The 72,089-nt window shown below is 28.4% G+C and overlaps 6 protein-coding genes across 6 annotated transcripts; 3 read left to right on the forward strand and 3 right to left on the reverse strand.

The window, feature by feature from the left end:
• Window positions 1-6,399: 6,399 nt before the first annotated feature.
• On the reverse strand, window positions 6,400-7,932 carry LOC110650090 (40S ribosomal protein S29). Its single transcript, XM_021804895.2, has 3 exons — window positions 7,762-7,932; window positions 6,691-6,790; window positions 6,400-6,601 (listed from the first exon to the last, which is right to left on the reverse strand). The coding sequence occupies exons 1-3, from the start codon at window positions 7,821-7,823 to the stop codon at window positions 6,593-6,595; spliced, it is 171 nt and encodes a 56-aa protein (XP_021660587.1). The 5' UTR covers window positions 7,824-7,932; the 3' UTR covers window positions 6,400-6,592.
• An 8,938-nt stretch (window positions 7,933-16,870) lies between these two features.
• On the forward strand, window positions 16,871-22,949 carry LOC110650096 (uncharacterized). Its single transcript, XM_058134461.1, has 6 exons — window positions 16,871-17,003; window positions 17,097-17,245; window positions 21,723-21,848; window positions 21,964-22,188; window positions 22,387-22,512; window positions 22,628-22,949. The coding sequence occupies exons 1-6, from the start codon at window positions 16,962-16,964 to the stop codon at window positions 22,947-22,949; spliced, it is 990 nt and encodes a 329-aa protein (XP_057990444.1). The 5' UTR covers window positions 16,871-16,961.
• Window positions 22,950-23,118: 169 nt separating this feature from the next.
• On the forward strand, window positions 23,119-27,671 carry LOC110650097 (uncharacterized). Its single transcript, XM_058135096.1, has 9 exons — window positions 23,119-23,252; window positions 23,368-23,592; window positions 23,867-23,992; window positions 24,108-24,332; window positions 24,607-24,732; window positions 24,848-25,072; window positions 25,345-25,470; window positions 25,586-25,709; window positions 27,399-27,671. The coding sequence occupies exons 1-9, from the start codon at window positions 23,167-23,169 to the stop codon at window positions 27,420-27,422; spliced, it is 1,287 nt and encodes a 428-aa protein (XP_057991079.1). The 5' UTR covers window positions 23,119-23,166; the 3' UTR covers window positions 27,423-27,671.
• Window positions 27,672-28,618: 947 nt separating this feature from the next.
• On the reverse strand, window positions 28,619-32,175 carry LOC110650091 (FAD-linked sulfhydryl oxidase ERV1). Its single transcript, XM_021804896.2, has 6 exons — window positions 31,875-32,175; window positions 31,418-31,495; window positions 31,054-31,101; window positions 30,121-30,185; window positions 29,812-29,889; window positions 28,619-28,841 (listed from the first exon to the last, which is right to left on the reverse strand). Exons 1-6 carry the CDS (start codon window positions 32,082-32,084, stop codon window positions 28,727-28,729), a joined length of 594 nt encoding a protein of 197 aa, XP_021660588.2. The 5' UTR covers window positions 32,085-32,175; the 3' UTR covers window positions 28,619-28,726.
• Window positions 32,176-33,983: 1,808 nt separating this feature from the next.
• On the forward strand, window positions 33,984-36,098 carry LOC110650094 (uncharacterized). Its single transcript, XM_021804905.2, has 2 exons — window positions 33,984-34,161; window positions 34,507-36,098. Exon 2 carries the CDS (start codon window positions 34,659-34,661, stop codon window positions 35,745-35,747), a length of 1,089 nt encoding a protein of 362 aa, XP_021660597.1. The 5' UTR covers window positions 33,984-34,161; window positions 34,507-34,658; the 3' UTR covers window positions 35,748-36,098.
• Window positions 36,099-38,874: 2,776 nt separating this feature from the next.
• LOC110650092 (uncharacterized) lies at window positions 38,875-42,383 on the reverse strand. Its single transcript, XM_021804900.2, has 4 exons — window positions 41,970-42,383; window positions 40,313-40,541; window positions 39,322-39,446; window positions 38,875-39,210 (listed from the first exon to the last, which is right to left on the reverse strand). Exons 1-4 carry the CDS (start codon window positions 42,336-42,338, stop codon window positions 39,124-39,126), a joined length of 810 nt encoding a protein of 269 aa, XP_021660592.2. The 5' UTR covers window positions 42,339-42,383; the 3' UTR covers window positions 38,875-39,123.
• Between the last annotated feature and the right edge of the window lie 29,706 nt (window positions 42,384-72,089).

The following is a 72,089-nucleotide window of genomic DNA, read 5'->3' on the forward strand; positions in this document are numbered from 1 at the left end:
CACCATAAATCTTACTTTTATTTCAATTGAGTTGCAACGTGAAATTTTTAAGTCAGGTAACAATTTATATCTATAAAAATATATTTAAAATTTAAGACATAAAAAAATAATATTATACTTAAGAACAAGTTAAGAGTTCATATCTGGTCAAAATCTCTCTAGAATATTGAATAGATGAATTGATTTTTACGGGATATGCATTTCACCTGATGTATATGTATTATTATTTTACAAAACAGTGAATTGATGTTTTTAAATTTAAAATTTAATTATTTTTATTTTTACTCAATCTTTTAGTACATTGAATATATTCTATAATTTGGGGAAACCATGATGATTGAAACCAATTGAAGGCATGTGACTTAGGGCACACCCAAAGGGACAATTAGTTTAAAAGTAACATACCCACTAAGTAATGTAATTGTTTAATTAGTATTAGTTAGCCCACTCTGAAGGTGATAGTGATATACTTGGGAGTGTGTTTTGTCTTTATCCACACCTTTCCACCATTGGTTCTCCTTTCCATTTCAACCTCAATCATATATATAAGAAATGTGATCATTTTCTTAGTAAAATATTAAATAAAAAAATGTGACTATTTGACACTTAAAGGTGGCTGCTGCTGACCTAATGCCCCTTTGTGCATGCATTAAAAATTTTTTATTTATGAGTGATTCTTGGTTGGAAGTACATTTTCTTAGGATTGAAGATTTAATAGTAATAATTAAGAACAAAATATTAGAAAAACAATTTCTTTTAAAAAATTTTTAACACACTAAAAAGAACAAATTAGAGAATGGTATAATCTAGTTGGGGAGATGAAGCATTCTAATTTTTAAAAATTTTTTATCTCACATTTTAATTTTTAAAAAATATTTTCTTCGTTCTATAAAGATAGATTTATTTACTTTTTTATCTGTCTCAAATTATATGTCACTTTTCAAATAATAGTTTATTTATTAGTTTAATAATATACTATATTTAATATGGTAAAATTTATTAGTTTCAAGAATAATTTAATAACATAAATTATTTATTTTTAAATGGAGCAATATGAGTAAAGGGTATATCAGAAAAAGATTAAAAAAATTTATTATTTTAATTATATTAACTGCATTTTCTTAATCGATGTAAAGAAAAAGTAAGACTATCTTTATGAGAAGAAGAGAGTAGAATTAAGTGAACCTTAGATAGTATCAAAATTGAAGGTAAAATTAGACTAATTGATAATGTCACTAGACTTTTCTGATAAAATTTTGAGATTATTTTATATATTCGATCTTCTTAAATTTCTAAATTATGAAAGTTTAAGGAATGAGATGATTGAAAGATTACACTTTTCTTTCTTTTTTAATAAAAATCAAGGGTTGGTATATGAATTGAAAAAAAAAAACATGACAAAAAAAAAATTAAAATACCTTGAAGGAGAAGAAATAATAGTCAAGGAAGTTGGTGTTTGTTCTTGTATTCTCATGTAGATGATTTTAGATGTGTGTGTATAGACTATTTAGAGGCTTATTAATTAAGGTAGTTTTGAAGCATTCATCATCAGTAGGTTAAACTTTGTTAGACTGAAATGTTATTAATTTTAAGTAATGTCTAAATGTCAACTCAAACCAAATTGATGCCTTACCCACCTCAAAGGTTTCCACTTTGAGAAGTTCTCTCCTCTCATGGGATTAATTTTAAGTTTAACCATAAAAATATGAAAATTACTAGTGTTTCCACACTGAATAAACACAACATCCAGCCTAACCTAATTTGATTTAGTGCAAGAAAACAAGTTTTGAATTTCACTTTCTCAATTCTTCTAAAAAAATTCAGAAATAAAGAACAAATCTAATTTTACCTTAAGTTTTCATTTGATTCATTTGAAATAAATCATTTATGGAAAAGAATTTCATTGAATTTCCACGTAATATTCATGCTTGATTTTTATTTTTTTTAAATAATTTTTTAAAATTAAACAAATTTGAATTCTTTTATTCTAAATACGAGAATTCACAAAAAAAAAATAATTTTAAATTTAATTCTTGTAAAATTTTAAATTGCAAACAGGATGTAAGTATATTTTGGGATCTGATCCACCAATGATTCAAGAAACAAAATATATGGTGTAATCCATCTATTAAATATATAAGTTTCATGTATTTATATCCCGAGTTCAAAATTTTATAAAGATATATAATACATGGATTTCACGTATTTATATTTTGCATTTATAATAGACTGAGTTTAGACAAGAATTTTATAAAACTGCATAAAATAGTACATAAATAGTTAAGTTAGTTGGTTTTTAACATCTACTTAGATATTTAAGGGTTTGTCCATGTTTCTAGTTCTGTGCAAGAAAACAAGCTAAGTGCTACTTAGGAATGTAAATAATTTACTCTTGAGTTATTGCTCAACTATCAAATTTTGAGCTTAATTTAGTCAAACTCGTTTGAATTAGCTTGAGCAATAATAAGTTAATCCATGTTCAAACTCTATATTGATACAACTCAATTTGATTACAACCATATAATGAGGTGTTGGTTGGATGGTTAACATTGAGAGCCTGACGTGACAATATCCTAAATTCGAGTATGGGACGTCATGTCTTGCTATGTAATTTTTGAGATTTTCAGGCCATAATGTTAACTCAATTTCACCAATTGTATATTGATCACAACTAAAAATATTTTAAAATATGTACGATTGTTGTATTATAATGATTGATTATTGTGAATCGTATGTAAATCTCATAATAATCAACAATCAAAATATATCTATTGCACATACAATGACTTTATTGAATAAATTATGCCTTACAACAGCTTGAGATTGGGTCTTTGACATATATAACTCTATAATTTAAAGCTAGTGTACAGTTTTGCACACATACACCAAACATGGGAACTCATTTCTGCCTGGTAAATTGAAGTAGACAAAATAGACCCCTGCTTGGTTTGATATGTGGGTAGGGATTATTTTTCCTTTTTAATTCTCTTTATCATGGACTAAAATATAAATATATGAAACTCATATATAAAATAAATAATTTTTACTATAAATTTTGTGTCTTTTTTTATGGTAAACTAAATCTAGACAAAATTTTTTATTATTAATGATTCATCTTGAAATTTAAGGACCGTATTCAACTTCATTATTTTCAGTAGGGGAATCCATCAAATTAGCATGAACACAAGCATATCAGGACCCATGATTGAAGAATCAAGCAGACAAGAAGATTACAATTGAAGAGAAGAAGATTAATTATCAACTTTACACACATTATGGTTAATTTTGGTTTCTATAGTGTTGAAAATTGAAATTTCAATTAATTCATGATTTTAAGTTTGGAAAACTTATTATTTAGTCCCTTTTATTTTAATGAAATTAATTATTTAGTTTTTTTTTATTTTGAATAATATAATGTTTAATCCCTTTTATTTTTTAGTCTATGAATTATTTAGTCCTCTCATTATTTTAAATCAAAATTTTTTCCCAACTCAATTATTTAGTTCTTTAATTTGAATAATACAATTATTTAGTCTCTATAATTTTAAATCTATTAACTATTCAATTCATGTTTATAATTATTTTCTCGCCTCGGACTAAATTGATTAATAGAAAAATTACAGTAGTGACTACATAATTCACTTACAAAAATAAAAAGATTAAATAATAATTTTTTAATATGAAAGAATTAAGTAGTTAATTTTGTTAAATGCAATTACTAAATAGTAAATTTTCCTTTAAATTTTTCAATCTAAAGTGTTTATCTTCCATTATAAAAAAATAAAGATTTTCTTCCATGTGAGTGCTTTACCCCTATAATGACTCTCTCCAGTGTGAGTGTGAGTAGAATTAGGCTTGACTTAGTGAACTAAGAAATACATGTGGTTTACTTAAAAAAAATTAAAGATTTAAAATTTAACTTAGAGCTCAATGAACTTTAATTTAATAAAATTAAAATTATTTATAAAATCTTAAATTGGGTTTTAATTAAAATCAATTGTATAAAAAAAAAAAATCCTAGATTAAGCTTTTCATTTTTTGGTGCTTCCATGTCTGTTGTTGGAGATCATTTGATGATTAAACAGAGTACTTGACATGCAAATTTTTATTTACATGATAAAAAAGAGAGAGAATATTGAAGCATCATAATGATGTGGCCAAATAAATATTAGATTTTGGTGAGCTGCTACAATGAAGAGGAGAGCACATGAGATGAAATGATGGCACATTTTAATATGCCTAAAGTAGTAAGAGACTGAAAAACAGGAGGATTTCATGCTAAGTTTCATCATGCAAAATATCTTTCTCATACATTGTAGGTTGATTATGTGAGGCATTATAAAGCATAATAGCCCATGATTATTGTATATCAAAATAGGTGGTTCTAACCCCATTCATAGTATAATATATATGAAAGTGTTTGCCTTTCTCAAGCTTTAGAGCTATTATTCATGCAGCTTTGATTTCCTTAAAAAATAAAAAAAAAATGAAAAAAAAATACTTTATAGTTTCACACTTTAATACATAGGAATCATGATTTATTTTTTATCAATTTACATGTTTATTGTATAAATATGCTTATATCTATCATGTATCGTTATGTCAATGTTACATATTCATCACAATAATGTCATTTAGTAGCAAAAGTTAAATGCCACATGAAATAAAATAAATATATATATATTTTTTTTATTAAAAAGCTATTTTAAAAATTATTAAAAAAAATATACTATTTTTATTTTAATATTTTGTAATTTAATATATTTAATAAAATACTTTTCTCTATAATAATTTTAATAATAATATTAAACAGACCAGTAATTTAATTTTAATTTATCAAATTAACCCCCATTCTCTAATGTAACTCAAGCACGATGTACGATTACCTTTATCTTAAACTATTTTTTCAAATTCGATCATCAGAGTGCTTACTCAAATTCATTTTATTTTATTTACTTTAATTAATAATTTATATAAAAATATTTTTTAATAATTTATATTTTTAAATTTTATTAATTTATAAAATATTTAAATCTTATTTATTTAAAATATAATATTTAAAATTTATAAGTAATATAATATATCACGAGACATTTTAAAAATTCAAGATATTAATAAATTTAATATTCAGCTAAATTACTTATTTACTCATGTAAACGGAAATTAAAACAAACTCAGTTTCACAGCCTTGAACCTAGTGGCTGTGAAAACAATAAATGGTCTTTATATATTCAATAAAAAATTGCAAACAATTGCAAAATTTATTTTCACAATTAATTTTGATATGATTCGAATTTGGGAATTTACAATTAGATTCTGATATTATTGATATTGATTACACCAATTGTGTAATCTTGAGACAAAGCAAAGTAACATGAATAATCATATAAGAAATTCAAAATTGAGAGTATAATAAGTTAAACACAGATTTAGATATGTACAAAATGGACAGTTGCATTGTCTCCACAGCGTAAAAGACACAAAATAATTAAATCCTAATTTTTACTAGTCATCAACTCCAAATTTTGGCTCTTTCAGACCCCCTTTAGACACTGGCCACCATATTGAATAAGATGACTCCCTTTCCACTTGCACAATCAATATATGTTCTCACTACGTAATTCAAATTTAGAAATCACAGCTGAAAAGCAATAATCTCTTACACATTTACATTGTGAATGGTGAGCACCTATCTTACACGCCATGGGACTAATGGCAAGTGAAGAAAGTGAGTAGAATGCCACCCCTAAACATCTAAAAAATCAGATGCTAGCAATAGCTATGAACTATTTAACTTGTGACCAATTTTGTAAAGACCTAAAGATGATAATAAGAGAACATGTTACTGTATCTGCGTAGGTGATTGTGATCATCCACTTGCAGAAAACAAAAACAGCAATAATCTACGTAAATTTTGGTTCATCACTTTGAATCAGACAGCTTTACAACAAAGATGACCACTTGGTAGAATACAACACTAAATTAAATTAACTATGGACCATAGTGTACCAACCAGTATGAATGAAAGGAGGACATCTGATCAGTTTTCAATAAGAAAAAATATAGAAGAAGGAAACTTGAGCAAAAGGGATCACTGCTTACATTTGAAAGTATGGATGAGTGCACCAACAAATCGTTTTAATACAGTGTGCACATTTGCAAATAACCACTAATCAGTATGTAAAGTTGCAACTTCAAAACTCTGCGGTAGTTGTAACTTATGTAAATGTCGCATACTACTTAATGAGATAGTGGTGGTCATCCATGGCAAGTAGTGGAAAATCAAGCAAAAATTTGAAAGTTCAACAAGATCATTAAAGTTCATGACTAGTGAACAGCATTTGCCTTTTACTGTTCTGCAGCTGTTGGTAAAGATATCAAATGGGGGGCAAAATGGAATAAGAAAGGTAATCATCCATAAATGAGAATTTCCAACAATATTCTCACAGTACTCCAAAATACCCGTTGTCTACCATAAATCCAAGTTCAACAACACATCAACTAAATAAACAATATCTTAAAATTCATCAAACAGAAAGCCACTACTTGAATCATTCTTGTCCTCTCCTTTAGTCCAAAAGGTGTTTATCCTTCAGCGATACTGCAGGGGAACAAGTGGAATGAATGAAATCTAGTAATTTACAAATTGTTCAGTTAATGTATCCAAGTAGATTAAAAACAACTACATACCTTGATGAAGCCAATTTCCTTGGCATTGCTACGGAAGCACTGTCTGCAACACATAAGCCCATACTTCCTGATCAACCCATGGGGATTTCCACACACACGGCTGACACAAGGAAGTGAAAATCAGACAACATTATTCTATCTCAAATGTTCCCATTTCATAACTCACGATACAAACACATTAAAATTATGCACCATGAAGTTATGCTGAAAATAGTATGTCAAACAAATGAGCCAAAATCAGTAGACTTCAAAAAATGTCCAATATTAGCCAATATATTGGTCCATAGAGGGGCCAAAAGATTCATTCGGGCATGTTTAGTTCCAGTGAATTCCGTAAAATTTTATAGAATTCAACTCAATTCCATGTTTTGCATGTTTGGTTTAGAAAAAAAAAAAAGATTTCAATTTAGCGAATTCAATTTTATGGAATTGAACATAATTAAAACTAAATTATATCAAAATTAAGACAATAACATTTTTGGGATTAAAATGCTAGATACACTATAAAATAATCACATATAATATATACCCCTTTTATTTAGAAATATATCCCCTCCTAAGGATGAAAAAGGGTTCCTTTCTTTCCGACCTCTTCTCTCCTCCCTCTACTATATCTCTACAACCTCCTCTACTACCTGCGCTAAACTTGAGGGTCAATGGGTCCCCACCAGAGACTTCCATGGTGGACCTTTGACAGGTTTTCATGACCATATCAGTGATACCACAGTTTCAGGCTTCATCAATGCGCATCTCTTCCTCACACACACTCTCTCACAAACAACATTTGAAATAAACATTTTGATACTAAACATTAACCATAATTAGTGCAAAACTAAAATAAACTTATTCCTTCCCCGAAAAACAATTCTAAATTATATAATAAGAATAAGCTTTATCCAATACAATGTTTAGAAGGTACAATTTTTTTTATTTTTTAATTTTTTGTTACTGAGGATATTTTAGAAAATAAGGATATATACCTAGATAAGTAAAGCTATGTCAACAAAAATATCAAAGAATCACAAGCCCTTTTTATCAATCAGGGAAAAAGATAGAAGGAAATTTTCATACCAGGCACGAGAACCAGGGCCATAGGTCTTGGGGTGTGAATTCCAGACGTTGGAATGACCCATGACTAGACGATTTGCTGTGCAGGTTTGAAGATTTAGAGCAGCGCAGAGAAAGCTTACACACAAAAAAAAAAACCCTAGAATCGCAGTCGCAGAGGATGTGAAAGAAACAGGGAAAGCGAATATTTATATTCATAGAGGCATCCGGGTCGGGTCAGTGAATCTAGTATTAATTGATTAATTTATTATTATTAAATTTTTAATAATAAGAGTCCTAATAAAATTTTAACTCAAAATTTCATGATTCTAAAATATTTTTTTATTATTAATTAAAATTTATTAATGATTTTATTAAAAAAATTCATTTTATTTATTTTATTTTTAATAACAAAAATAATAAATAAATAATTTATATAATAAATTTTAAATCATATAAAAATATATAAATTTAATACATATTTTATGCCCTTCTCAAAACATAAAAATCAATTTTTTTTTTCAAATTTAACTATTTTATTCAAAAATAATAAAACCTAATTAAAAATTAAATATTCAACAAAATAAAAATGAGTGGAGATTTCTTATTTTTTATTATAATAAAACAATATTTTTTATGATTTTCTAAATACAAGAAAAGAAGAAAAATTTTAGTTGATATTGAATTATAGAATAAAAGTAAATTTTTTTTTATATCTGTGATGCATATTTGTTTTTCATTAGCTTTTATATTATTATGAATCAAATGGTTAGATTTAAAAAAACAAAAGAAAATTTTATTTTTCATATTTATATAAATAAAAATTGAAGTGTTTAATAGGTTCAAATAAAAATTTAGTGGTCTAATAAAAATTTTAAATAAAATTTATAAGCTAAACAATATATTAAATCAAAAATAAAATTTAAAATGTGTGAAAGCACGTATAGAATTACTTAAAGAAAAAAAATTCAACCTCAATATAAATATGAAAATATCTCTTATAACTAAAAAAATAAAAAAAATTAAAACAATATAAATAAATTTGAAGTGTTTTAGCATTTTCATAGAATTTAGGTACCTAATTTTTTGTTAGGTTAAAACATAGAGAAACTATGCTAAAAAAATACAAAGATAAATAAGATATTTCATATTATTAAATTTTAGGAAATCAAAATCATAATTTTCAGAATTTAGAATTTAATATCTATATATTTAAAAATAATATATTAAATATAAACTCAACATCAAGGAAAGCGAATATTTATAGAGGCATAAAAAACCCTAGGATTATAGAGTAAATTTTAATCCAGGTCGGGTGAATCCAATATTGATCGATTGATTTATTATTATTAAATTTTTAATAATATGAGTCCTAATAAAATTTTAACTCAAAATTTCACGGTTCTAAAATACTTTATTATTATTAATTAAATTTTATTAATTATTTTATTGAAAAAATTCATTTTATTTATTTTATTTTTTAATGACAAAAATAATAAATAAATAATTTATATAATAAATTTTAGATCACATAAAAATATATAAATTTAATACATATTTTATGCCCTTCTCAAAACATAAAAATCATTCTTTTTCAAATTTAACTATTTTGTCCAAAAATAATAAAACCTAATTAAAAATTAAATATTCAACAAAATAAAAATGAGTGGAGATTTCTTATTTTTTATTATAATAAAACAATATTTTTTATGATTTTCTAAATACAAGAAAAGAAGAAAAATTTTAGTTGATATTGAATTATAGAATAAAAGTAATTTTTTTTATATCTGTGATGCATATTTATTTTTCATTAGCTTTTATATTATTATGAATCAAATGGTTAGATTTAAAAAAAAAAAAAGAAAATTTTATTTTTCATATTTACATAAATAAAAATTGAAGTGTTTAATAGGTCCAAATAAAAATTTAGTGGTCTAATAAAAATTTTAAATAAAATTTATAATCTAAACAATATATTAAATCAAAACTAAAATTTAAAATGTATGAAAGCACATATAGAATTACTTAGAGAAAAAAAAATTTAACCTCAATATAAATATGAAAATATCTCTTATAACTAAAAAAATAAAAAAATTAAAACAATAAAAATAAATTTGAAGTGTTTTAGTATTTCATAGAATTTAGGTACCTAATTTTTTGTTAGGTTAAAACATAGAGAAACTATGCTAAAAAAATATAAAAATAAATAAGATATTTCATATTATTAAATTCTAGAAAATCAAAACCATAATTTTTAGAATTTAAAATTTAATATCTATATATTTAAAAATAATATATTAAATATAAACTCAACATCAAGAAAAACGAATATTTATAGAGGCATAAGAAACGCTAAGATTCTTAAGTGAATCTTAATTCGAGTCGGGTAAATCCAATATTAATTAATTGATTTATTATTATTAAATTTTTAATAATATGAGTCCTAATACAATTTTAACTCAAAATTTCATGGTTTTAAAATACTCTATTATTATTAATTAAAATTTATTAATTATTTTATTGAAAAAATTCATTTTATTTATTTTATTTTTTAAGAACAAAAATAATAAATAAATAATTTATATAAAAAATTTTAGATCATATAAAAATATATAAATTTAATACATATTTTATGCCCTTCTCAAAACATAAAAATCAATTTTTTTTTCAAACTCAAAACATAAAAATCAATATTTTTTTCAAATTTTACTATTTTGTCCAAAAATAATAAAACCTAATTAAAAATTAAATATTCAACGAAATAAAAATGAGTGGAGATTTCTTATTTTTTATTATAATAAAACAATGTTTTTTTTTATGATTTTCTAAATACAAGAAAAGAAGAAAAAATTTTAGTTGATATTGAATTATAGAATAAAAGTAATTTTTTTTTTTATATCTGTGATACATATTTGTTTTTCATTAGCTTTTACATTATTATGAATCAAATGGTTAGATTTAAAAAAAAAAAGAAAAATTTATTTTTCATATTTACATAAATAAAAATTTAAGTGTTTAATAGGTCCAAATAAAAATTTAGTGGTCTAATAAAAATTTTAAATAAAATTTATAATTTAAACAATATATTAAATCAAAAATAAAATTTAAAATGTGTGAAAGCACATATAGAATTACTTAAAGAAAAAAAATTCGACCTCAATATAAATATGAAAATATCTCTTATAACTAAAAAAATAAAAAAAATTAAAACAATATAAATAAATTTGAAGTGTTTTAGTATTTTCATAGAATTTAGGTACCTAATTTTTTGTTAGGTTAAAACATAGAGAAACTATGCTAAAAAAATATAAAGATAAATAAGATATTTAATATTATTAAATTCTAGGAAATCAAAATCATAATTTTCAGAATTTAGAATTTAATATCTATATATTTAAAAATATATATTAAATATAAACTCAACGTCAAGGAAAGTGAATATTTATAGAGGCATAAAAAACCCTAGGATTCTCAAGTAAATCTTAATCCGGGTCGGGTGAATCCAATATTGATTGATTGATTTATTATCATTAAATTTTTAATAATATGAGTCCTAATAAAATTTTAACTCAAAATTTCATGGTTCTAAAATACTATATTATTATTAATTAAACTTTATTAATTATTTTATTGAAAAAATTCATTTTATTTATTTTATTTTTTAATAACAAGAATTATAAATAAATAATTTATATAATAAATTTTAGATCATATAAAAATATATAAATTTAATACATATTTTATGCCCTTCTCAAAACATAAAAACTAATTTTTTTTTTCAAATTTAACTATTTTGTCCAAAAATAATAAAACCTAATTAAAAATTAAATACTCAACAAAATAAAAATGAGTGGAGATTTCTTATTTTTTATTATAATAAAACAATATTTTTTATGATTTTCTAAATACAAGAAAAGAAGAAAAATTTTAGTTGATATTGAATTATAGAATAAAAGTAATTTTTTTTTTATATCTGTGATGCATATTTGTTTTTCGTTAGCTTTTATATTATTATGAATCAAATGGTTAGATTAAAAAGAAAAAAGAAAATTTTATTTTTCATATTTACATAAATAAAAATTGAAGTGTTTAGTAGGTCCAAATAAAAATTTAGTGGTCTAATAAAAATTTTAAATAAAATTTATAATCTAAACAATATATTAAATCAAAAATAAAATTTAAAATGTGTGAAAGCACATATAGAATTACTTAAAGAAAAAAAATTCGACCTCAATATAAATATGAAAATATCTCTTATAACTAAAAAAATAAAAAAATTAAAACAATATAAATAAATTTGAAGTGTTTTAATATTTTCATAGAATTTAGGTACCTAATTTTTTGTTAGGTTAAAACATAGAGAAACTATGGTAAAAAAATACAAAGATAAATAAGATATTTCATATTATTAAATTTTAGGAAATCAAAACCATAATTTTCAGAATTTAGAATTTAATATCTATATATTTAAAAATAATATATTAAATATAAACTCATCATCAAGGAAAGCGAATATTTATAGAGGCATAAAAAACCCTAGGATTCTCAAGTGAATTTTAATCCGGGTCGAGTGAATCCAATATTGATTGATTGATTTATTATTATTAAATTTTTAATAATATGAGTCCTAATAAAATTTTAACTCAAAATTTCACGGTTCTAAAATACTCTATTATTATTAATTAAATTTTATTAATTATTTTATTGAAAAAATTCATTTTATTTATTTTATTTTTTAATAACAAAAATAATAAATAAATAATTTATATAATAAATTTTAGATCACATAAAAATATATAAATTTAATACATATTTTATGCCCTTCTCAAAACATAAAAATCATTTTTTTTTTCAAATTTAACTATTTTGTCCAAAAATAATAAAACCTAATTAAAAATTAAATATTCAACAAAATAAAAATGAGTGGAGATTTCTTATTTTTTATTATAATAAAACAATATTTTTTATGATTTTCTAAATACAAGAAAAGAAGAAAAATTTTATTTGATATTGAATTATAGAATAAAAGTAATTGTTTTTTTATATCTGTGATGCATATTTATTTTTCATTAGCTTTTATATTATTATGAATCAAATAGTTAGATTTAAAAAAAAAAAAGAAAATTTTATTTTTCATATTTACATAAATAAAAATTTAAGTGTTTAATAGGTCCAAATAAAAATTTAGTGGTCTAATAAAAATTTTAAACAAAATTTATAATCTAAACAATATATTAAATCAAAAATAAAATTTAAAATGTGTGAAAGCACATATAGAATTACTTAAAGAAAAAAAATTTAACCTCAATATAAATATGAAAATATCTCTTATAACTAAAAAAATAAAAAAATTAAAACAATATAAATAAATTTGAAGTGTTTTAGTATTTTCATAGAGGTTTAATTGAGTTGAGTTGAGTTGAGTTTTAATATTTTCATATAATTTATGTACCTAATTTTTTGTTAGATTAAAACATAGAGAAACTATGCTAAAAAAATACAAAGATAAATAAGATATTTCGTTTTATTAAATTCTAGGAAATCAAAACCATAATTTTCAGAATTTAGAATTTAATATCTATATATTTAAAAATAATATATTTAATATAAACTCAACATCAGGGAAAACGAATATTTATAGAGGCATAAAAAACCCTAGGATTCTCAAGTAAATCTTAATCCGGGTCGGTGAATCCAATATTGATTGATTGATTTATTATTATTAATTTTTTAATAATATGAGTCCTAATAAAATTTTAACTTAAAATTTCACAGCCCTAAAATACTCTTTTATTATTAATTAAAATTTATTAATTATTTTATTCAAAAATTTCATTTTATTTATTTTATTTTTATTAACAAAAATAATAAATAAATAATTTATATAATAAATTTTAGATCATATAAAAATATATAAATTTAATACATATTTTATGCCCTTCTAAAAACATAAAAATCAATTTTTTTTTTCAAATTTAACTATTTTGTCCAAAAATAATAAAACCTAATTAAAAATTAAATATTCAACAAAATAAAAATGAGTGGAGATTTCTTATTTTTTATTATAATAAAACAACATTTTTTTATAATTTTCTAAATACAAGAAAAGAAGAAAAATTTTATTTAATATTGAATTATAGAATAAAAGTAATTATTTTTTTATATCTGTGATGCATATCTGTTTTTCATTAGCTTTTATATTATTATGAATCAAATGGTTAGAATTAAAAAAAAAAAGAAAATTTTATTTTTCATATTTACATAAATAAAAATTGAAGTGTTTAATAGGTCCAAATAAAAATTTAGTGGTCTAATAAAAATTTTAAATAAAATTTATAATCTAAACAATTTATTAAATCAAAAATAAAATTTAAAATGTGTGAAAGCACATATAGAATTACTTAAAATAAAAAAAATTCAACCTCAATATAAATATGAAAATATCTCTTATAACTAAAAAAATAAAAAAAAAAATTAAAACAATATAAATAAACTTGAAGTGTTTTAGTATTTTCATAGAATTTAGGTACCTAATTTTTTGTTAAGTTAAAACATAGAGAAATTATACTAAAAAAATACAAAGATGAATAAGATATTTCATATTATTAAATTCTAGGAAATCAAAACCATAATTTTCAGAATTTAGAATTTAATATCTATATATTTAAAAATAATACATTTAATATAAACTCAACATCAGGGAAAGCGAATATTTATAGAGGCATAAAAAACCCTAGGATCTCTTAATCCAGTGAATCCAATATTGATTGATTTATTTATTATTATTAATTTTTTAATAATATGAGTCCTAATAAAATTTTAACTCAAAATTTCACGGCTCTAAAATACTCTATTATTATTAATTAAATTTTCTTAATTATGTTATTGAAAAAATTCATTTTATTTATTTTATTTTTAATAAAAAAAATAATAAATAAATAATTTATATAATAAATTTTAGATCATATAAAAATATATAAACTTAATACATATTTTATGCCCTTCTCAAAACATAAAAATCAATTTTTTTTTCAAATTTAACTATTTTGTTCAAAAATAATAAAACCTAATTAAAAATTAAATATTCAACAAAATAAAAATGAGTGGAGATTTCTTATTTTTTATTATAATAAACAATATTTTTTATGATTTTCTAAATACAAGAAATGAAGAAAAATTTTATTTGATATTGAATTATAGAATAAAAGTAATTTTTTTTATATCTGTGATGCATATTTCAATTTTTTTTTTCAAATTTAACTATTTTGTTCAAAAATAATAAAACCTAATTAAAAATTAAATATTCAACAAAATAAAAATGAGTGGAGATTTCTTATTTTTTATTATAATAAAACAATATTTTTTTATGTTTTTCTAAATACAAGAAATGAAGAAAAATTTTATTTTATATTGAATTATAGAATAAAAGTAATTTTTTTTTTTATATCTGTGATGCATAATTGTTTTTCATTAGCTTTTATATTATTATGAATCAAGTGGTTAGATTTAAAAAAAAAAAGAAAAAATTATTTTTCATATTTACATAAATAAAAATTGAAGTGTTTAATAGGTCCAAATAAAAATTTAGTGGTCTAATAAAAATTTAAATAAAATTTATAATTTAAACAATGTATTAAATCAAAAATAAAATTTAAAATGTGTGAAAGCACATATAGAATTACTTTAAAAAAAAAAAAATCTAACCTCAATAGAAATATGAAAATATCTCTTATAATTAAAAAAATAAAAAAATTAAAACAATATAAATAAATTTGAAGTGTTTTAGTATTTCCATAGAATCTAAGTACCTAATTTTTTATTAGGTTAAAACATAAAAAATTATGCTAAAAAAATATAAAAATAAATAAAATATTTTATATTATTAAATTTTAAAAAATTAAAATTAAAACTTTTAAAATTTAAAATTTAATATTTATATATTCAAAAATAATATATTTAATATAAACTCAACAAAGGATAAGCAACTTATCATATAAGGTTATATTGTCAGATATTTTATTAATAAAGATAAAGTCTTTACTTTTTAAAAAATCAAAGCAATGGCCAACTAAATAAATAAAAATCTTGAGCTTTTTGTAAAGTCAAAGCACACAATTAATCAAGTAAAATTTTAGCGCTTCTTAAAATTTTAATGTTTTTGAATTGAGCAGTGGATTTAGGATTGGTTCAAATTTTAATAATAATATTTATAATAAATTAAAATTTTATACGTTAAATATTTATTATTAAAAATATTTATATAAATATTTAATTAAATATAAATATATATATTTTTATAATAATATTTATGAATTTTTATATATTTTATTTTATATAAAATAAAATTTAAATATTTTATAAAATTATTAAAATTTTGAAATATAAATTATTAATAAAAAATATTTTTTTTTATATTAATTATTAATTAAAATATATAAAATTAAATAAATTTGTATATATATTTTTATAATAATAATTAAATTTAAAATAAATTTAAATGACTATAAATAAATTTTAATTAAATTTAAAAATAATTTAAATTTTAAAAATATTAATTAAATTTAAATTAAATAAGTAATTTTCTCAAATATTCTATCTGTTGCCATCATTGCTATTAACAATTATATTAATTGTAATTTATTTATTAGCAATCGATGACTATAAAACGGAATAATAATTAAAAAAATTAAATACTTATATTAAAATTAATGTTAAAAAATATATTTATATTAAAAATTATGTAAAATTAATTAAAATATAAAAAATATTATCATAAATTTAATATAAATATTTAATTTAATAATTATTAAATTTATTTTTAAATAAAATAAAATTTATAATATCCTTTAAAATTCAATTAATTAAAAAATATTTATTATTGACATTTTATTCCCATTCAGTTCACCCTTTCTCACCCCAAAACCAAAGTCCAAACAGGGTGTTATTCTATAAATTGTGGTCAAATTACACCAATTCTTCATTATCAACCAATGCGATTATTACTTAATAATTTTTTTAATTTTAATTATATTTTTTAAAAAATTTCTTAATTTAATTAATAATTATTATAAATAAAATTATTATTTTAACTAAATTTATTAATAAAATTATTAATTATAAAAAAAATAATATAATAATATTAAAACAACCGACTAAGCTGAGCTGTATAGCTATTCGGTCAGTTAAGCGAGACGGTACCTTTCCAAAGCTGCTTGGTGATTCCAATGGCGAGCAATGCTGCTGGCTCTTCATCATCTGCTTCTCTGGTAAGGAAAAAGAAAATAAGTTTATAAGCATTTAACAAGCAATGGCTCCTATTCTAAATCTATATGCTCTGTGAACAAAATCATATGTGATAGGAACAAGGATTTGAAGAGGAAGATGAGTTGTTGATGATGATACAGGGTTCGGAGTCAGGTTGGGTCGAGGCCCGAACATCTTGTGATCACTTGGGTTCGCTATCCTCCGATCTCTCTCACATCCCAACTGCTGATAATCCCTGCAACAGGTTCCTCTCCCTTTATTCCATTTCAAAACTTCAATTCCGGTCACAAATTCTCTGTGGAATTGCTATTCTATATTTAAATTTGAATCATATTTGTTGTGGTGGAAATGGAACCAAACAAAACCTCAAATTTCTTGTATTTTCTAATCCATGGAACAATTCTTTACTTTCTTAGGTGCCACCATCCAAGTGAAAATTGGCTTTGCTTGTCATGTAAGGATGTTCTTTGCAGCCGTTTTGTGAATAAGCATATGCTGCAACATTATCGTCAAATTAATCATTGTGTAGCTCTCAGCTATAGGTACTCATTGACAATTGTTTTCACAATTCAATTGCGTTCTTCTTTTAAAATTCATCATCTTCAGGGTACCAAATTAGGGTTTTTCTTTTGACTTCTTGTTTAATTTTGAAAACAGTGACCTGTCAGTCTGGTGTTTTGCCTGTGATGCATATTTAGATGCCCAGGTGATTATGCAGTTGAGGCCTGTGTACGAGACCGCTTACATCCTGAAATTTGGCGAGGCACCTCCTTTTCGTGCCGTTGAGGTTCCACGAGATAGCACATCATCTAATAATTAGCTTTACCTGTACTACTTGGGGTTTGCTCAGTTGGTATGCTTATGGTTAATTGTGGTTGAAAGTCATGGATAATGCCCAAACTCTTTCCTAAAAAACAGAGGGGAAAAGAGAGAATATATATATATATATATGCGGGTTGGGAGTTGGCCAAGACTGAATTAGGATTAATACATGTTAGTAACAACTTCGATCCAGAATATCAAAGTAGAAACTTTGATTATATCATAAGACGGTGTACATTCTTATCTGTTTTATGAATGAGTTTATTTTTCTTCCTTATGGCAATCTATTGAAATTTATGTAAAAACTGCACATGATAGTTGTTACTGTCCTAAGGCCTGCTTGCCAGCTGAGAGATCAGAAGTTGATCATTATTTTTGTGCTTATCTTTCACCGTTTTCGTTAAAAATCTTAAATGGCATTTTTGTTTGGTACAATTGGCTCCAATTGAGATTTGAATTCTAGACCTCACAATTCTGAAAATGATTTTAATACCGTTGAACTAAAGCTCATTGGTGAAGAAAGGACTCATAAAAGTGAACTATTTTGTCATGCTGTGAGTTCTTCCCACCTTGAATTCAATGTCTTGTAATGCTTTGTGGTGAAGAAAGGACTCATAAAAGTGAACTATTTTCTTTTCTTGCCAAGACAGCTAAGTTTCTTCCATATCCTTGTTTTTTTCCTTGAAGAAAATAGAGATTTTCCTTTGAGCAGCAAAGGTTCAGTCTGCACAAGATTTTCTAGGTGAAGGATTCCTTCACTGGCTTGTGCACAGATGGAAGAATGTATGACATTGCACTTCTTATTATCTATAATCTATTGATCTGTCTGTTTTGTCGAGCGGCTGTAGTCAGCTGTTGTCGATCAGCAGTTAATGACAGGCAATTGAAGGGCTAAATGTTGAATGTTGATACATGAAAATTTCAACTTTTAGCTACCGTTATAATTTTGAATTTTTGACGGTTGAATTTTGAAATTGTAATCCAAAAATTGTATTTTGCCAAGCAGTAAGTTCAATGGCTGATAGCCTAAAAACTAAAAGCTGATTACCAACTGCTCAACCAAAGTAGCTTCATAATTAATTTAATTTAATTATATTTATATTGAAACTATTATATAGTAGCCAATTGAAGAATGCAGCTCTTTCATAAAAAAAATGCAGTTAAGCATAGAGCCATTTGTGTCTATTATGGTGGTATTGCTCGGAATTGTTTCTTGAGCCGGTTGATTAGCATAAAATTTAGAAGGTGAGGCCAGTAGCTCCGGATTAAAGGATGGCTCAATAGATGATTTATCCAACTGGTGAAATCAAGTTCAACCAAAGAAATCAATAGTGTTTATTACATTAATGTATATACAAATCAATATTTCATAGCAGCATTTTTGAATTCCATTGAATCAAGTACATGGTACATATTTTAATCTCCAGGAAAATTTCTTGTCGTTCCTTGAACATCACATGCTCGTTGCTCACACTCTAGGTTGCCCCACCTGGCATCAACTCGTTCACAGGGAAATACTAGTTTGCCAAGGCTACCTGAAATCACCCACACGTTAGCAAAGACTAGATAAATGCAGAACTGATAGGTGTCTTAAATATCAGAGGTGTATGCGTTAACTACATTTCTGATGAACTGGAGCAATTCAAATAGATAAGCAATCTCAATTCCACTGTTATATTCTATCAGAGATCATATGAAAGAAATAGCAAAAAGAGTAGGCATACAGGCAGTTGGAGTGACCAGTTCTTCAATTCATCCATTTATACAAACTGTCATAGACGATCTATATCAACAAAAGGAAAAATGCTACCAGTCGATCCACTTATTGTGCCATGAGCAATCAATCTAGATTCCTGGTCTAGGATGTAAATCAAGGACCACTGACAACTTTAGGAGCTGGTCAGATTATCACGAGCACCTTATCTTTAAACAATTAGGAGTGTGCATTATCTGATTATAACTGAATAAATAAACTGAATTGATAAAATTCGATTATTTTAATAGAAGTATGTTTTAGTAATCCCTTAATTAAATAAGTAAAGTTCTAAACTTTTTTAAAAGTCAAAGCATACAATCAATGAAATAAGTAAAATTTGAACACTTCTTTAAAATTTAAAGTCTTTAAATTAAGTTACCCTTAATTAGGATAGCATTGAGTTAAATTTTTATAAGTATTTGATATGGCTGAACTTTAATGGAATAAATTTGAGTAATATATTATTGAATTTGAGATAAGTTCGAGTTTGAATAATAATATTCGTGACAAGTTTAGATTTTACATGTTAACTATCTATTATTAAAAATATTTATATAAATATTTAATTAAATATAAATATATATTTTTATAATAATATTTATAAATTTTTATTATCTTATTTTATATAAAATAAAATTTAAATATTTTATGAAATTATTAAATTTTGAAATATAAATTATCAATAAAAATAATTTTGTATATAAATTATTAATTAAAACATATAAAATTAAATGGATTCATAAATTCTTCAAGTAATAATAATTAAATTTTAGATGAATTTAAATGATTGAGAATAAATTTTAATTGAATTTAAAATATATTTATATTTTAAAAATATTAATCAAATTTAGATTCAATTAAGATGATTTTCTTAAATAAACTATTGTTATCATCCTTACCCTTAAAAACTAAAACTCCGTCATTAAGCCTCCTTTCTTTTTTGAGATTCTCTGATCAAATAATTGTATTATAAATATTAATTGTAATTTATTTATTAACAATCAATGAGTATAAAACGGAATAATAATTAAAAAATTAAATATTTATATTAAAACTAATGTTAAAAAATATATTTATATCAAAAGTTATGTAAAATTAATTAAAATATAAAAAAATATTATCATAAATTTAAATATAAAATATCTACTTTAATAAATATTAAATTTATTTTTAAATTAAATTAAATTTATAATAACCTTCAAAAGTCAACCAATTAAAAAATATTTATTATTGACATTTTATTCCCAAGCCAAAGTCCAAACAGAAGGTGTTATGCTTGAAATTGTGGCCAAATTACACCAATTCTTCATTATCAACCAATGCGATTATTTTATTTTCATTATTTTTTTAATTTTAATTTTATTCTTTTAAAAATTTCTTAATTTAATTAATAAATATTATAAATAAAATTATTATTTTGACAAAATTTATTAATAAAATTATTAACTATATATATATTATTTATAATTAAAAAAATTATATGGTAACGATTTGAAAAATAATAATATAATAATATATGAAACAAACGACTAAGCTGAGCTGTACAGCTCTTCGGTCAGTTAAGCGAGATGGTACCTTTCCACAGCTGCTTGGTGATTCCAATGGCGAGCTCTTCACATCTACTTCTCGGGTAAGGAAAAAGAAAATAACTTTATATGCATTTAACAAGCCATTGGCTCCTATTCTAAATCTATGGGCTCTGTGAACAAAATCATATGTGATAGGAACAAGGATTTGAAGAGGAAGATGAGTTGTTGATGATGGTACAGGGTTCGGAGTTAGGATGGAGGCCCGAACATCTTGTGATCACTTGGGTTCGCTGTCCTCCGATCTCTCTCACATCCCAACTCCTGATAATCCTTGCAACAGGTTTGATTTTCATCTCCCTCTCCCCCCTATTCCGCTTCAAAACTTGAATTCCAGTCACAACTTAGCTACTTCCAGTTCCGGCTTCAAAGGAATTTAATTGATAAGATATTTAGGTTTTGTTTGCTGTAATAGATTGACCCATTATTGTTATTTTATGGAATTGCTATTGTATATTTAAAATTTGAATCATATTTGTTGTGGTGGAAATGGAACCAAGCAAAACCTCAAATTTCTTGTATTTCCTAATCCATGGAACAATTGTTTACTTTCTTAGGTGCCACCATCCCAGTGAAAATTGGCTGTGCTTGTCATGTAAGGAGGTTCTTTGCAGCCGTTTTGTGAATAAGCATATGTTGCAACATTATCGTCAAATGAATCATTGTGTGGTTCTCAGCTATAGGTACTCATTGACAATTGTTTTCACAATTCAATTGCTTTGTTCTTTTGAAATTTATCATCTTTAGGGCACCAAATTAGGGTTTTTCTTTTGATGTTTTGTTTAATTTTGAAAACAGTGACCTGTCAATCTGGTGTTATGCCTGTGATGCATATTTAGATGCCCAAGTGATTATGCAGTTGAGGCCTGTGTACGAGACCGCATACATCCTGAAATATGGAGAGGCACCTCCTTTTCGTACAGTTGAGTCCGGTTGGGTCGAGGCCCGAACATCTTGTGATCACTTGGGTTCCCTATCCTCCGATCTCTCTCACATCCCAACTCCTGATAATCCTTGCAACAGGTTTGATTTTCATCTCCCTCTCCCCCCTATTCCGCATCAAAACTTGAATTCCAGTCAGAAACCCGTTATTGTTATTTTATGGAATTGCTATTCGATATTTAAAATTTTAATCATATTTGTTGTGGTGGAAATGAAACCAAGCAAAACCTCAAATTTCTTGTATTTTCTAATCCATGGAACAATTGTTTACTTTCTTAGGTGCCACCATCCCAGTGAAAATTGGCTGTGCTTGTCATGTAAGGAGGTTCTTTGCAGCCGTTTTGTGAATAAGCATATGTTGCAACATTATCGTCAAATGAATCATTGTGTGGTTCTCAGCTATAGGTACTCATTGACAATTGTTTTCACAATTCAATTGCTTTGTTCTTTTGAAATTTATCATCTTCAGGGTGCCAAATTAGGTTTTTTCTTTTGATATTTTGTTTAATTTTGAAAACAGTGACCTGTCAGTCTGGTGTTATGCCTGTGATGCATATTTAGATGCCCAAGTGATTATGCAGTTGAGGCCTGTGTACGAGACCGCACACATCCTGAAATATGGCGAGGCACCTCCTTTTCGTACAGTTGAGTCCCGTTGGGCCGAAGCCCGAACATCTTGTGATCACTTGGGTTCCCTATTCTCCAATCTCTCTCATATCCCAACTCCTGATAATCCTTGCAACAGGTTTGATTTTCATCTCCCTCTCCCACCTATTCCGCTTCAAAACTTGAATTCCAGTAACAACTTCACTACTTCCAGTTCCGGCTTCCAAGGAATTTAATTGATAAGATATTTAGGTTTTGTTTGCTGTAATAGATTGACCCATTATTGTTATTTTATGGAATTGCTATTGTATATTTAAAATTTGAATCATATTTGTTGTGGTGGAAATGGAACCAAGCAAAACCTCATATTTCTTGTATTTTCAAATCCATGGAACAGTTGTTCACTTTCTTAGGTGCCACCATCCCAGTGAAAATTGGCTGTGCTTGTCATGTATGGAGGTTCTTTGCAGCCGTTTTGTTAATAAGCATATGTTGCAACATTATCGTCAAATGAATCATTGTGTGGTTCTCAGCTATAGGTACTCATTGACAATTGTTTTCACAATTCAATTGCTTTGTTCTTTTGAAATTTATCATCTTTAGGGCACCGAATTAGGGTTTTTCTTTTGATGTTTTGTTTAATTTTGAAAACAGTGACCTGTCAATCTGGTGTTATGCCTGTGATGCATATTTAGATGCCCAAGTGATTATGCAGTTGAGGCCTGTGTATGAGACTACATACATCCTGAAATATGGCGAGGCACCTCCTTTTCGTACAGTTGAGTCAGGTTGGGTCGAGGCCCGAACATCTTGTGATCACTTGGGTTCGCTATCCTCCGATCTCTCTCACATCCCAACTCCTGATAATCCTTGCAACAGGTTTGATTTTCATCTCCCTCTCCCCCCTATTCCGCTTCAAAACTTGAATTCCAGTCACAACTTCGCTACTTCCAGTTCCAGCTTCAAAGGAATTTAATTGATAAGATACTCAGGCTTTGTTTGCTATAATAGATTGACCCATTAATGTTATTTTATGGAATTGCTATTGTATATTTAAAATTTGAATCATATTTGTTCTGGTGGAAATGGAACCAAGCAAAACCTCAAATTTCTTGTATTTTCTAATTCATGGAACAATTTTTTACTTTCTTAGGTGCCACCATCCCAATGAAAATTGGCTGTGCTTGTCATGTAAGGAGGTTCTTTGCAGCCGTTTTGTGAATAAGCATATGTTGCAACATTATCGTCAAATGAATCATTGTGTGGTTCTCAGCTATAGGTACTCATTGACAATTGTTTTCACAATTCAATTGCTTTGTTCTTTTGAAATTTATCATCTTCAGGGCACTAAATTAGGGTTTTTCTTTTGATGTTTTGTTTAATTTTGAAAACAGTGACCTGTCAGTCTGGTGTTATGCCTGTGATGCATATTTAGATGCCCAAGTGATTATGCAGTTGAGGCCTGTGTACGAGACCGCATACATCCTGAAATATGGCGAGGCACCTCCTTTTCGTACAGTTGAGTCAGGTTGCGTCGAGGCCCAAACATCTTGTGATCACTTGGGTTCGCTATCCTCCGATCTCTCTCACATCCCAACTCCTGATAATCCTTGCAACAGGTTTGATTTTCATCTCCCTCTCCCCCCTATTCCGCTTCAAAACTTGAATTCCAGTCACAACTTCGCTACTTCCAGTTCCAGCTTCAAAGGAATTTAATTGATAAGATACTCAGGCTTTGTTTGCTATAATAGATTGACCCATTAATGTTATTTTATGGAATTGCTATTGTATATTTAAAATTTGAATCATATTTGTTCTGGTGGAAATGGAACCAAGCAAAACCTCAAATTTCTTGTATTTTCTAATCCATGGAACAATTTTTTACTTTCTTAGGTGCCACCATCCCAATGAAAATTGGCTGTGCTTGTCATGTAAGGAGGTTCTTTGCAGCCGTTTTGTGAATAAGCATATGTTGCAACATTATCGTCAAATGAATCATTGTGTGGTTCTCAGCTATAGGTACTCATTGACAATTGTTTTCACAATTCAATTGCTTTGTTCTTTTGAAATTTATCATCTTCAGGGCACTAAATTAGGGTTTTTCTTTTGATGTTTTGTTTAATTTTGAAAACAGTGACCTGTCAGTCTGGTGTTATGCCTGTGATGCATATTTAGATTCCCAAGTGATTATGCAGTTGAGGCCTGTGTACGAGACCGCATACATCCTGAAATATGGCGAGGCACCCCCTTTTCGTACAGTTGAGTCAGGTTGCGTCGAGGCCCAAACATCTTGTGATCACTTGGATTCGCTATCCTCCGATCTCGCTCACATCCCAACTCTTGATAATCCCTGCAACAGGTTTGATTTTCATCTCCCTCTCCCTGTGTTCCGCTTGAAAACTTGAATTCCAATCACAACTTCACTACTTCCAGTTCCAGCTTCAAAGGAATTTAATTGATAAGATACTTGGGCTTTGTTTGCTGTAATAGATTGACCCATTAATGTTATTTTATGGAATAGCTATTGTATATTTAAAATTTGAATCATATTTGTTGTGGTGGAAATGGAACCAAGCAAAACCTCAAATTCTTGTATTTTCTAATCCATGGAACAATTGTTTACTTTCTTAGGTGCCACCATCCCAGTGAAAATTGGCTGTGCTTGTCATGTAAGGAGGTTCTTTGCAGCCGTTTTGTGAATAAGCATATGTTGCAACATTATCGTCAAATGAATCATTGTGTGGTTCTCAGCTATTGGTACTCATTGACAATTGTTTTCACAATTCAATTGCTTTGTTCTTTTGAAATTTATCATCTTCAGGGCACCAAATTAGGGGTTTTCTTTTGATGTTTTGTTTAATTTTGAAAACAGTGACCTGTCATTCTGGTGTTATGCCTGTGATGCATATTTAGATGCCCAAGTGATTATGCAGTTGAGGCCTGTGTACGAGACCGCATACATCCTGAAATATGGCGAGGCACCTCCTTTTCGTACAGTTGAGTCCAGTTGGGTCGAGGCCCGAACATCTTGTGATCACTTGGGTTCGCTATCCTCTGATCTCTCTCACATCCCAACTCTTGATAATCCTTGCAACAGGTTTGATTTTCATCTCCCTCTCCCCCCTATTCCGCTTCAAAACTTGAATTCCAGTCACAACTTCACTACTTCGAGTTCCAGCTCAAAGGAATTTAATTGATAAGATATTTAGGTTTTGTTTGCTGTAATAGATTGACCCATTATTGTTATTTTATGGAATTGCTATTGTATATTTAAAATTTGAATCATATTTGTTGTGGTGGAAATGGAACCAAGCAAAACCTCAAATTTCTTGTATTTTCTAATCCATGGAACAATTGTTTACTTTCTTAGGTGCCACCATCCCAGTGAAAATTGGCTGTGCTTGTCATGTAAGGAGGTTCTTTGCAGCCGTTTTGTGAATAAGCATATGTTGCAACATTATCGTCAAATGAATCATTGTGTGGTTCTCGGCTATAGGTACTCATTGACAATTGTTTTCACAATTCAATTGCTTTGTTCTTTTGAAATTTATCATCTTTAGGGCACCAAATTAGGGTTTTTCTTGTGATGTTTTGTTTAATTTTGAAAACAGTGACCTGTCAATCTGGTGTTATGCCTGTGATGCATATTTAGATGCCCAAGTGATTATGCAGTTGAGGCCTGTGTACGAGACCGCATACATCCTGAAATATGGAGAGGCACCTCCTTTTCGTACAGTTGAGTCCGGTTGGGTCGAGGCCCGAACATCTTGTGATCACTTGGGTTCCCTATCCTCCGATCTCTCTCACATCCCAACTCCTGATAATTCTTGTAACAGGTTTGATTTTCATCTCCCTCTCCCCCCTATTCCGCTTCAAAACTTGAATTCCAGTCACAACTTCACTACTTCCAGTTCCTGCTTCAAAGTAATTTAATTGATAAGATACTTTGGCTTTGTTTGCTGTAATAGATTGACCCATTAATGTTATTTTATGGAATGGCTATTGTATATTTAAAATTTGAATCATATTTGCTGTGGTGGAAATGGAACCAAGCAAAACCTCAAATTTCTTGTATTTTCTAATCCATGGAACAATTGTTTACTTTCTTAGGTGTCACCATCCCAGTGAAAATTGGCTGTGCTTGTCATGTAAGGAGGTTCTTTGCAGCCGTTTTGTGAATAAGCATATGTTGCAACATTATCGTCAAATGAATCATTGTGTGGTTCTCAGCTATAGGTACTCATTGACAATTGTTTTCACAATTCAATTGCTTTGTTCTTTTGAAATTTATCATCTTCAGGGCACTAAATTAGGGATTTTCTTTTGATGTTTTGTTTAATTTTGAAAACAGTGACCTGTCAGTCTGGTGTTATGCCTGTGATGCATATTTAGATGCCCAAGTGATTATGCAGTTGAGGCCTGTGTACGAGACCGCATACATCCTGAAATGTGGCGAGGCACCTCCTTTTCGTACAGTTGAGCTTCCAAAAGATAGCACATCATCTAATAATTAGCTTTATCTGTGCTTGTTGGGGTTTGCTCATGGTTAATTGTAGTTGAAAGTCATCGATAATGCCTAAACTCTTTCCTAAAAAACAGGGGGGAAAAGAAAGAAGCTCTATCACAGAACTGGAGCTGGTTTTCGTTGTCCACTTTTATGTATGTATGTGTGTTTGTGTGTGCAGGTTGGGAGCTGCCAAGGCAATTAGGATTAATTCATGTTACTAATAAGTTCAATCCAAGATATCAAAGCCGACGCTTTGATTATATCATCATGCAGTGTACATGATTATCTACTTTATGAATGAGTTGATTTTTCTGCCTTATGGCAATCCATTGAAATTTATGTAAAAACTGCGCATGATAGTTGTTTCTGTCCTAAGGCCTGCTTGCCAGCTGAGAGATCAGAAGGAAATTGATAATTATTTTTATGCTTATCTTTCACCGTTGGTCTCAGACATTGTTGCTTCATTTTCCCTTTATTTTCCTTAAAAATCTTAAACGGAATTTTTGTTTGGTGCAATGGGCTCCGACTGAGTTTCGAACTCGAGACCTTACAATTCTGAAAATGATTTCAATACCATTAAACTAAAGCTCATATCTCCAATGGCATTTTTGTCATGCTGTGAGATCTTCCCACCTTGAATTCAATGTCTTGTAACGCTTTGTGGTGAAGAAAGGACTCATAAAAGTGAACAATTTTCTTTTCTTGCCAAGACAGCTGAGTTTCTTCCGCATCCTTATTTTCTTTTTCCTTGAAGAAAATAGAAATTTTACTTTGAGCACCAAAGTTTCAGTCTGCACAAGATTTTCTAGGTGAAGGAATCCTTCAGTGGCTGGTGCACAGATGGAAGAATGTATGACGTTACACTTCTTATTATCTATGGACGTTACACTTCTTATTACCTATGATCTATTGATCTGTCTGTTGTGTCGAGCGGCTGTAGTCAGCTGTTGTCGATCAGCAGTTAATGACAGGCAATTGAAGGGCTAAATGTTGAATGTTGATACATGAAAATTTCAACTTTTAGCTACCGTTATAATTTTGAATTTTTGACGGTTGAATTTTAAAATTGTAATCCGAAAATTGTATTTCACCAAGCAGTCCAAGTTCAATGGCTGAAAGCCTAAAAACTATAAGCTGATTACCAACTGCTCTACCAAACTAGCTTCATAATTAATTTAATTTAATTATATTGTAACTATTATATAGTAGCCAATTGAAGCATGCAGCTCTTTCATAAAAAAATGCAGTTAAGCATAGAGCCATTTGTGTCTATTGTGATGGCCTTGATTGGAATTATTTCTTGTGCTGGTTGATTAGCATAAAATTCAGAAGGTGAGGCCGGTAGCTCCGGATTAAAGGATGGCTCAATAGATGATTTATCCAACTGGTGAAATCAAGTTGAACCAAAGAAATCAATAGTGTTTACTATATTCATGTACATATAAACCAATATTTCATAGCATCGTTTTTGAATTCCAGTGAATCAAGTATTTAATAGTAGATATTTTATTCTCCAGGAAAATTTGTTGTAGTTCCTTGAACATCACATGCTCGTTGCTCACACTCTAGCTTGCCCCACCTGGCATCAACTCGTTCACAGGGAAATACTAATTTGCCAAGGCTATCAGAAATCACCCACACGTTAGCAAGACAAGATAAATTTGCGAAGGCAGAACTGATAGGTGTCTTAAATGTCAGAGGTGCATGCGTAACTATATTTCTGATGAACTAGAGCAATTCAAATAGATAAGCAATCTCAATTTCACTGTTATATTCTAGCAGAGATCATATGAAAGAAATAGCAAAAAAAATAGGCACACAGGCAGTTGGGGGTGACCAGTTCTTCAATTCATCCATTTATACAAACTGTCATAGACGATCTATATCAATAAAAGGAAAAATGCTACCAGTCAATCCATTTATTGTGCCATGAGCAATCAATCTAGATTCCTGGTCTAGGATGTAAATCAGGGACCATTGACAACTTTAGGAGCTGGTCAGATCATTATGAGCACCTCATCTTCAAACAATTAGGAGGGTGCATTATTTGATTATTACTGAATAACTAAGCTAAACCAATGAAATTCAATTACTGTAGTAGGAGTATGTTTGGTTCTTTTTGGTTACCAGTTAGTAATTCCTTAAATTTTTAGTTATTGATTTAGTTACCTTTGATTTAGTAATTGAACTAACTCAATTTTTATTAATTAATATAATAATTATAATTTTACTAATAAAATATTATCTATAATAGTTAATTTATAATTATTCTTTTTTAAAAATAAATCATATGTTTATTTTTTATAAATAAAAATGATTATATATATATATATATATATATAAAATAATTTTTTCAGTTAGTTCTATTATAACCAACAACCGACCAAATATTTTTTATTTTGGGTAGGTTCAGTTCAATTAGTATTTTAAAGTCGGTTAAAAAATTGGTTAGTGAAAATTTCAATTTGGTTCGATTTAATTAACTGAATGCACACCCCAAGATTCTCTACTTTGGAAAACCATACAAATGTCAAATGTGCAATTAAATCCTAGAAGCATTACAATGCATCAGCAGAAGACTGTAGATTTACCTTCTGTTGACTACATTGTGAATATGGCATAACCATTGTGAGAACTCGGCCTGAGATCCAGCCTGTACAGGATTTGCCCTGTGAAACACGTAAGAGCAGCCATTAACACTGGAAACTTTGCCATTACTCTTTACAGTGTGATGCAGAAACTTTGCTTGGAGGCTTGGTGTGTTAGCATTTGGGTTGCAGTGAAGATTGGATTGCATTCCATTTACTAAAAAAAAAAAAAAACAAAAAAAACCTGAAAACACAACTCAGATCCACATCATGCTTGAGGGAAGGAACAGGACGTAGAAGAATAACGTGTACCTCAAAACTTCTTTAAAGTGATCTGCACATTCCTTGCAAGGGTACATCCGGGATAATATTGCCATCTACAAATTGAAGCAGTTTGGTTAGTTGATCTTAACGGTTGCATATTACTGAATTGAGAAATCTAGTTTCAGTTCTTATCACAAAGTTGACATATTGGCAATTAAGTGTGAATGACAGATGAATTGAGCACAACGCTTTTTTGCTAGTGTGTTGTGACGACATGATTATTATGCAGAAAATGGAAGACAATGAATTCTTTATTACGTTTGTTCTCACCAAATTTAGAAACTATTTAATTGCCAGCCCCATTTGTTTCAGATCTAACTGGTGAATAAATCAAATGCTCAATTTTAGACTGAATACAGAGACAAAACAAGAAAGTAAAAATTACATTAGCATGCATAATTTTATGTATGGAATAAACCAAAATGACAATGGCTAGACTTTTCATCACCACAACACTACCAAATACCAATTGCATGCTAACTTTCCCCTGGTGCTGGTTTGGGACACTGCACCCACATGAAATGTAGAAGATAATGTTGAGGAAAAAAGTTCATTAAGTCTAAATTGAACTGGTTATGTTGATGAAAACAAGCCCCAAGTTCAATCAGTAAACAATAGGAACCTAACTGTGAGGCAGGCCCACTCTTTGCTCTACACAAGTTATACCAAAAATTTTGAACTTTGGTCTTCCAAGGAAGCTTTCAAGGACCTTATCAATGTTGTGAGCTACTCTCAGTTGACTTATTAATAACAATAATCATGTCAAGGCTTCCTCCAAGCAAAGATGGAGAGGCTAATTTAGATTGAAATAACCTCAAAAAAAAAAATAAGTTCAAGGTTAAGCGTCAAACAAATAGTCGTTCTGACATATAGTGTTTGAGAAAGAGTACTGCACACTCAAAGGGTAAGAGAGCATCATACCAATTCCTTTATATCCTTCTTTTGTTGTCTAGTTGGCTTTTCTGGATACTGGAAAAGAACAAAATCGATAAAGAAAGTGCATCATTGTAAGAAAGAATATAGTTGATTAAGAAAAAAAAAATGGCATGAAATATTTGAGGGCATGATGTGAAGTGAAGCTGCATTTTAAGTCCTAGATGTTTAGACAGAGCCTTTGAGTTTGTGAATTGATACAACGAGTGGCAAGAACAAAAACTTGAAGGAAACTTTAATGCCTCGCTTATTGTAGTCAACAAAAGAAAACGGTATAACAATTCAACATTCAGACCGTTGATTTTTAGGAGGTGTTAATGAAGAGTCATATAATCTATGACAATGACAATACCTGAGCAGCAAGTGTGTGAAGGAAAGTCCAAGTAGCTCTTCCGAGCTCTTCTTTAGTCACAGGTGCAGTAGATTTTCCCTGAAGAAATGGATAGTAAAAGTTCAATCTAGCATTATTGTTTATATAAAAGCCAATCCTTAGTATGAAATATGAACCCTCCATGTACACAAACAAACAAACAATAATTATTAACACAAGCAAACAATAACCCTCCATGTACACATTCTCTAGTTGCTTTAGAACAATAGAAAAAAATTTGGCTAGGCTGCAATACTAGTGATACAACAAAAGAGCACATTCAGAGTCAGAATTTTTACTTAGGATTCACCATTGAGGAATTTTGTCAAACAGTTACTGAGCCTAATCTCTGTATCCCATCCAAACCCAACTAAAACACGCACCAAAATTAAAAATACAAACTCAAGTCCAAATTCAGTTAATGATAAGAGCGATCAACCTTGTTGAGAACGTCTTTGGGTTGGAGAAGGGCAGCGTCTGTGTTTGATGGGTTTACTTTAGGTGATGATAATGGGATGGAGAAGAGAGGGGTTTTACCAGAAGGTGAGGATAGGTGAGGTTGAGCTACGAAATTGGAGAAATGAGTTTGGACGCAACTTGAGATTTTCTGAAAGGTCTGGAAGAGATGCTGCAGTGGATTCTCCGACATTTTTTAAGAGAGGGAGAGAGCTTGAGCGGGAACAATGAATGATATTTATAATTTATTGAATCTAATAAGTAAAATTATATGAATCGCACTCATCTTAAATTATTAAAATTCATCAAACATTGAACATGAATTGAACGGTCCACTTAGCCAAAATTAAAAACTTTTTTCTTAAAATATTTATTTAAAAAAATTTGGTTATTAAATTTGATCAAAGTCAGACTTAATTAAAATTAAAATTACACTAAAACTGAAATTAAAAAACTATTTAGTACATTTCGAAACCTTTTATTTGGTAATATATTAATTGTTTCAATAATTATTAATTATCAATTATTTTACTGTTAACGGTTAGATATTAATAATTAGTAATTATTAATATATTAGTTTAAAATAAAAGTATTTATCAAAAATAGTTGTAGTGATAGCAATATAGCATATTTGGATAAATAATTTATTTTTACATTCAAATAATTATTTTTATTAAACACTTTTACTTCACAACTATTCTATAAATAACTATCGATAACAGTTACTATCTAACTGTTAGCAAAACAATTGATAACTATTAAAATAATTAACAATTATTATAACAGTTAATATTATTAAATAAATTTTTAATAAAATCATCTTATATTGTTCTAAGAATTTAGAAACGTAGCCTTATCCATTGAAAGAAAAAAAAAAATACCACTTTTTATATGGTCCAACAATTGGGCATAAAGTTTGGTATAGTTTTGTATCACTCGTGTTCAAGTCTCATTCCCATACTTATAAAAAGAATTTGAGCATGAAAATTAAAAATTAAACAAATTTACTTTAATTTATAAATTACAAAATAATTTAATTCTTAAAAATTTATATTTTTCATTTAGAAGCATAAAGTGATTAGTTTAATAATTTGAATGTGAATGAAATATTATTGAAAAAAATTTGAAACAATAGAAATGAAGTACATAATAAACCAAATTTCGAGGATTTTTATTTTATTTTTTATGAGTGAATTATTATTTAATTTACTTATTTTAATAAAATCAACTATTTAATATTTACATTTTAATAAAATTAACTATTTGATATTTATATTTTAAAAGATACAGTATTTAGTCAATATATTATTTAGTTTCTTCATTAAAATTTTCGCTAGTCAATACTAATTAAACTATTATTTAATATCTGTATTTTAGTGAAATTAATTAGTTTATCCATATATGTTTAAAAATATATTAATTAATTTTTGTAATTTGACTAATTTAATTATTTAGTCTTATAATTATTTTTTATATCTAAACTACCCTAATATTCTCTCCCATATTTATTTCTTATCCTCATTTATTTTTATCTTTTCATATTTCTTATTCTCTACACCTACATCATTATCTCCCTCGTTCTTTTTTTATTTTTATCTATTGTTAAAAGTGATACAAATTGTCTATATAAAAAATTTAATTAATTTTCTTAAAATTTTAAATAATTAAAAAAATTATTTCTCATTAGAGAAGAATAAAAATAATGTCTAATAAATTAAAAATTAAAAAAATATGAATTCAAATTTAATATCCACGTAATAAAATTTAAATTTTTATTTAAAAATATATTTTTAAAAATATTATATTTATAAAAATATATGAACTAAGTAATTAATTTTTTTTAAATATAATGACTAAATAATAATTTAAATAATATAAATAATAAAAAATTTAAATAATTTAATCAACATAAATTATAAAAATTAAATAATATATTTTTTAAAATATAAAAATTAAATAATTAATTTTATTAAAATATAAAGATTAAATTATAATTTTTTTTTTTAAATGTTCTCAGTGGAGAGGGAAAAACAAAAAAAAAAAGGGTTAAACAGACAGGAAACAAACAGGGCCCCAAAGTGCGGCCGAATTGTGTCCTAAAGCAAATCCAAGAGGCCCAAAAGACCCTGCGATTCGGCCTGTTCCTCGACACACCCACGAATACCAACCAAAAAAACCAAGCAAGCAACATGACAAGGCATCGATCGCCAGAAAAACTCATGCATGGTAGCAGGAGAAAGCACAGAAAAGGAAACCCTATTCCCACTTTGGTACGTATCTCATCTTTCCTCCGATTCATAATTCATTTATTGGGTTTTCTATTTGCAACAAAATCTTTATTGGGTTTCATTTATTTTCCAAATTGCTGGTTTTAATCTGCCTAATTGTGTCCGTTTTAGTTTCTTTTACTTCTGTTTATGCAATTTATATTGGACTGTTTTTTTTTTTATTAATTTTCCTGTTATATTTAGTATTTACTTTGTGATTATTTTAGTATTTGTTTCAAGTAATATGTTTTGAGCTAAATTGTGGCTGGGATTCGTTCATTTTTCCTTAAAATTAAAGAGATGTGTGCATTGTCATTGAATCTTGATATACTTCTGATTACTGTGCAGATGGAAACAGTGTTTTGGGTCTAGGGCTTTAAGTTTTGGAATTCAGACCTCAGAGGAAGGTGTTTATATGATATGGGTTTTGCTTGAAACTTCCAGATTTCTATGAACATCCGCATATTGTGAATATAAGTAACTTTTGGGAAGTGAAAACGATGTTGTCTTATCAAAGCTATACTCGAATCAATACTTTAGAGCTCAAAGCTTTGATTGTTAAAAGGGTTGGGCACGAAAGAGCAGATAAGTACTTTGATCAGCTGACAAGATTGTTTAGTTTTAAGATAAGCAAGTGTGAATTTGATAAGTTTTGTATTAAGATTATTGGTAGGGAAAATATCCGTCTTCACAACTGCCTTATTCGATCGATTCTCAAGAATGCTTGCCTTGCTGAAGTTCCCCCATCAAAAGGTATTAAAAGAGTGGGAAGTAGCGTTAATATTAAAACTGCAAAGGGGTACCAGAGAAATTGTCTTCAGTCGCTTTACGGGGATGCCTTTCCTCCTTCCCCTAGGAAGGGAAGGTCCCCTGTCAATCGAGATCGCAGGTTCAGGGACCGCCCTAGTCCTCTGGGGCCACTTGGGAAGCCCCAAAGTGTGGTTTGTGAGGAATTGAATTCAAGGGCACAAGAACAGCAAAGTGCTACGGAACTCCTTTCACTTGGTAGCAGACCTCCAGTTGAAGTTGCTTCTGTTGAAGAAGGGGAAGAGGTTGAGCAGGTAGCAGGGAGCCCTGGTGTTCAAAGTAGAAGCCCAGTTACTGCTCCTCTTGGTGTTTCCATGAATTTAGGCATAGCTCGTAAAACTCTATCAAATGCTTCTGTATGTGGTGGTGACCTTCAAGAGACTTGTCTGCACACTGGTGAGCTGCCTGATACGAGATCATTAAGAAGTCTTTTGGAGCGGAAGCTGGAGATGGAAGGTCTTAGTGTGTCGGTGGACTGTGTTAACTTGTTGAATAGTGGGTTGGACACATATTTGAAGAGGTTGATTGAGCCATGTGTGGGCTTAGCTAGCTCAAGGTGTGGAAATGATCACTTGAAAAAGGTTGCTGGCCAGTTCACGCCTGGTTTGAATGGGTTGTCACCTGGAAGAAACATTCGAAGACTGACAGAATCTGTTTATGTATCCATGTTGGATTTTCGTGTTGCAATGGAAGCAAATCCCCAAATACTTGGCGGAGATTGGGCCACACTACTTGAGAAAATTTCATTGCACTCTTCTGAAGAAGATCTTAATAATTGCTAGGAATACACCAGTTGATTAAGTGAGATATCAGTTTGTCTTCACATTAAATTGATGATTCAGAATTTTGAGTCAATCACTTCAATTTTGGTCTCTGCTCATTATGAGGTGTTACAATCTTTTGCAAAAGGAATAAATTGTAGAAGCTGTAGAAATTTTAGATCAGATGACAAGGTCGTCTTTAAATGCCTGAAGTGTTGATTGTTGAAGGGATACATGTTTATACAGTACAATGTAAAATTAGATACAAGTAGGAGGTCACTGTTTTAGGAAATTTACCCAGTTTTTCATTAATCTGATTTTCTTTTTCTTCACATGCCTTATCAATGAAATAAAACAGCTTTGATTTTAGAATGATGGCTATGGTTCTTGTTCCTGTCAGGTATTGTTTACATCTTCCACCCTAGTTTGAAACAATTGTAACTGAAGTTTTTGGGGAATCTATATATGGTATGGCAGATTACATAATCATTGGAATAATTCCAGGAAGATCTTATCTTTCCATGTAAATTGGAAAATGTGATGCTACATTAAAGAAAATTTGATATGGATAAGTAGTTGTGGGTTGAAAATTATGTGACGCATTGATATTTCTATCCTGTAATTATCAGTTGACTAGATATCATGGTTTTTCATCACCATCAAACTAATGTTCTTTTTAATCAGCTGAATTAGACCTTCTAAAGCATATGACAATGAAATGCCCAAGTCCTTTTTCTGTTATGGCATATTCTTTCCTTTTGGCCAGGGATGATATAGAAATTGTTATAAGCCTTGATATAATCATGTTTTGGCTTGGAATGTCCCTCAGCAATTTGAATTAGGAAAAAAGTTACTGTTTTCTTTGAAGTTCTTTACAGGCATTTCCTCAATAGAGGAGTGGCTTTACTTATCTTGTTAATGAAATGTGGACTGATGGTGATTCCAAGTTGAACAAATGCTCTCTCAGGTAAGGCTGCGCCCACCTTTTGACTTTTCATTAAGCATGTTTGGTTTTTACAGGAAGCTATATAGGTTTTCATGACTAAGACTATGGAGAGATTGCGTTTCTAATTATTATTGTTATTGATAGGTAATTTTCTATCTTACAGGAACATGCTGAGAAGAGAAATCAATGAGCAGTATCACCTGAAACTTGGACCTGTCAGATTTTTTGAGCAAAATTGGGGTATGTAGGTTTTCCTCACTTCGCCAACAGTGGGTAGAATGATGTAGTTAATCTATTAGGATTAATGGATTTGATCAGTCTAAGGACTTGTTTTTGACGGTGCTGGTAAAGTTGTTGAGATAAACATTATATATATATATATATATATATATATATATGCTCAACTCAACTAAGTTTTTATCTCAAAAATTTATTGGGGTCAGCTATATGATTCTTTTTCTACGTTCTAAAGGATTTTGAGTTAAATCCTCGGAAATATGTATATATATATATATATATATATATATATATATATATATATATACTAGTTAGAGAATATTAAAATAATTTAAAATTAAATTTTACAAGTTTTAATTATAAATACATTAAAATAATGAAACAGTTTTTTCAAAATAGCTTTTTTTAACTGCATCTAAAATGACGTTTTTTTGATAGCTCTCCACAATACCAAATAGGCACTAAATATATATCAACAATATGATTTTTAAATGGCCTAATGGCAGAAAAAACAAAAAAAAAAAGGCTCAAATTTTCTGAGTTTTATCAATTATAGTCAACTTTTTTTTTTTTTGTCAATTTTGGCTTAATTTGAATCTTTCGTATTAATTATGGCCCTGGTAACACAAAAGTTTTAAATTAGGTCAAAATTGACAAAAAAAAATAAAAAAAAGAAAGACTATAATCAACAAAATTCGCAAAGTTTAATTTAATTTAATTTTATTTACCATTAGGCATTTTTAAATTAGGTCTGGCATTTGACATTGCCAACAAAAATCACCTCTGTGCAAAGTAAGGATAAAACTGTGTACGTCAAACTAAAATAATTTGCAATCATCTTTGCATTCTCGTTTGTTACCAATTAATTCTTTTCTGGATATCAAACTGATTATCTGGATTTCATTTGTTTTGGCAGATATCCTGATGATGTATATAGGATTCAGAAATTTAAGTTACTAATAACTTATTTTTAGAACTGAAATTTTTCATTCAACAGAAAACTGAGAAGAAACGGTTACGATCTCTACCCAACAATAACAAGCTGATCAGGAGGATCAGTCACTCGGAAACACAAGAAAGAACCAGCAGTCTGCACATTTGTTGGCATCTTTACTAACATGTCGAACTAAAATCCTGATATCGTGAACCATGGGCTTCGATTTTCGTCGGAGGCTGAGAAATCAGAGAACCAATGGCTTGGATCGATGCAGATGAGTCGGATTCAATTTTCAAGCTATTTAATAACTTTCAATTTATCTTAGCATTGTCGTTTGTTAGCTGTTGCCAATTTAGTTTTGTATAAATTATAATGAAGCGTCCAAGGGTATAACAAAATTCATAGGTCAATCTTGAGTAATGATTTGGTCTTCAAATTAGTTTCTACTATTAATTGTTTTTTAATTTAAAACAATTTAATCTCTAATCATTTATTTTATATTTAAATAATATTATATTTTATAAAAATATTAAATAGATAATAATGTTTTTTTAAATAATTAATTTAAATGAAATTTTAATGTAAAAAGTAATTTTTGAGAATATTTGTGAATTATAAATAAGTTATCCAGATTATGTATTGTCAAATTAGATGATATAAAACAAAACTTATTAATAAATGTTAATAAATTTTTTTAATATATATATATAATTTAGTAAAACAAATTACTTGTTATGAATTATTTTTTTATTATTTTATATTCAAATAATTATAAATATATAAAACATTTAACATTTTATAAATAATTATTTATTTAAATATAAAATTTAAATATAATAACTATTTTGTTAATAAAATAAAATTTTAAAAATTAAATTGTTTTGAGTGAAAAAGCTGCTAAAATGGGGAATTTAGATGGTAAAAATCAATTTGTTTATAGAATATTAATTTAAAAATCAAATTGTTATTAAAAAAACAAATCAGTTTTCATTAAGTTATAATTTACCTTTTTAGTTTATGAATAAAAATGTCTCTAATACTATTACGATTTGCCTTACGCAATATCCATTCAATTACACTAGTCGACGAGACTGTTGCTGCTCATCTATATTAAAGAAAGATGTAACTATCAAGTTCAACTGAGCTTCCCACCATTGACAAAATAACAGCATTTTGGGAGAAGGCGTAACAAAAGTTTGGTTTAATTTGATTCACTGTTTCATCTACCAGTATATTGCCGTGCAGTTGGGAGGTAAGACCCAGAAGCATTGAGCTAATCAGCTGTCAGCGCCCACTTTCCCCAGACTTGCCATATATGTCATATAAATTGTCCATAGATATGAAAATGAATTGCTAACCAGTGGCTGTCAGAAAAATAATTATAAGAAGGTAAATCGAGTAAAAATATTATATAAAATAAATTCTTGAAGAAGAAGAAGAAGAAAAACAATACAGGGCAGTGAATCTAACCATACCTGTAAATGGACAGGGATGAATTTGAAAGTGATAAAATCACACATGGGCCAGTACATGACACCATTCATCATCGTCGGCAACAAATCCCGCTTTAACCGGGCAATAATCTCATTACTGTTCTCACCTAATTTGGCCATCATGATAACACATAAAAATTAACAGTGAAAAATTTTTACAATAGCGTACATTAAGATGATGCAATATTCTGTGGAGGATAACTATGCCTTAGCTTGTAAGAACAGAAGGGTAAACAAATTTGGTTGAAGAAAAGTCAATTCATGTAACCAGTTTAATAGATAAGTAATGGTTAGACATGAATTGACAAGTCTAAATATGTTGACATACTTTCTCAAACTAAATATGATCAAGTTCAAAATTGTATGAAAGTTACTTTTACCATAAAATGTGCTTCAGCTCACATGTATTGTAGTTCAAACAGGGTGCTTTTCCGTTAGGGTGCCTTAATGATCTCCTCCATGACCATGAGACTACCAATGGTCTCACAGTCTCACTTGGTACAAGTCCTAAAGAGTCCTAGTAATAGTAGTAATATAAGTCCAAGAATTATGGCAATACACCTTCATTCATTGCATTTCTTCAAGAATGAAACAAGTCAAAAGGTGACTTCTAACTTTCTCAAGTAACTTTACTATCAAATTAAAAGTACTCCTATTATTGATCACAATATCATTCACATAAATTAAAACACTTCCATTAACACCAGTAAATAGTTTGCTAGTGTGCTTAGTGGTCATTCACACAAGGAAAAACTATTCAAGTGTCATATTTTCCGGTAATCAATTAAAAATATTTGCAACAAGGGTGAAATTAATTTGCTTCGAAGGAAGATAGTGGATAGTAATAATGAATGAAAAATAAATAAAATCACTTCAATGGTTATTCCAAATTACCAATAAACTTCATATACAATGAGAATATGGAAACCAAAACTAAACTCAAAAAAATCAGCAACTAAAAATTTAAGCTCACCTTGTAGGCATGCGTTCAAGGAGAAGAAAAGAGCTGTCATGGCAGGTCCATAGATTGTCTGCCCCATGATAATTTTCTTAAATGTTGTGATTAAATCTCGCTTTGGAAATTGTTTTGACACAAAGTTGAACCAATAATGCAGCGTTGGTCCTAGAACGAGCATACCATATGCTGCCATTCGCAATGTCCTCACCAAATCATAAGGTTCTGAAACTGGCTGTGCAATTGTCTGCAGAGAAGTTTTATATGAAATCCCCATAAATGACTTCAGAAATAAGATTACTCCTAAATTTCAGTGCAAATGTACAGAAATTAATAAATGTAACCAAACAGGCTGGCACAACCGCATATGGTTTTTACATAGAAAGCAAAGAAGCAAAGGAAATGATTCAAACTAAAATGTACAGAAGAAAGATTGACGCCATAAATAATTCGTACACAACCATAAGATGATCTGAATGTGTATTTCACTAACACATCACGCTGCATGTGACTACTTTAGAACTTTACCATTCAGACATGACTCACATGAGCTATCCAACTATCCAGTGACAGAACATGGACTTTATAATGCTACTACCTGATTAACCTTGAAAACATTTGGCCATGCCTATTTCATTTCTGAGATGTCATGTAAATTCTAAAGAGCTCTGGCAATAGAACTAAGATACACAAGGAGAATAAACAAATAATTGGAATAAACAACTAAATGTAGCCATGATGAAAAATTCAAGATAGGCATAAGTAATGAGGGATAAAACTCTAGATAAATCCATCTAGAAACCTAAAGGTTTGCTCCAAGTTCGTGCCAATAAACTTCTGTGAACCCTTAGATTATGAATAGCAAAGCAAACGGACCACAATATAAAATTAAAAGCTCTTCGACAGTGCAACACCATAGAAGAAAACATAAAAGGTCTGAATGAAATTTAAATCCAATGCCACCATCTGTTGCTTTGCTACAGTTTCAGTAAGGCTAACATTTCATTTTCTCAACACCACATGGTAAGAATCATAATAATATTCAAATGCCCCAATGCAATAATATTCAAACTAAAGCTACAAGTTAATACAAACCATCTTCGAAAATGTAAACCTTTCCGCTCATTTGTCAGATATAGCACAACCAGCAGGGATTCATATTGTAAGATACAATCAGAGAACTATTACTCACATAAATGTGAGATCCACCTTCTATAATAAATAAAATGTGTCACATGTATGTGAGTGCAATGAACACTATTTTTTGTAGCACAATGCCATTGCCAGTACCTAACAATCTCCCCAACTCCATAGGGTACAAAAAGATAACACTAGGCCACTGCTACATTAATAAGCAATCAACAGAACTCCATTGTGACAAAACTTAAAAGGCAATATATTGATCCCTTTTTCCTATAAATTCAACAGGATTTAAAACAACAACATAAGGGGAACTCAAGCTTTCTTGAATTCAAAATTGACATTAAAAAAAAAAAAGAGACTTTTTCTAAAATCTAAAACGAAATGATATACAATTCAAAGGATCACACTTAATTTAAGAAATCAAAAAATAAAAATAAATAAATAAATAAATAAATAAATCAACCTCATTTCAAACAACAAAAACCCAAAAATCCAGGTACTGCGTTTGGTTACATTCATTTTGTTAAATTACCTGAGAAGAAAAGTCAGCAGCAACATAAATAAGCGAGGATGTGACACTCTTTGTCAAAATAGGCCGAGACTTCACCATCGCCAAGTACCATCCAACAAACGACGCCGCTGCATTCGATGAAGAGTAAGACGATGAAGAAGAACAGGATGAAGGAGAGGTGAAAAAGGGAGGAGAAAGCTCATTAAACTCTCTAGATTTCCTGAAAAATTGAGGGAATCGAAAGGAAGCTCTCGACTGCGTTGTCTGGTGGTTGATAATCGAATGAATTGTTGTCGTCGCCGTCATGGATGGGTCAAGCCCGGCGTCTGTGATAATGTGGCTACGCAACATCCGGTGGATGCTGGATTTTCTCAAGAAGGACCCGCTCATTTTGGTGGCGCTTTCTCTCTATCTCTCTCTTAGCTGCAAACTCGTCCTCTCTGGTTTGGTGAACAAAAGAGTTTTTGAGAGGCGTTTTGCGGTTGGGGTTTTATGAGAGAGAGAGAGAGAACGAGAGGGGACGGATGGAGCGTGAACAAACTGTACACGAGTTTTTCCTTTTTCTTAACACTACTTTCTCGATTATGAATATGACTTTCTACTCGCTCTTTGTCCCCCTAGTTTATTTCTATGGTTTTATTTTATTTTATTTTATTTTATTTTTATTTTTAATTTTTCTAATAATTTATTAATTTTATTGTTGGAAGAATATTTCTGATTGGCAATTTTTATAATGCAGCGAGTACCACATTCTCTACTGGCGCGAGTGTGCAGATTGCAGAAGACCACAAAATCAAATTTAATACATTTCAAGAGTTCAGACACTGCTCACTATTTCGACACGTGACCACGCACGATTACTTCCGTGCAACATATCTGTTGGATTCTACCTCTGAACGTCTTCACCTCTCTGTGATTATTTGTATTATTATTTCCTTTGATATTATTTTTATTATAAAAAAATAAATAATTTAACAATTTATTTTATAAAATAATTTTTAAATAATTAATTATAAAAAAATTTATTAATTTAAGGAAAAATAAACTTTTATGATGCCTGTTATAGTAAGGTCTTATGAATCTTACCAAGCAAAATGAATATAGTCGGAAACTTATAGAACATATTAAAATAACTAAGATATTACAAATATCTTAAATTATTTTATAAAGTTTTATAATTTAAATTAAAATTATAAATTTAGATGTCCAATGTTGTATCTTATTTGTTTATTATATGTGTTTCTTTTCTCTAAAAGTAATATTTTCGTAATTAATGAATATCATTTTATAAAAATATAATATTTTTCATAACATATTAAATTTTTTAAAAATTATAATAAAATTATATGTTTTAAATGTGAAATTTTAAATGATTATACTTTATTTAGTATCATCTATATTAATATTTTTGTGAAATTACTAAAAAATAAAATATATGTATATAATAACTTTATTTTTCGGTTGAATTAATAAAATTGTTATAATTAATTACTTTATGAAAAATATATCATTTTATATAAATCTTGTAAGATGAATTCTAAAATTATATTAAAAAATTTTATATTTTTAGTATATTAATTTTATTTTATATGAAATCAAGTTATCTTTATGATTTATTAAGAAAAATATAATAAATTAATTTAAATAAAAATATATGATTTTTTTAAATGGACTCAATTATTAGAAAAAAAATATATGATATTTTTAAGTGAATTTGATTATTAATTATGCTTTTTCTTGAGAAATTGTACTCTTAATGTAATTTTAGATTTTAAAAAATAATTACAAATTTCGATGAAATATAAATTATTTAAACGCCACATTTTAAAGATTTATTAATCCATTATATTCATAGGAATCTAATTTAATTTAATAGGATTTTGTAAATATTTGAATAATTATTGTAAGATTCCCAAATATTTTAAATTTGCAAATAAATAAAATTTATAATTAAGTTATGGCTTTATCACAGTGAAAATGTCTAAAATGTCCTTAGTTGTGTTTTCAATATGAAAACAATTTAATTTTTTAGATTTTATTTTATTATTTATGCTGTGATATTTGGTTAAATTTATAAATTAGTTCATATAATTTTAAAACTAAGTAATTTAATTATTGATATTTTAATAATCTTATAAGTTAATTTCTACTATTAGAATTGAGATCTCATTAAATTTAGTAAAACTAATAAAATAATTTTAATTCTATTTTCAATCTAAAAATAATTTAGTCATTAAATTTTTATTTTAATAACAATTTGTTTATATTCATTTTTTTCTTTTTTTATAATAATATAATATATGAAAATGCTATAAATTGATATATATATATATATATATATATATATATATATATATATATATATATATATATATATATATATATATATATATATATATATTATTAAAATAATAATATCATAAATAAAATTTTACAAAATTATAAAAGCTTATTTATAAATAGATATAGTATTTTAGGGCCAGTTTGTAAAATAAATAAATGATTTTATAATTAATTAAAATTTTTAAAGAACTTAAAGTAATTAATTTATATTTTAATAATTTAAATTTAAAAATTTTTAATTTAGTAGGATTCATATTTTAAAAATACATTATCTAAATTATTAATAAAATAAAATCTCAGAGTCTAAAGATTAAATTATTTTTAGATTAAAAATTTAGGTAAGAGCATTTTGGTCTTTTTTGTTAAAATTAATGGTAACTTAATGAAATTATAATGATAATGCTAAATTATAGATTTTGTAAAATTTTAAAAATTAAATTATTTAATTTTAAAAATATAAAAATTAAATTATAAGTTTCATTAAATTTGAGAAACTAAATTTTAAATTTATCTTTTTTTTTATTTATTCCATGTTTATCAAATTAATTGGTTGTTTGTGCAATTTAAATATATTGGGTGGTATATGTATTATTTTACTTGCTAATGTTGCTGTGAATTTTTTAGATATTGAATTTGGCTGAATTGATAATCTTCTAAAAATTAAAGAATAAATGAGACCAGTGATAATTGATTAAATATTTAATTTATAATTTATTCACTGATTTAAATGTCAGAGTGATTATCATCATCCATCTTTACTTATTCTTATTCTTTGATTATTAGAAAATCTTCAATTAAATTAAATTCAATATCCATAAAATTCAGAGTAACATCACATGTCAAAATAATATATTATTTTTAAAAAGATATTTGGAAGCAAAAAATTTTTAAATGATATATTTTCACTGCTTTAGGCAAAATAGTAATTTCGAGTCTTATATGTTTGGGATGAAGTACGCAGAATTGTGAGAAAAGACAGAGCGAAGACTAGGTCAAAAATCCACCTTAAAACAGGCAGGGAGTATAATACGGTTTAAATTGAAAAATTGAATTGGATTGAATTAATTTGATTTAATTAGTTCGATTTTAAAATTTAATTAGTTTAATTTATAATTTTTAATAATTTTAATTAATCAATTTGATTCAATTATTTTAAAAAAATTAAAAAAAAATTAAATCGAACTGAAATTATTAATATATATATATAAAGAAAAATCAAAGAAAGTCGAATCGAATCCAAAGATTTTTAAGTTTTGATTTTTAATTTTTTTTTATTTTTATATTTTTATTATTTAAATTTAATGTTGAAAATATGAAATTTTATAAAATTTAATTTAATCAATTTAAAATCAAATCAAATTGATATTTATCGATTTAGTTCGATTCAATTTTCTCTTATTAATCGAATTAGTTTAATTTTTAAAATTTTTAATTTTTAATTTTTTTCAATTTGATTCGATTCAAAACCGAATCAACCATTTGCACACCCTTAAAAATATGGCTATTTTTTTTCTTATGGCCATTAACAAAAAGCAATTCCCACATCGGGCAGAATCGAGAATTATCAATTTTTTATAGATTCCATGCAGACCCTTACTCTTCGTTAGGAAAATTTTTTAAGGAAAAAAATAGAATAAAAAATAAAAAATATTTTTTTATTATTTCTTTACATTTATTTAAATAAAAATATAATAAATTTATAACTTTATTTCATATATTTAAAAAAATCTTTAAAAAAATAATATTATAATTTTAATATATAACTCTACACTTTTATTATTTTTTCTTTAAATTAAATAAATTATAATAAAAAAATTAAAAATTATTTTTCCCCATTCCCTTTTTTTTATTTTTAATTAAAAAAATATTAATCACAATTTATTTTCTCTTATTTATTTCCATCTTTTCTCACTCTTTTCCTCACATACAAACAGAGTGCTGCAGATCGCCGAGCTCTGTAACGTAAGCATGTAACTCAAGTGGGCGCTATGCGGTGATGGGACGTTTAGCCAAAATGGTCGGATTTGGTCTGAACAATATTGGAAATTAAATGTACACGCGGCCAAATGGGTGTGTCACTGTGGACCATCACCTTTATTTTCACGTTTTAATAGATCTCTTTCAAAAAAAAAAAATTAATAAAATATAAAAAATATATATAAATACATATCAGCAATATAAAATTACAAATTAAATAAAAAATATTATAAAAAATATTCTCAATAAAGTTTTTTTTATATATAATTTATTTTTTTCTAAATAGATGGAGTCTTAATTTTATTTTTTTTTCAAAATTTTGATTTCACTTTTTATTCCTCACAATCTTGATTATATATACATTGGCTAATAATTTTTTATATCTAATTTAAATTAAATATTTTATTTTTTCTTAAAATTATTTCTAATAATTTTTTATATAATTTGGTTATTAAAATTTATATCATATAATTATAATACACTCACTTTAATATTTTATTTTTAATTTTTATATGTCCAATTTAATTAGATTTTCAATAAAATTATATTTTTAATCATTTTCTATGAAAAATAAATTAGTTTTGTTAAACAAAATTAGTTAACATATATCATTACTTATAAAAATAAAAAAATAAAAAAATATAAAAATGTCATTATGATTATCAATAAATAAATAATAAAGAAATAAAAAAATGAGAATAATAGAAGACATATGCAAAATTAATATTGGAAGATTTCGTATACATTTATTATTTTTTTGCCATTACAAATAATTACATTTGCCTTTTGACTATTTTTTTTTATAGATATAGTTAATGCTATTTAATCTTTTGATTTTTAAATTCAATAGTCTATTTCTAATATTCCAAGAAATCAATAATCAATAAAAAAATATAAATAAATTTGACAAATAATACCAATAAAAATTTGATTAAAAATTAAAAAAAAATAGCAAATCAAAGAAAAATATGAAAGCATTCGATGATGAAAAAAAAGTTTGGTAATTCTCAAATGGCACAAAATACTTACTATTTATAGGCAAAATAGTAAAAAAAAAATAGAAATAAATTTAATTCATTCATTAAATAATTTTAATTAAAAAAAAAAGTTACGCCATTAATTTTGATATTCAAAGTTTGGTCATTCAATGGCCATCGATTATAAGAGTTACAAATTAATGGCTGCTATATATAATTTGTTTTATTTTTAAAATCGCAAGTTAACATAATTAGTTAAAGACAAATTAAAACATTAATATAATAATATTAAAAGAAAAAAAATTATAATTAGTAAGTTATGCTCTACTTAAAAATAAAATTTACCCTGCTTTATTTATACTATATAAAAATGTGGGAGGGAGGAAATATTTGATTGCCAAAAATGTTTTATTTTTTAAATTAATTATAATTATATTTTTATTATTTAAATTAATTTTAATATTTGTATAAATTTAAAATTTTTAATTTTATAGTTTATATAAATTTAAAATTTTCACTCATGCTTATACTTAATCTTTATTAAATATAAAATTTTATAAGAAGTAATTAATTAATATAAGAAATTAATAAGTGAAAAATAAAAAAAAAATTTATAATATATATAATATATAAATATATGAAATAAGGGAAAATATTAGGATTTTTAAAAATACCTATAGTAATCCAGTGCTATAATAATGAAGAATAAATTTAATTAGTTATATAATTTAAAATTGATTATAATAATAAATTATTAAATTTAATTGATTAATGAAAATTAATTTTAAAATGAGTGGGATTCTATTTATATTATTTATGATATGAAAATTTAAAAACCTATTTAAACTATAAAATCGTTAAAAAAGAAAAAAAAAGTTATTTTCCTACTAAAATTATATTTGAAGCTTATAAGTATATAATATATTTTGAAAATGTATGTATATTAAATAAAATAAAAATACTATAGAATTACAAAAAAAGAAATAATAATAAAAATAGTTTTGTTTAAGAAGAATTATATATAATTAATATTTTTTTAAATTTATCATATAAGAATAATTTTTTAATAAATAATAATTTATTTTTACAAATTTAATGAGAAAATACGTCGCTAAATACTTTTAGCGATAGCTAATGTCGTTATTACTCTAAAAAATGAGAAGCCACATCAAGCATTTAGAGACGATGTTCTCATTGCTAATTTTTTTAGTAGTTATTTTATGTAAATTTATTGTAAATAATTTATAATGATAAATTATTCATTGCAAATATTTTAAGTTATTTAATATATATTTGTCACTAATAATTTTTAATGATTACTTATCTGTCACTAAATTTATAAATAATTATAATTTCTAATATTACTATAATTAATATAAATTAAAATTTTAATATTATTCTAATTGTAATTATACTTATACTAAAGTTATAATTCTATATTCTTAATTCTATAATAAATATTATTAATTCATTAAAAATTTTTTAGTTTATTACAATTAAACAAATCTCATTTAAGGTAATACATTTTTTTATTATTCTAAATATTTTTAAACTTATAATATTAAATTATAATATTTTTATTGGAAAATTACTATTTAATTAACATAATTATAAAATTATTATTAAAAATTAAATATTTAAATAAATTAAAGTTTACATTTATATCAATATATAATATTTTAATCATATTCAATGACAAATATTTTTATTTATCATAAATTTGTAGCTATTTTTTTAAATATTAATAATGGATAGCTTTTAAATTTACGCACGCTATTTTCATGCAATAATATTCAAGTTTAATTAATTTTTTAACTTATAATGTGATTTTTTTTTCTTCATTATATTTTTGTGTCATTTTTTTTACGGACAAAATTTATTTATAAGTCTATAAATTTTTAAAATTTTTGTTTGTCACTAGTATCAAGAGAGTAGTTGCACGTAAATTTGATCACTAAAATTTTGTTATTATTAATAATATCAAATAAAATTAATATTATTGAAAATTTAATGATATTTATATACATTAAAATAAATTGAATTTCTTATTTTTTTATATATAATATTGATGCATCTTATAATATTTGAGATGATTAATATCATTTTTATATAAAAAAAATGTATTTTACGTGTAATTATATGAGATTTTAATTTTTTTTAGGTCAATTTAGTTTAAACGTAAATTAATTATAATTTGTTAATGTCTTCATCTCCATGAAAATATTTTTTATTTTTAATTTATTAGGAAATCTTAATTAGGTTATCGATTTTGACCATAAAATTATAAAAAAAAATAATTATATTTTTTAAATATTTATGAGAAAAATATGCCCATCTCAATATTAATTTTCTATTATTGTATTTTAAATTTTTATAATAATAAAAAATGATAGGAAGATACGGGAAAGGAAAAAATAAAAAAGAAAAAAGAAAAATGCATTACTCTTAGGAAAAGATTTGGGTTAATTGTCAAAAAAAACTCTGAAGTTTGACAATTTTGCAATTAAATCTCGAAATTTACATAATTACCAATTAAACTATTACATTTAATTGATATCTCAAATTGACTAAACCGTAAAAAAGCTATCAGTATACTTAATGGAATTTCATGTCAGCTGCTATATTATCATTAAAAAAGCTACATCAGAAACCTTAAATTTATAATAATTACCAAAAAAACCATGAACTTTACTAAATTTTATAATTAAACTATGAAGTTTACATAATTATCAATTAAAATCTCACGTTTTATTGATATTTCAAATTAAACCGACCGTAAATAAATTATTAGTATATTTCAACAAACTATAAAATATAAGCCAAATTTTATTCTGCAGATACAATTACCCTATTCTATTGTAATCAACATACGCATTCAAGTCAACATTAACAAAAATTATTCACTGTTACTATACATATGCATAACAACATAATACAATATTAGAAACAAATCAAAATAAAATAAAATCAAATTCTTCCTTATCTGTACAGTCAACTATTTCTTCAAATAACTTATTTCATCTGTTATTTATTTTTATTTTTTTTGTCTTTGTCAACACTTATACTTTGCTTTGCATATTATTAATTAATTTATTACTTTAATTATATTTTTTAATGAGCTGCATCTATTTTTCAGTGATTTTATTATAAATTTCATACAACTCTGTAACTTTTTTTCTTAAGAGCATTTTTTTGGCGAAGTAAATGTGTAAGTAGCTCATTCTCCCAGCCATTGCAGGGTGGATTAAACAACTGAAAAAAAAAAAAATCATTCTTCCAAATTAATTACTCATTAATGTCAACTATTCACAAACTTATAAATTATAGCTTCCAATCAAAACAGTTAAAACAAAAGCTATCACAATTATCTGTCAAGCACCACATACTAATGGTTTATTTACTGTCGAGTCAATTTGAGACATTAATCAAACATGAGAGTTTAATTAAAAATTATATAAACTTTAGGGTTTCATTGCAAAAAATGGCAAACTTCATATTTTTTTGATAATTAAACCTAATTTGAGATTTATGATGTGACTTTTTCAGTGATGATATGGCAGTTGACGTCGAATTTCTATTAAGTATATTATCGATTTATCGACGATTGGGTCAATTTGAGACATCAATCATACGTGAGGGTTTAATTGATAATTATGTAAATTTTAAAATTTAATTATAAAAATTGATAAACTTTAAGAATTTTTTGATAATTAACCCAAAAGATTTATTTACATCCATTATACTTTTAGGAATCCTACTTAATTTAATAGGATTTTGTAGATATTTGAATAATTATTATAAGATTCTCAATTATTTTAAATTTATAAACAAATAAAATTAGTAATTAAGTTATGGCTTTATTTTTATTTACCTATAAATATAGGCGTAATATCAAAATTTTATCCTTTTTTATACATATTCAATAAGCATGCACGTATTTTAATTGAGTTCTAAAATTTCTAATATTTATACAAATTCTTGATTTTTTTTTTATCAAAATTTATAATAAATACATCTTTAATCACTAGGAAACATGCAATTTAAATGCATCGGGCTGTATATGTATTTTTTATTACTTGCTAAAATAATATATTATTTTAAAAAATATATATGGGAGACAAAAATTTTAAAATGATATATTTTCACCAAAATAGTAATTTCAAGTCTTATACATTTGTGATGAAGTACACAGAATTGTGAGAAAAGACGAATGAAAACTAGCTCAAAATTCCACCTTAAAACAGAAATATTTTTGCTTATGTTTATTGAAAGCAACTCTTCCACGTATTGATGTTTCCCAAAGGCTTATGAATGCAATCGCTTTTCTCTAAAATGGGCACTGAAACGGTGCAGGAAGGACACGTTGCGAGCTGTTTAGTTGCTTGCTATAAAGAGGGTCAAATCAATCCCACATCGGGCAGAGTAGTGTATTATCAATTGTTTATAGATTTGATGCAGACATACTGACATCGCCGAGCCCGGGAGCGCGGGCTTGTCACCCAAGCGGGGGCATAAAGGTGATGGACGTTGCTTTAGCCCAGATGGTCGGATCCGATCTGACTAAATTCTGGCTCGCCCGTTCCAAGCTGGGAGTTGAACCATGGGTCCCCGGCGAAGGTTTGGGTCTCCTGGCTCTTAGAGCAGAGGGTAACGCGTGAGGCTGGTTTCACAGAGCAGCGATTACCTCTCGCTCCTGGCAGTGGAAGGACAACAAGCCGGCGTCACTCGGGTCCACATGGCTAGATGGGCTGTGCCAACTGGACCATCATTTTTTTTTAAGAATTTCAAATAAATTAATTAAAAACATAAGTTTTCTTTTTTAGAAATAAAAAATAAATATCAAATTTAATGTTTTTCAAACTTGAGTCTGTCAAAATAATGATTTATTAAGAGATTAAAATTTTATAATGAAGCATTAATATTATTATGAATTTAATTATAACAATAATATAATTTTAGGTGGTTATTTTGATATTAATAACAGCTAAAATTAAATTATTTGTGCATAATCAGTACACTGTGAGGTGCATCTAATTTTTTTTTTATCTAAATTTTACCAATGTATGTATTGTATTTTGTTACTGATAAATAGTGCTATTTGATATTTTGGTTTTTGGAATCAACAGTCTACTTCTAATGTTATAAAGATCCAGGAATAACAGAAATGTAAACAAATTTTGAGGGAAAATACCAATAAAACTTAATAGAAATAATAAAAAAATAGCAAATTAAATAATAATTTGAAAGTATTAGATGATAAAATAAAGTCCGGTAATTTTCAAATGTCACAAAATGCTTACTATTTATAGGTAAGATGGTAAAGAAAAATTAAAAATAATTTTAATACAAATATTAGCAATTTTAATTAAAAAAAAAGGTTACACCATTAATTTTGGTATTTAAAGTTTGGTCATTCAATGATCATAGCTTATTAAAGCTACAAATCAATGGCCACCAAATGTAATTTATTATTTTTTTTATAATCATAAATTAACACAGTTAATTAAAGACAAATTAAAATATTAATATAATAATTTTAAAAGAAAAACAATTAATAATTAACAAGCCACAACTTTTAGGGAAAACTTGGCATATTTTATTTATATATAAATGTGAGAGAGGGAAACATTAGTTTTACCAAAAATGTAATTCATTTTTCAAATTAATCATAACTATGTTTTTATTATTTAAATTAATTTTAATATTTATATAAATTTAAAATTTAAAATTTTGAGTTCGTACAAATTTAAAATTTTTAGTCATATTTATATTTAATTTTAATTAAATATAAAATTTTATACAAAATAATTAACTAATATAATAAATTAATAAATGAAAAAAATAAAAAATACAACTAATTTATAAAGTAGAATCTAAAATCTATATAAATTATAAATGTATGAAGGAGGGGAAAAATATTTGGATTTCTAAAAATACCTATAATAATTTAGTGTAATAATGAATAATGAATTTAATTAGCTATATAATTTAAAATTAATTATAATAATAATCAACTAACTTTAATTGGTTAATAAAAATTAAAATTAATTTTAAAATGAGCAGGACTCTCTTTATATTATTTATGATATTAGAAAAGTTAAAAACGTAATTGAAATATAAAATCTTTAAAAATGGAAAGAAAAAGTTTTTTCCTACAAAAATTATATTTTAAGTTTATAAGTATAAAATATATTTTGCATGAGATATATATATATATAATTAAAAGAAAAATAAATAATAATAAAAATAATTTTTTAAGAAGAATTATATATAATTAGTATTTTTTAATTTATTACATAGAAATAATTTTTTGATAAATAATAATTTATTTTTATAAATTTAATAACGAAAATGTATCGCCAATACTCTAAGAAAAAAAAAAGCAATAACTAAAATTTATTAGCGTCCATTGCCAATGCTTTCAATGGTTATTTTTATATAAATACGTCGTTAATAATTTTATAACGATAAGTTAGCTATGGCTAATGTTTTAAATTATTTAATATAAATTCGTCACTAATAATTTTTAGTAACGATTTATCTGTCAATAAATTTATAAATAATTTTAATTTTTAATATTACTACAATTAATATAAATTAAAAATCATAATATTATTAATAGTAGTTGTACTAAAACTAAAAATACTATTGTAATTTCATATTATTAATCCTATTATAAATATTATTAATTTATTAAAAATTATTTAGTTTATTATAATTAAATTAATCTTATTTATATTAATTTATTTTTTTTAATTATTTTAAATATTTATAAACTTATAATATTAAATTAGATTTTTATTAAAATATTATTATTTAATTAACATAATTATAAATTATTATTAAAAATTAACTATTTAAGTAAATAAAAATTTACATTTATATCAATATATATAAAGTTCTAATCTATTCAATGATAAATATTTTATTTATTATAAATTTATTGCTATTTTTGTAAATACTAGTAATCGATGGCTTTTACATTTATACATACTTTCTTTTTTCATACAGTAAGACTCAAGTTTAATTAACTTTTTTACTTATAATAAGATTTTTTTTCTTTATTTACTATATTTTTATTTTTTTCTTTTCTAATGGGTAAATCTATTCATAAGTATGTAAATTTTTTGATATTTTGTATGTCACAAACATCATTTTTACGTAAATGTGATCACTATAATTTTATTATTATTGCTGATATAAAATAAAATTAATATTCTTACAAATTTAATTATATTTATATAGGTTAAAATAAATTGATTTATCTGTTTTTTATATTTAATATTGATACATCCTATAATATTTAGAATGATTAGTATCAATTTTATATAAAAAAATATATATTTTACATTTAATTATATGATATTTTAATTTGCCTAGGTTGATTTTGTTTAAATGAGATTAATTTTAATTTATTAATATCATCATCTTCTGTTTAAATGAGATTAATTTTAATTTATTAATATCATCATCTTTGTGAATATATTTTTTATTTTTAATTTATTAGTCAAACTTAATTAAATTGTTGATTTTAACTACAAAGTTATAAAAAAATTTATTTATATTTTTTTATATATTTATGTGAAAAGATATGTTTAACTTAATATTAATTTTAAATTATTATATTTTAAATTTTTACAATAATAAAAATAAGAAAAAGATAATAAAAAAAAGAAAAATACATTATTCTTAGGAAAAAAGATTTATTTTATTTACATCTATATATTCTAAGGAATCTCATTTCATTTAATAGGATTTTGTAAATATTTGAATAATTATTGTAAGATTCCCAATTATTTTAAATTTATAAATAAATAAAATTAGTAATTAAGTTATGGCTTTATTTATATTTGCGTATAAATATAGCCGTAATATCAAGAATTTATCTTTTTTTATACATATTCAACAAGCATGCGCGTATTTTAATTGAGAGTTTTTAAAATTTTTAATATTTATACTAATTCTTGATTTTTTTCAAAATTTATAATAAATACATGTAAGATTCCCAATTATTTTGAATTTATAATAAATATATCTTTTATCAAAATGCTTTCAATTCTATTTTCAATCCGAAAATCTTAAAATTTTATTTTAATAACAAATTGTACATATTTATATTTTTTTCTTTTTTGATATATAACAATATAATATAATAAATGAAAATATTAGAAATTGATAAATACATATAATTATTTATATGTTATTAAAATAATAATGACATAAATAGAATTTTATAAAATTATAAGGGCTTATTTATAAATAGTTATAATATTAAAGATCAATTTATAAAATATATGAATATTTTATAATTAATCAAAATTTTTAAATACCTTAAAGTAATTAATTCATATTGTAATAATTTATATTTAAAACCTTTTAATTTAATGGGATTTACATTTTAAAAATACAGGACTGAATTGTTAATAAAATAAAATTTTAGGGACTAAATTATTAAGAAAATATAATTTTAAAGACTAAATTATTTTTAGATTAAAATTAAAAGTAAAAAAATTTTAGTTTTTTTGCTAAAATTAATAATAACTTATCGAAATTTTAATGGCAGTATTAAATTATAGGTTTTGTAAAATTTTAACATCGTAATTGCTTAATTTAAAAAAATATATAGACTAAATTATAAGTTTTGTTAATCTTTAAAACATAAATTATTGTTTTTTTTTTAAATTTATTTCATGCTTTTTAAATTAATTTAGTTGTTTATGCGTTTAAATATATTGGGTGGTGTACTTTTTTTTTTAACTTGCCAAAATAATATATTATTTTAAAAAAGGTATTTGGGAGGCATAAGAAATTTTAAAATGATATATTTTCATATAATTTTGGCAAAATAGTAATTTCGAGTCTTATATATTTGCGATGAAGTACACAGAATTGTGACAAAAGACGAGCGAAAACTAGCTAAAAATTCCACCTTAAAACAGATTTACTTTTTGCTTATGGATATCAAAAGCAACTCTTCTACATTTTGATGTTTCACAGAGGTTTGTGAATGGAATTGCTTTCCCTAAAATGGGCACTGAAATTGTACAAGAAGGACAAGTTCCAAGCTGCTTAAGGAGCGTCAAATCAATCCCACATCGGGCGGAATTGATAATTATCAATTGTTAATAGATTCGATGCGGACGCACGGAGGCCGTCGGGCCCTGCAGCGTGGGCCTGTAACCCAAGCGGGGACATTAATGTGATGGAACGTTGATCTTGTCCAGGTGGCTGGATTTGGACTGGCCATATTCTGGCTTGTCCGCTCCAAGCTGGGAGTCGAACCATGGGTCCCAGGCGAATGGTTCTTAGAGCAGAGGGAAATGCGTGAGGCTGGCTTTACAGAGCAGCGACTACCTCCCGCTCTTAGCAGTGGAAGGATGACAAGCCGGTGCCACATGGTCATATGGGCTGGTCCAGCTGGACCATCACTTTTTTCACATTTTAACTTTTTTTGAAATAAAATATAAAATTTTCATTTTTGGGAAATTAAAAACATAAAAGATTAAAACAAATGAAATTAAATAACAAATCTAATTATTGAATTGGTTAAGAGATTAAAAAAATAAAAATTTAGTATAAGGAAAATTTTAATTATAACAATAATAGTTTTTTTTTTTATCTGATGCCATTTTATTCAATATTGAGTTGCACATGTTACTTTATAATTGACCTATTAACTTTCAACATCTATAAAGCTGGCCTTGATATGCAAATGAGTCTTAATTTCACTTTCTTAAGGATCTGTTAGCTTCCCCTGCCCTGATACTTGGTTTTCAAGCCTAATCGCAAGAGAGCCCTCTCCCACTTGGGTTTGGAGTATATAGTATTTTGGGTTGTGGTGTTTTGCAGATTTGAGAGAAAAAAAGCGAAGAAAACTTTGAAAATCTGTGTAGTAGCTATGTTGGTGTTATTGTAGCCGAGTTAGTCGCCATTGTTGGGTGGCTACCAACTTCTTGGAGGACTATTATTGAGAGGCGGTGTGCTTTACCCCATCCCCTCTAGAAGCTGCCGACAATGAGTGCGTTTTGTTGGCTCTAAGATCCAGTGGCTAGATAGGTTGAAAGATAATTTTAGGGGTTTGTGGAATGCATGTAGGTTGCCTTGTTGTTGTGAAGCTCCAGGATTTCTTCCTTCCCAATTTCTGATCTGGCTCTGACATATGTGAGGTCCAGTAAGCGGCACTATTAGGGACTCTAGTCCCTTTGGTTGCTTATCTCCTAGGGTCTCTCTAGGTTTGGTTTTCTTCCCTTTTGTTTGTATTTTCACATTCTGTCTTTTTCTTATTCTTGCTTTCATCTCTCTCTCGATGATTATGCAAATCTGAAACCTCCAGCAAACTCATCCACTGAAACCTATAGCAACATGAGTCATTGTTTGTTCACAGCTAATAAGAGACATCAACAAAATTTAGCAAAATAACACAAAATGAAACTTTGAAAATGCATCATAAAAATTAAAATTTACTCATAAAATCAGTTTCATCATAAAAATTTGAATTTCTCCACAATAATTGAAAAGTTTATAAATCAAAATTCAAAACTATTTTTATTAAATCATTGATAAAAAATATTTGGGAGACCTAAAAAATTTAAAATAAAATATTTTCAAATAATTATGGCAAAATTGTAATCTCGAATCAATATATTTGTGATGAATTTCTGAGAATTGGGACTAAGACTAGTGAAACCTAGCTCAAAAATCCACTTTAAAGCAGAAATGTGATTTCTTATGGCCGTTAAAAGCAGCAGCTCTTCAATGTCTTGGTATTGAGTTTTAAAAGTTAAATTTATTTTTTTAATAAAAATATTATTTTAAATATTATTAAAAAAATTTTTGAAAATTATTTTATTATTTTTATAATTAAAATTATTTTTTAATTAATATATTAAAAAAATAATATTTTTAAAGCGCGATTAATGTTTTCCTGGAGGGTTACGATGCAACGACTACTGAAACGGTACAGCAAAAACATGTTCCACGCTGCTCAGTATAACAGGGTGAAATCAATCCCACATTGGGCAGAGTTGGGAATTATTAATTATTTATAAATTCAATGCGGACACATGGAAATCGCTGAGCTCAGTTGCGTGGGCTTGTAACCCAAGCGGGAGCATCAAGGTGAAGGAACGTCGCTCTAGCCCAAATAGCTGGATTCGGTCTGGCTAATTTCTGGCTCGCCCGCTCCAAGCTGGGAGTTGAACTATGGGTCTCAGGCGAAGGCTTGGGTCTCCTGGTTCTTAGAGCAGAGGGTAATGCGTGAGGCTGGCTTCACAGAGCAGCGATCACCTCTTGCTCCTGGCAGTGGAAGGATAACAAGTCGGTGCCACCCGGGTCTGTGCATGGCTAGATGGGCTGTGCTAACTGGACCATCACTTTTTTTTTAGTTTTTTCCTTTTTTTTTAATAAAATGATTAAGAAATAATTAAAAACATATTAAATAACAAATCTAATTTTAATAATGTGTTTTAAAAACATTATAGTATGACAAAAGTTTAATTATAAAAATAATATAATTTTAAGAGATTACCCGTGATGGATTTAGAAAAAAAATTTTCAGAATCAATAAATAAGAAATTTACATATCTAAAAATTTAACAGGACAAAATTAATTCAATATAATCAATATTTTTATGTGAAGAAGAAGACCTACTAAATTGAAGTGAATAATTTATTTTTATATTTATTAAAAAGAGGAGTTAATAATTAAATTTATGAGATTTAAAAATTTATATGTAATATTTTAATAAAAAAAATAAACTTCATCTAAGTAGTTTGCGCTTAGCCGGTTCCAAGCCCGGATAAAGGAGGAGAGTTGTGGTAGGTGACAACCGGCGTAAAAATTTCGTTGATATGGATTCAAATGATATAAACGTTGGGGCGTCCTGTACTAACGACGCGCTACATCGGAGCCCGGGTGTAGTGAGAAATATGTAAGGGTGTAGGGTGTTCACCGAAAGCGATGCACTATGCTGGCGCCCGGGTGTGGTGTTAAGTGAGCAAGGATTCCCACATCATGGACGGGTGTGGGTAAAGAAGTTAGTCCATAGAACAGATAGTAGAATAAATAGTGGAACAGAACACAAGATAGACATAGAAAACAATAGAAGATATCATAGAAGGAGACCAATTAGGAAGGAGCAGGATAGGAGGAGGATTAGGGTTGGTACTTGGAATGTTGGATCACTTACAGGAAAATTAATGGAGCTTGTGGATACCTTGGAAAGGAGAAGGGTGAATATTGCTTGCATTCAGGAGACTAAATGTCACACCTTACCCTTACCCCTCTGTAAGGCATAACATGATCCCATAGAATACTTAATGAACTACCGAACTTCACCTATCGATAACTCATTAAGCACCCTACAAGGGATTTTAAAATAATTTCTTACTTTTAGTAAGTGGTGAGCATTTCTAATAAGTATTTAAAACATGTACTTAAGTGAAAAGCTAGTTGAAAATTTTGGTCCATTTTATTTTTTCGCAAATTTTATAAAAATTTTGACAGAGTTTCCTCTGTATTTTGAGAAAACCGTTCTTCAAATACTTATAAAAAGCACTTCTAAAAATTTTTCTCAACCACAACTTCAATTTCACAATCAAACTCTATCAATTTCAACAATTCCACAATCATTTCATTTGAGACAAAACAATTTATATACATCCTTACAAAATTCACATCAAAAGAAATACAAACTAAATTTTATTACAAACTTCATACAAATTTTGTACAAGCTGCTCAAGACCCATTTACATGTCCATACCTTTATATGCAATACATACATCAAAATAAATATTTACAGGCAGGGTATAAATTATACCCGATGACTTTAAGATGATAGCTCCTCACACCACAGCAGCTCAGTCTGCTGCTCTTCTAGTCTCTGTATCTGCGATAGCAATAGAAGCTATCGCTGAGTAATAGGACTCAGTAGTATATAACATACTAAAATAATCTTTATGCAAAAATAAAATCACATTTATTCAAAAATTTGAATAAACATGAGCATTAAACACAAAACATGAATTATGAAATTTTAATGCAAACCAAGTTCATTTCGAAGTATCCAAACACATTTCATAAAACCCACAGTTAGATCATGCCATTCGAAACAAATAGAATCTCAATAGCCAGAGGCTAAAGAGAAATCACATCACAAGGCTAGCTAGCTCAAATATATGGATATCCATTCACATCCTCTTCTACTGGCACACCTCAACACTTCTCCAGAGAAGGAATCAAAATTCGAAACTAATTACCCCTCACTAGTCGTGCTAGTGAGGTGTTCACATATATGGTCATGACACTGTGGTTTCAAAACTTATCTTAACAATTTGCTAAACATTGCTATTTTAAATATACACAATAACTTTCACAGTTTAAATCAAAACATCATAAATAACGTCACAAATAAACTTTCAACAGTTCCAAAGCACAAGTAAAATTCATATTTTGTTCACTTTATCAATGAATTTTAAAGCATGGAGATGTTGTGTACAAACCTCAAATGAGTCGCCTTTTGGCCTTAACTCGACTCCTCGGGTTCTGTCCCGGTATTCTTTTCCACTGAAACACACAATTTTATAGTGTTTCAGTACCATAATTTAACATAAATCCAAAAATAAATTTAATTTCACTTATACCTAGCTCTAACGTGCTAATTTCGACGTTCTTGAAATTTTGTGTTTCGGGTTACTATTCATTGCACTATTCAAGTCAAATAGTTGACTTTTTAAGGCTTAATAGGTATGGGAACTCCAACTTCACCCACATACCACATTTGGTCATTAAACTTGTTGGTTTTGGTCGTTTTCTCAAAGCTTAGGTCATTTTGGCAAAATTGCCAATTTTCGGTTTTGGAGTTCTAAGTTGCACTATTCCATTGGTCAATCTACTGTTGGAATTTGATAAAAATTTCTTCATAGAAAATATTCCTTATTGTCTTAAGTGTATTCTCATTTTTGGATCACCTCAATCGGAGTTTTGTAGCTCAAGTTATGGCCAAAATAAAATTACTGTTTACGTGCACTATTCATGCTGAGATTTTGGGTTCTGGCAGATTTTGATCCAACTTTGGTCAGTAATTTGATTAAGTTAAGTTCATAATTTGATTTAAATTTCTTCATATGAAATGTTCTACTATGTCTTAGGTTTCCATCGGTTCAAGAATCGCCTAAATCGGAGTTTTGTAGAGAGAGTTATAACCCTTCAAACATTACTGCTCAATAGAAATTCTGCAGAGTTGCAGGTTTGGTAACTCAACTTTGCTCAATAATTTGAATGGGTTAATGGCATAATTTGGGGTGGTGTTCTTCATAACAGTTTTAGATCTATACCTTATCTAATTTCTGGTAAAATTTTAGGTCAATTTGACCTTCCTAGCTCGAGTTATGACCAAATGAACAGTTTGGTCAGTTTGGTGCAGTGGCAGCCTGCTCTCATTTCACTTTGGTCAATTTGTTCACCCAGTTTTGGTCAGTTTTTGGGCATGGTTCCTTAATGAAAATTGTGTTCTTTTATGTCTATTTTCATCCCCACTTTGTGGCATATTAATTGGACTTGTAAAATTTGAGTTTTGGTCCTTCAAAGTGGGTTTGGTCATGCTACCAACAGCATGACCATTGGACCTACGAATTTAGTTTTCATTCCAACAATTTCCACATATTTCCTTTGGTCATTATTGATCATTTTTCAGTTCACAAGTGGTCAAAGATATCATTTATGCATTTCTTCAAAATTTGGTTCACAAACCTTAAGTCCCAAAACCCTAACTTACTAAATTATTGTATTTAACTACATTTATGCATCTCTATCCTACTACCATACTCATACAAACTTACTATACCTTTAATTCATTCAAAATACATCAAACTTTCCTACATCCATGGCTGGCCGAAATTTCAGTTTGTCCTTCCCCATATTTTTATTTCATTTTAACACATTACAAGCTAATTCAACAACTAATGATGCATTAAAAATGGAAAGTAACAAGTTAACATGCTCACCTCTCTTAAATCCTCAAAACCCTATCTTTAGCTCCTCTTTCTTCTTGAAATTCTCTTCTCAAGTTGCAACTACAAGCTTTAATGAAGTTCTTATGAGAGTTATTAAAGTTGGGTAATGAAAAATTAAGCTTAAAGGTAAGCTTAAATGCAAAGCTTTCATGGAGGATTTATGGAAGAGGGGAGGCGGCAACAAGAGAGAAGAAAAAGGGTTTTTTCTAATTTTTTTTTTCTTTTGTTTCCTTTATTTATTTAGGCTTAGGGAAGACCATAAAAAATCTAATTTAATAAATATTTAATTAATTCTTTTATGACATCATTCATGATGTCATCACCTTTGACTTTTCTAACTTCTTTCTTTTTTTTTTCTATTTATTTTTTTTCTATTAGTTCTTTAATTTAATTCTCGATCCCGAAGTTTTCTTTTCTCCGATTTTATTTGACAGTTAGGTCAGAAGTCAGCTTTCGGGGTCAATTGACCAAATTGCCCCTCGCCGGTTCATCCCGGTTTGCAAATAATTCCATATTTCTTCCGGCTCCCTGACCTAATTATTTGACTGACTTAACAGTTTTTTTTCGTGATTTTCTCTTTTCCATTGTGTCCATAAGGGTCTTAAGGACCGCAACGTCACTTTTTACGGTTCGAAATTTGAGTTTAAAACGACTTCGCAGTCGTTCCCGAGGAGGTCACTCATCGCTGTGACTTTCGGCTCGTTTAACTTCTTATGTTTTGTTTTTCTTATTTATAGTAACTAATTAAACATTACTAATTATTTGTGTTTATGGCTTCTCAAGTTGTCTTAAGTGTGGCTCTAATCTCCTTAATTGTCCGGACCAACACCAGTCACCGGAACAGTGAAATCTACCAGGCTATGCAAACGGGGGTGTTACAATTCTCCCCCCCTTAAATAAATTTCGTCCCGAAATTTTACCTGGTACTAATTTTTGAATAGCTGTGGGTGCTGTCTCCTCTTGTCCTCTTCTCGTTCCCAAGTAGCCTCCTGGCCCGAATAATGGTTCCACAGCACTTTTACCAATGGTATCTGCTTGTTCCGTAGCTGCTTCACCTCATAAGCCAGAATCTCTATGGGTTCTTCTTCATATGTGAGGTCTGGATTCACTTCAATTTCCTCTACTGGTAATACATGAGATGGGTCTGATCGGTACCTCCTCAACATAGACACCTGGAAGACATTATGTATCTTTTCTAACTCTGGAGGTAGTGCCAACCGATATGCCAAAGGACCCACTCTTTCTAGAACCTCATATGGCCCAATGAAACGAGGACTCAGTTTCTCCTTTCTGCCGAATCTCATAATTCTCTTCCAAGGAGAAACCTTAAGGAAAACTTTCTCACCCACTGCATACTGAATATCCCTTCTTTTCAAATCAATGTAGGACTTCTGACGGTCTGATGCAGTCTTAAGTCGACCTCTAATCACCCTGATTTTCTCTTCAGTTTGTTGAACGATTTCGGGTCCAATCATCTTTCTTTTACCCACGTCATCCCAACACAACGGGGTTCTACATTTTCTGCCATACAAAGCTTCATATGGAGGCATTTCAATGCTTGATTGGTAGCTGTTGTTGTAAGCAAACTCAATCAAAGGCAAGTGTGTATCCCAACTGCCCTCAAACTCAATCACACAAGCCCGTAGCATGTCCTCCAAGATCTGAATTACCCTCTCGGGTGGCCATGCATGCGTGGGTGGAATGCGATCGAAGTTCAATCTAGTTCCTAGGGCTCTCTGAAGACTACCCCAGAATCTAGAAGTGAACCTAGGATCTCTGTCTGACACGATGGATACTGGCACTCCATGCAGTCTCACATTCTCATCGATGTATACCTTGGCCAATCTTTCCAAACTATAATCCATCTGGACTGGCAGAAAATGAGCAGACTTAGTTAGTCTGTCGATAATGACCCATACTGCATCATGACTCTTTTGTGTCCTCGGAAGTCCCATCACAAAATCCATCGTTATTCTTTCCCATTTCCATTCGGGCACTGGTAGTGGGTGTAACAACCCAGTGGGTACTTGATGCTCTGCCTTTACTTGTTGACAAGTTAGGCATTTGGATACAAACTCTGCCACATCTCGTTTCATACCCATCCACCAGTAATGCTCCTTTAGCCCTCTATACATTTTTGTGCCACCAGGGTGCATGGCAAAAGGAGATTCATGTGCTTCCTTCAAAATAATCTTCCTCAATTCAACATCATTGGGAACACATATTACGCCTCGTGTAACGATGGTATCATCTCGATTGAGAATTACGGTTTCTTGCCACGCCAAACTTCTTCCAACGACCGATACTTCGATCATTCTGAGCAGCCATTCTAATCTGATCAATCAACACTGGCTGTACATGCCATGCAACTGCTGTCTGCCCATCATCATTAATCTCTAAGCTGGCATGCAATGATCTTAACTCATGTACCAAAGACAAAGGAGTAACCTGTAGACTTGCCATAGTCTTGCGACTTAGGGCGCTAGCCACAACATTAGCTTTCCCTAGCTGATAGTCTATCAGACAATCGTAGTCTTTTATCAACTCTAACCATCTCCTCTGTCTCAAATTCAGCTCTTTCTGGGTGCCCAAATATTTCAAACTCTTATGATCTGTATAGATGTAACACTTTTCCCTATATAAATAGTGTCTCCAGATCTTAAGAGCAAACACGATAGCTGCAAGCTCCAAATCATGTGTCGGATAATTCCTCTCATGCGGTTTTAGCTGGCGTGATGCATAGGCAATGATATTTCGATCTTGCATCAACACACAACCTAACCCGTTGTGAGAAGCATCGCTGTAAACTGTATATTCTTTACCCGGTCTGGGTAAAGTCAGGACTGGAGCCTCTGTCAAACATCTCTTCAATTCATCAAAACTCTGTTGGCATTTATCCGTCCACTGAAATTTTACATCTTTTCTAAGCAGCTTGGTCAATGGAGATGCCAACATGGAGAATCCCTTCACAAATCTACGGTAGTATCCAGCTAAACCCAGAAAACTGCGAATCTCTGTGACATTTCTGGGTGGCCTCCAATTAAGGACAACTTCAATCTTACTTGGATCTTCCTTAATGCCCTCTTTTGATACTACATGCCCCAAAAAGGATATCTCCTTCAGCCAAAATTCACACTTCGACAATTTAGCATAGAGCTGTTTCTTTCTCAAAGTCTGTAGTATAATCCGCAGATGTCTATCATGCTCTTCTGCATTCCTCGAATAGACCAATATATCATCTATGAATACCACAACAAACTGGTCGAGGTATGGTCTGAAGATAGTGTTCATCAGATCCATAAAAGCAGCCGGAGTATTAGTTAATCCGAATGGCATGACTAGGAATTCATAATGGCCATAGCGGGTTACAAGGCGCTTTAGGAATACTCTGCTCTTGTACTTTCAGCTGATAATAACCTGATCTCAGGTCAATTTTGGAGAACATAGCTGCACCCCTCAACTGATCAAACAAGTCATCAATGCGAGGCAATGGATATCTATTCTTTATTGTCACCTTATTCAACTGCCGATAATCAATGCATAACCGGAGAGTGCCATCCTTCTTCTTTACAAACAATACTGGCGCTCCCTAAGGTGACACACTAGGTCGGATAAAGCCCTTGTCAAGCAACTCCTGCAACTGTACTTTTAACTCTTTTAATTCTGCTGGTGCCATTCTATATGGTGTTATGGAGATTGGGTCCACACCAGGCATAACATCAATCTCAAACTGCACCTCTCTTTCTGGAGGTAATCCTGGCAATTCATCAGGAAATACATCCGGAAAATCACATACAGTAGGGATGTCCCTTAGTGCTGGACTCCCCACTTGGGTGTCTATCACATGTGCCAAGTATGCTTCACACCCCTTTCTGATCATCCTTCTTGCTAATGCAGCTGAAATGATGTTTGATGGCAGTAAATGCCTCTCCCCATGTATTACAACATCACCGTATAAAGGGAGACCAAAAGTGACTGTCTTCAGTCTACAGTCAATCATCGCATGATGCCTGGCTAACCAATCCATGCCCAAGATGATATCATACTCTCTGAAGGGCATTTCAATCAAGTCTGAAGGGAAAACATGTCCTTGGATCACCAAAGGACAATCTCTATAAATTCTGTTAACCCGGACCTCTTGTCCTAACGGACTAGTTACTAGCACTTCAAAATCCATTTGCACACATGGAACAGCAAGTGAACTAACTATGTTAGCACTAACATATGAATGGGTTGAACCCGGATCAAACAATACAAATACTTCTTGATCAGAGATAGAGAATGTACCAGCTACCACATCAGAAGTCTCAGCCTCTTCTCACTGTCTCATTGTGTAGATTCTGGTTGAAGCACTTCCTTGTCCTGACTGACCAACTGTGCCCTGACTGCCTGAAGTAGTGCCTCTACCTCTACCTCTTCCTCTGCCAACTGACTGTGAACCTCTGAGAGCAGGACTCTGAATAGATCTCTCGGCAGTAGTAGGAGCTGGACTATATCTCGGAGCACTAGTACAGTCTTTAGCTATATGGCCCTTGCCTCCGCAGTTAAAGTAGGCTCCAGTGGCCCAGTAGCACTCCCCCCCATGAATCTTGCCACAAGTCTCACAGGGGCGAATGTGAATCCTGCTCATTGCGACTGCACCTAGGGGGTCTCTGTCCGGAAAATCTGCCCCTACCAAATCTTCCACCTCGACCCCTGCTGGGTCCACTAAACTTCTTCTTTTTCCCAGCGGTAGCACCAGAACTCTGTTCAACTGATTTTTCCCCCTTGTCTTTTTCTGATTTCTCAGCTTTTTCTGATTTTTCTTTCACTGGGGTTGCTTCTGATTCAATTCTCTCTAGTTCAAGTGCTTGAGACATAAGCTCTGAAAAGTTGCTGTTTCGAAATCCCACAACTTGCATCCTTATGCTGGGCTTCAAACCCGTCTCAAATCTCTTGCACCTTGCCTTGCTGGTAGTAAGGAGACTCCCCGCATAGTGACTCAGGCCGGAGAACTCCCTCTCATACTCTACCACCGATCGGTTCCCTTGTTTCAGACTCAAAAATTCTTGCAATTTCTGGTCAACATATGCATCTGGGATGTATTTCTGTCTGAATTCTCTGATGAAGTCATCCCAGGTCAACACTGGTGGTTCAGCCAAGCTGTGGGGGATGGTCTTCCACCAATCATACGCATCCCCTTGCAGTAGCGACACAGAGTACTCAAACTTCAGTTCATCTTGGCAATGTAGCTTATTAAATACTCTGTCCATTCTTTCAAGCCATTGCTCTGCCTCTAAAGTGTCCACTGTACCCTTAAATTCTGCAGCCCAATACTTCAATAACTTGTCATACTGTCTGGCTGGAGGCAATAGTTGTGCCACAGGTAGTTGTGGTGGAGCTTGAGCAGGCATAACCCCCGGCCATTTGCTGAAACATCGCAGCCATCTGGCATGCGGTGTCTGAACTGCGGCATTTGTGGGGCTGGTGCTGCTGACCCACTGACATTCGGTAAAGCTGGGGCTTCCCCTTGTGCCTCAGCTTCAACAGACTGCTCAACTGAGCGATCCCCTTCTTCCATTTCAGATTGAAGTTAGGGTATCTCCTGAACAAGTAACACAAGGAGATTTCCCTCCATTAGTTCATATTTATGATGTAATGCACTGTATGTAACAATTATCGACATTGAGCAGTTGTACTTAACAAGGAAAAACACAAATTCACAAGTTAAAACATACTTCAAAAAACCAGGCTCTGATTGGTAAACATGTCACACCTTACCCCTCTGTAAGGCATAACATGATCCCGTAGAATACTTAATGAACTACTGAACTTCACCTACCGATAACTCATTAAGCACCCTACAAGGGATTTTAAAACAATTTCTTACTTTTGGTAAGTGGTGAGCATTTATAATAAGTATTTAAAACATGTACTTAAGTGAAAAGCTAGTTGGAAATTTTGGCCCATTTTATTTTTCCGCAAATTTTATAAAAATTTTAACAGAGTTTCCTCTGTATTTTGAGAAAATCGTTCTTCAAATACCTGTAAAAAGCACTTCTAAAAATTTTTCTCAACCACAACTTCAATTTCACAATCAAACTCTATCAATTTCAACAATTCCACAATCATTTCATTTGAGACAAAACAATTTATATACATCCTTACAAAATTCACATCAAAAGAAATACAAACTAAATTTTATTACAAACTTCATACAAATTTTGTACAAGCTGCTCAAGACCCATTTACATGTCCATACCTTTATATGCAATACATACATCAAAATAAATATTTACAGGCAGGGTATAAATTATACCCGATGACTTCAAGATGATAGCTCCTCACACAACAGCAGCTCAGTCTGCTGCTCTTCTAGTCTCTGTATCTGCGACAGCAATAGAAGCTATCGCTGAGTACTAGGACTCAGTGGTACACAACATACTAAAATAATCTTTATGCAAAAATAAAATCACATTTATTCAAAAATTTGACTAAACATGAGCATTAAACACAAAACATGAATTATGAAATTTTAATGCAAACCAAGTTCATTTCGAAGTATCCAAACACATTTTATAAAACCCACAGTTAGATCATGCCATTCAAAACAAATAGAATCTTAATAGCCAGAGGCTAAAGAGAAATCACATCACAAGGCTAGCTAGCTCAAATATATGGATATCCATTCACATCCTCTTCTACTGGCACACCTCAACACTTCTCCAGAGAAGGAATCAAAATTCGAAACTAATTACCCCCCACTAGTCGTGCTAGTGAGGTGTTCAAATATATGGTCATGACACTGTGGTTTCAAAATTTATCTTAACAATTTGCTAAACATTGCTATTTTAAATATACACAATAACTTTCACAGTTTAAATCAAAACATCATAAATAACGTCACAAATAAACTTTCAACAGTTCCAAAGCACAAGTAAAATACATATTTTGTTCACTTTATCAATGAATTTTAAAGCATGGAGATGTTGTGCACAAACCTCAAATGAGTCGCCTTTTGGCCTTAACTCGACTCCTCGGGTTCTGTCCCGGTATTCTTTTCCACTGAAACACACAATTTTATAGTGTTTCAGTACCATAATTTAACATAAATTCAAAAATAAATTTAACTTCACTTATACCTAGCTCTAACGTGCTAATTTCGACGTTCTTGAAATTTTGTATTTCGGGTTACTATTCACTGCTCTATTCAAGTCAAATAGTTGACTTTCTAAGGCTTAATAGGTATGGGAACTCCAACTTCACCCACATACCACATTTTGGTCATTAAACTTGTTGGCTTTGGTCGTTTTCTCAAAGCTTAGGTCATTTTGGCAAAATTGCCAATTTTCGGTTTTGGAGTTTTAGTTGCACTATTCCATTGGTCAATCTACTGTTGGAATTTGATAAAAATTCCTTCATAGAAAATGTTCCTTATTGTCTTAAGTGTATTCTCATTCTTGGATCACCTCAATCGGAGTTTTTTAGCTCAAGTTATTGCCAAAATAAAATTACATTCCACGTGCAATCGCTCATCTTTGAGATTTTGGGTTCTGGCAGATTTTGATCCAATTTTGGTCAGTAATTTGATTAAGTTAAGTTCATAATTTGGTCTAAATTTCTTCATATGAAATGTTCTACTATATCTTAGGTTTCCATCGGTTCAAGAATCACCTAAATCGGAGTTTTGTAGAGAGAGTTATAACCCTTCAAACATTACTGCTCAATAGAAATTCTGCAGAGTTATAGGTTTGGTAACTCAACTTTGCTCAATAATTTGAATGGGTTAATGGCATAATTGGGGGTGGTGTTCTTCATAACAGTTTTAGATCTATACCTTATCTAATTTCTAGTAAAATTTCAGGTCAATTTGACCTTCCTAGCTCGAGTTATGACCAAATGAACAGTTTGGTCAGTTTGGTGCAGTGGCAGCCTGCTCTCATTTCACTTTGGTCAATTTGTTCACCCAGTTTTGGTCAGTTTTTGGGCATGGTTCCTTAATGAAAATTGTGCTCTTTTATGTCTATTTTCATCCTCAATTTGTGGCATATCAATTGGACTTGTAAAATTTGAGTTTTGGTCCTTCAAAGTGAGTTTTGTCATGCTGCCAGCAGCATGACCATTGGACCTACGAATTTAGTTTTCATTCCAACAATTCCCACACATTTCCTTTGGTCATTATTGAACATTTTTCAGTTCACAAGTTGTCAAAGATATCATTTATGCATTTCTTCAAAATTTGGTTCGCAAACCCTAAGTCCCAAAACCCTAACTTACTAAATTATTGTATTTAACTACATTTATGCATCTCTATCCTACTACCATACTCATACAAACTTACTACACCTTTAATTCATTCAAAATACATCAAACTTTCCTACATCCATGGCTGGCCGAAATTTCAGTTTGTCCTTCTCCATATTTTTATTTCATTTTAACACATTACAAGCTAATTCAACAACTAATGATGCATTAAAAATGAAAAGTAACAAGTTAACATCACCTCTCTTAAATTCTCAAAACCCTATCTTTAGCTCCTCTTTCTTCTTGAAATTCTCTTCTCAAGTTGCAACTACAAGCTTTAATGAAGTTCTTATGAGAGTTATTAAAGTTGGCTAATGACAAATTAAGCTTAAAGGTAAGCTTAAATGAAAAGCTTTCATGGAGGATTTATGGAAGAGGGGAGGCGGCAACAAGAGAGAAGAAGAAGGGTTTTTTCTAATTTTTTTTTCTTTTGTTTCCTTTATTTATTTAGGCTTAGGGAAGACCATAAAAAATCTAATTTAATAAATATTTAATTAATTCTTTTATGACATCATTCGTGATGTCATCACCTTTGACTTTTCTAACTTCATTCTTTTTTTTTTCTATTTATTTTTTTTTCTATTAGTTCTTTAATTTAATTCTTGATCCCGAAGTTTTCTTTTCTCCGATTTTATTTGACAGTTAGGTCAGGAGTCAGCTCTCGGGGTCAATTGACCAAATTGCCCCTCGCCGGTTCATCCCGGTTTGCAAATAATTCCATATTTCTTCCAGCTCCCTGACCTAATTATTTGACTGACTTAACAGTTCTTTTTCGTGATTTTCTCTTTTCCACTGTGTCCATAAGGGTCTTAAGGACCGCAGCGTCACTTTTTACGGTTCGAAATTTGAGTTTAAAACGACTTCGCAGTCGTTCCCGAGGAGGTCACTCATCGCTGTGACTCTCGGCTCGTTTAACTTCTTATGTTCTGTTTTTCTTATTTATAGTTAACTAATTAAACATTACTAATTATTTGTGTTTATGGCTTCTCAAGTTGTCTTAAGTGTGGCTCTAATCTCCTTAATTGTCCGGACCGACACCGATCACCGGAACAGTGAAATCTACCAGGCTATGCAAACGGGGGTGTTACACTAAATGGATAGGAGAGAAAAGTAAGGAAGTGGGTAATTCAGGGTACAAACTGTGGTTTACTGAAAAGGAGAGAAACAAGAACGGAGTGGGCATAATCATAGACAGGACATTGAAAGACGCAGTAATAGCTGTGAAAAGAGTAGGAGATAGAATTATACTAGTAAAGCTAGTACTAGAAGGAGAAACAATAAATATAGTTAGTGCTTATGCCCCACAAATAGGACTAGACAGTGAGAGTAAACAAAGGTTTTGGGAAGATATGGATGATTTAATGCAAAGCATACCGAATGAAGAGAATGTTTTCATTGGTGGAGATTTGAATGGGCATGTAGGAAGTGATAGACAAGGTTATGAGAATGTTCGTGGAGGTTGAGGTTTTGGTTTTAACAGTCGAAATGAGGAGGGAAAAAGCATCCTGGATTTTGCTATGGCATACGACCTAATACTAGCAAATACCTA

The sequence above is a fragment of the Hevea brasiliensis genome, chromosome 14, assembly GCF_030052815.1.
Source record: "Hevea brasiliensis isolate MT/VB/25A 57/8 chromosome 14, ASM3005281v1, whole genome shotgun sequence".
Taxonomy (NCBI): domain Eukaryota; kingdom Viridiplantae; phylum Streptophyta; class Magnoliopsida; order Malpighiales; family Euphorbiaceae; genus Hevea; species Hevea brasiliensis.

What these genes read in the sequence shown, in the direction of transcription:
- LOC110650090 (XM_021804895.2), bottom strand. Translation starts at nt 7,823, where the DNA reads ATGGGTCATTCCAACGTCTGGAATTCACACCCCAAGACCTATGGCCCT. An exon ending in GGCCCTGGTTCTCGTGCCTG is followed by an intron (nt 6,791 to 7,761) that starts GTATGAAAATTT and finishes TCCTTGTGTCAG; the next exon opens with CCGTGTGTGTGGAAATCCCC.
- LOC110650096 (XM_058134461.1), top strand. Translation starts at nt 16,962, where the DNA reads ATGGCGAGCAATGCTGCTGGCTCTTCATCATCTGCTTCTCTG. An exon ending in CTTCATCATCTGCTTCTCTG is followed by an intron (nt 17,004 to 17,096) that starts GTAAGGAAAAAG and finishes CATATGTGATAG; the next exon opens with GAACAAGGATTTGAAGAGGA. An exon ending in GCTGATAATCCCTGCAACAG is followed by an intron (nt 17,246 to 21,722) that starts GTTCCTCTCCCT and finishes TTACTTTCTTAG; the next exon opens with GTGCCACCATCCCAGTGAAA.
- LOC110650097 (XM_058135096.1), top strand. Translation starts at nt 23,167, where the DNA reads ATGGAGGTTCTTTGCAGCCGTTTTGTTAATAAGCATATGTTGCAACAT. An exon ending in TGTGTGGTTCTCAGCTATAG is followed by an intron (nt 23,253 to 23,367) that starts GTACTCATTGAC and finishes TTTTGAAAACAG; the next exon opens with TGACCTGTCAATCTGGTGTT. An exon ending in CCTGATAATCCTTGCAACAG is followed by an intron (nt 23,593 to 23,866) that starts GTTTGATTTTCA and finishes TTACTTTCTTAG; the next exon opens with GTGCCACCATCCCAATGAAA.
- LOC110650091 (XM_021804896.2), bottom strand. Translation starts at nt 32,084, where the DNA reads ATGTCGGAGAATCCACTGCAGCATCTCTTCCAGACCTTTCAGAAAATC. An exon ending in AGAAGGATATAAAGGAATTG is followed by an intron (nt 30,186 to 31,053) that starts GTATGATGCTCT and finishes TTCAATTTGTAG; the next exon opens with ATGGCAATATTATCCCGGAT. An exon ending in CACTTTAAAGAAGTTTTGAG is followed by an intron (nt 29,890 to 30,120) that starts GTACACGTTATT and finishes CGTGTTTCACAG; the next exon opens with GGCAAATCCTGTACAGGCTG.
- LOC110650094 (XM_021804905.2), top strand. Translation starts at nt 34,659, where the DNA reads ATGTTGTCTTATCAAAGCTATACTCGAATCAATACTTTAGAGCTCAAA.
- LOC110650092 (XM_021804900.2), bottom strand. Translation starts at nt 42,338, where the DNA reads ATGAGCGGGTCCTTCTTGAGAAAATCCAGCATCCACCGGATGTTGCGT. An exon ending in CTTGAACGCATGCCTACAAG is followed by an intron (nt 39,447 to 40,312) that starts GTGAGCTTAAAT and finishes TGGCCAAATTAG; the next exon opens with GTGAGAACAGTAATGAGATT. An exon ending in TCATCCCTGTCCATTTACAG is followed by an intron (nt 39,211 to 39,321) that starts GTATGGTTAGAT and finishes TTTTTCTGACAG; the next exon opens with CCACTGGTTAGCAATTCATT.